The sequence below is a fragment of the Arachis hypogaea genome, chromosome 13, assembly GCF_003086295.3.
Source record: "Arachis hypogaea cultivar Tifrunner chromosome 13, arahy.Tifrunner.gnm2.J5K5, whole genome shotgun sequence".
Taxonomy (NCBI): Eukaryota; Viridiplantae; Streptophyta; class Magnoliopsida; order Fabales; family Fabaceae; genus Arachis; species Arachis hypogaea.
In genome coordinates, this window is record NC_092048.1 from 112,496,477 (window position 1) to 112,568,565 (window position 72,089).

Sequence of the window (72,089 nt, forward strand, 5' to 3'; positions counted from 1 at the left end):
GACCAAGAGTATGAATGCTTTCCAAACTGCAAAAAGAAGGTAATAATTATATTCTTTCATTGCTTAATTATTACATGAAAATTCAATTAATTAATTCACATTTGTACCTACATTACTTTCAAGGGTGGCATTGCTTTCAATTCCAGATCTTATGTACCTAAGCACTTTCTCAAATTGCTTTGTGTCAATCTGAGATTTGAATTTCACCCAATTAATTACATGCATCAGAGTCAACTATTCTAAAAACAGAGGAGTGAATAGATTAGAATAGAGAGCATGCAGCACCTGAGGGCCTTGTTTAACACCCTTCTTGAATGGATCACCAACAACGCGTCTCAAAGCACGTTTCTTTGACTTCTCCAAGAACTCATCATAGATATGTGATGAACGGATATTTTATACGCTTTTTGGGGTTAATTTCATATAGTTTTGGGTATGTTCTAGTTAGTTTTTAGTCTATTTTCATTAGTTTTTAGGAAAAATTCATATTTCTGGACTTTACTATGAGTTGTGTGTTTTTCTATAATTTCAGGTATTTTTCTGGCTGAAATTGAAGGAGCTGAGCAAAAATCTGATTCAGGCTGAAAAAGGACTGCTGATGCTGTTGGATTCTGACCTCCCTGCACTCAAAGTGGATTTTCTGGAGCTACAGAACTCGAAATGGCATGCTTTCAATTGCGTTGGAAAGTAGACATCCAGGGCTTTCCAGCAATATATAATAGTCCATACTTTACACAAGGATAGATGATGTAAACTGGCGTTCAACGCCAGTTCTCTGCCCAATTCTGGCGTCCAGCGCCAGAAAAGGATCAAAAGCTGGAGTTGAACACCCAAACTGGCACAAAAACTGGCGTTCAACTCCACAAATGGCCTCTGCACGTGAATTTCTTAAATCTCAGCCCCAGCACACACCAAGTGGGCCCTAGAAGTGGATCTCTGCATCATCCATCATAGTTTACTCATTTTTTGTAAACCTAGGCTACTAGTTTAGTATTTAAACAACTTTTAGAGACTTATTTTGCATCTCATGACAATTTAGATCTAAACTTTGTAATCTTTGATGGCATGAGTCTCTAAACTCCATTGTTGGGGGTGAGGAGCTCTGCTGTGTCTCGATGAATTAATGCAAGTATTTCTGTTTTCTATTCAAACACGCTTGTTCCTATCTAAGATGTTCATTCGCGCTTAACTGTGATGAAGGTGATGATCCGTGACACTCATCACCATTCTCAACCCATGAACGTGTGCCTGACAACCACCTCCGTTCTATATCAGATTGAATGAGTATCTCTTAGATCTCTTAATCAGAATCTTCGTGGTATAAGCTAGAATTGATGGCGGCATTCATGAGAATCCGGAAAGTCTAAACCTTGTCTGTGGTATTCCGAGTAGGATTCAAGGATTGAATGACTGTGACGAGCTTCAAACTCCTGAAGGCTGGGCGTTAGTGACAAACGCAAAGGAATCAAGGGATTCTATTCCAACCGGATCGAGAACCAACCGGTGATTAGCCGTGCTGTGACAGAGCGCGTGAGCGTAGTTTTCACTGGAAGAATGGAAGGTAGCCATTGACAACGGTGATCCACCAACACAGCTTGCCATAGGAGGACGTGCGTGCGTGAACAAGAAGACAGAGGAAAGTTGAGATTCAGAAGACAAAGCATCTCCAAAACTCCAACATATTCTCCATTACTGCACAACAAGTAACCTTTAATCCATGCTCTCTTGTTTAATTGCAATTCAACTGATAAACATAATTGACTTCCTGACTAAGATTTACAAGATAACCATAGATTGCTTCAAACCAACAATCTCCGTGGGATTCGACCCTTACTCACGTGAGGTATTACTTGGACGACCCAGTGCACTTGCTGGTCAGTGGTACGAGTTGTGAAAAGTGTGATTCACAATTTGTGCACCAAGTTTTTGGCACCGTTGCCGGGGATTGTTCATGTTTGGACAACTAACGGTTTATTTTGTTGCTTAGATTAGAAAAAATTTCTCCTTTTTTTGTTTAGAGTCTCTTATTATTGTCGTGTTAAAATTTTAGAACCCTTATTTTCTTTTTAAAATCTTTTTCAAAAAAATAATTTTTCTACTAAATTCTGTGCCAAACTTTAAGTTTGGTGTTTTCTTGTTAATTTTTCTTAAAATTTTCAAAAATTTATTTTGGTTTTCAAAAAAAATTTTAAGTTTGGTGTTCGTCCTTCATGTTCTTGTGTTCTTGTGAGTCTTCAAAGTGTTCTTGAGTTTTTCTTGTGTCTTGATCTTAAAATTTTTAAGTTTGGTGTTCCTTGGTGTTTTCCCTCCAAAATTTTTGAAAATAAGGAGCATTAGATCTAAAAATTTTAAATCTTGTGCTATCTTATTGTTTTTTCTTTCCTCTTAAAAATCAAAAATATCTTTTCTCCCTACTTTAAAAACAATTTTTCGAAATATATTTCTAAAAATTCAGATTTTTATTTCAAAATTTAAAACTTTTTTTTTCAAAATCATCATATCCTTTTCAAAACTTCCTAACCACTTTCTCTCTCCTCAGTTTTTTGAAAATCTTCACTCAATTTTTATTTATTTTAATTTATTTCATTTTCGAAATAAATATATAAATAAATAAATAAAAATATTTTTTTCTATTTTACATCATCTCCCTTTCTCCATCATGGACCTAAGCGGAAATGAACAGTCCAGGAGGACTCTGGGGTCATATTCTAACCCCTCTACTGCTTCATATGGGAGTAGTATCTGCATACCTTCCATTGGAGTCAGTAGCTTTGAGTTGAATCCTCAGCTCATTATCATGGTGCAGCAAAGTTGCCAGTATTCCGGTCTTCCACAGGAAGAACCTACAGAGTTTCTGGCACAGTTTCTAGAGATTGCTGACACAGTACATGATAAAGAAATAGATCAGGATGTCTACAGACTATTACTGTTTCCATTTGCTATAAAAGATCAAGCTAAGAGGTGGTTGAATAACCAACCTAAGGCCAGCATAAAGACATAGAAACAGTTGACAGAAAAATTCCTGAATCAGTATTTTCCCCCAAAACGGATGACACAGCTAAGGCTGGACATCCAAGGCTTTAAACAAGGAGATAATGAATCTCTTTATGATGCCTGGCAAAGATACAGAGAGATGCTACGAAAATGCCCCTCTGAAATGTTTTCAGAGTGGGTTCAGTTAGACATCTTCTATTATGGGCTTGCAGAAGGAGCTCAGATGTCTCTTGATTACTCAGCTGGTGGATCTATCCACATGAGAAAGACAATTGAAGAGGCTCAAGAGCTCATTGATACAGTTGCCAGGAATCAGCATCTGTACCTAAGCAATGACTCTTCCATGAAAGCAGAGGTTAAGACAGCAACTGCTGAACTCAGTCCTATAAAACAAGCTGCTGAATTCAATCAGCAATTGGACTTTCTAACAAAGCAGTTAGCTGAATTCAAAGAAAGGTTACAAGAGACAAGGATGGCTAATATACATATGGACGAACAGTTTAAGCAAACAAAGCAGCAGCTGTCAAGACAAATAACAGAAGAATGCCAAGCAGTTCAATTAAGAAGTGGGAAAACATTAAATACCCCACCTCAAGGCAGCAAATAGCTAAGGAATGAGCAAACCACCCAAAATTCACCTGAGGACAGTAAGAGCCCAGGAAAAAATAATTCTGGCACTAAAACGCCAGAAAATTGGTGGAAGGCTAGCGCTGAACGCCCAGACCATGCCCAAAACTGGCGTTCAACGCCAGAAACAAGGCAAAACTGGCGTTCAACGCCAGAAATGGGCAAGGATCTGGCGTTGAACGCCCAAACTGGGCAAGATCTGGCGCTGAACGCCCAAAATGGGCACAATTCTGGCGTTCAGACGCCAGGAACAGACAAGGAGTTGGCGTCTAACGTCACTCCAGTTTCTACTTCTGGCACTCAATTGCCAGTGAGGGATCAGACACACACAAATACTGATAACAACCCCTCTAAAAAGGCTTCTTCAACCACTTCTGTAGGCAATAAACCTACAGCAACTAAGGTTGAAGAATATAAAGCCAAGATACCTTATCCTCAAAAACTCCGGAAAGAGGAGCAGGATAAGCAATTTGCTCGCTTCGCAGATCACCTCAGGACTCTTGAAATAAAGATTCCATTTGCAGAAGCACTTGAGCAAATACCTTCTTATGCCAAGTTCATGAAAGAGATCTTGAGTCATAAAAAGGATTGGAGAGAAACAGAAAGAGTTCTCCTCACTGAAGAATGCAGTGCAGTCATTCTGAAGAGCTTTCCTGAAAAGCTTAAAGACCCTGGGAGTTTTCTGATACCATGCATATTAGAAGGTAATTGCACCAAGACAGCTTTATGCGATCTTGGGGCAAGTATCAACTTAATACCTGCATCCACTATCAGAAAGCTTGGCTTAACTGACGAAGTTAAACCGACCCGGATATGTCTCCAACTTGCTGATGGCTCCACTAAATACCCATCAGGCGTGATTGAAGACATGATTGTCAGGGTTGGGCCATTTGCCTTTCCCACTGACTTTGTTGTGATGGAAATGGAAGAGTACAAGAGTGCTACTCTCATTCTAGGAAGACCCTTCCTAGCAACTGGACGATCCCTCATTGACGTCCAACAGGGGGAAATAACCCTGAGAGTCAATGATGATGAGTTCAAGTTGAATGCTGTCAAGGCCATGCAGCATCCAGACACATCAACAAACTGCATGAAAGTTGATCTTATTGACTCTTTGGTAGAAGAGATCAACATGGCTGAGAGTCTCGAATCAGAGTTGGAACATATCTTTAAAGATGTTCAGCCTGATTTGGAGGACTCAAAGGACATGAAAGAGCCTCTGAAATTTCTTCTGGAAGAGGAAAAACCTCCTAAACCCGAGCTCAAGCCATTACCACCATCCTTGAAATATGCATTTCTAGGAGAAGGTGATACTTTTCCAGTGATCATAAGCTCTGCTTTAAATTCACAGGAAGAGGAGGCACTTATTCAAGTGCTAAGGACACACAAGACAGCTTTTGGGTGGTCCATAGGTGACCTTAAGGGCATAAGCCCAGCTAGATGCATGCACAAAATCTTATTGGAGGATAATGCCAAAACCAGTGGTTCAACCACAGAGGCGGCTAAATCCAGCCATAAAAGAAGTGGTGCAGAAAGAGGTCACCAAACTACTAGAGGCTGGGATTATTTATCCTATTTCTGATAGCCCCTGGGTGAGCCCTGTCCAAGTCGTCCCAAAAAAGGGAGGCATGACAGTGATTCATAATGAAAAAAATGAACTGGTTCCTACAAGAACAGTTACAGGGTGGCGCATGTGTATTGACTATAGAAGGCTCAATACAGCCACCAGAAAGGATCATTTTCCTTTACCATTCATAGACCAGATGCTAGAAAGACTAGCAGGTCATGATTATTACTGCTTTTTGGATGGCTACTCAGGCTATAACCAGATTGCAGTAGATCCCCAGGATCAAGAGAAAACAGCATTCACATGTCCATCCGGAGTGTTTGCTTATAGAAGGATGCCATTTGGGCTATGTAATGCGCCTGCAACCTTCCAGAGATGCATGCTCTCTATCTTCTCTAATATGGTGGAAAAATTTCTGGAAGTCTTCATGGATGACTTCTCAGTATATGGAGACTCATTCAGCTCCTGTCTTGATCACCTGAAACTTGTTCTGAAAAGATGCCAAGAGACCAACCTAGTTTTAAACTGGGAAAAGTGTCACTTCATGGTGACTGAAGGAATTGTCCTTGGGCATAAAATCTCAAACAAGGGAATAGAGGTGGATCAAGCAAAAATAGAGGTAATTGAAAAATTACCACCACCTGCCAATGTTAAGGCAATCAGAAGCTTTCTGGGGCATGCAGGATTCTATAGGAGGTTTATAAAGGATTTTTCAAAAATCGCAAAACCTCTAAGCAATCTGCTAGCTGCTGACACGCCATTTGTGTTTGACACAGAGTGCCTGCAGGCGTTTGAAACGCTGAAAGCTAAGCTGGTCACAGCACCAGTCATTTCTGCACCAGACTGGACGTTACCATTTGAGCTAATGTGTGATGCCAATGATCATGCCATTGGTGCAGTATTGGGACAGAGGCATGACAAGCTTCTGCATGTCATTTATTATGCCAGTCGCGTTCTAAATGATGCCCAGAAAAATTACACAACCACAGAAAAAGAATTACTTGCAGTGGTTTACGCCATTGACAAGTTCAGATCATACTTAGTAGGATCAAAAGTGATTGTGTATACTGACCATGCTGCTCTTAAATATCTACTCACAAAGCAGGATTCAAAACCCAGGCTCATCAGATGGGTATTGCTTCTGCAAGAGTTTGATATAGAAATAAGAGACAGAAAAGGGACAGAGGACCAAGTGGCTGATCATCTGTCCCGGATAGAGCCAGTGGAAGGGACGTCCCTCCCCTTTCTTGAGATCTCTGAGACGTTTCCTGATGAGCATTTATTTGCCATTCAGGAAGCACCATGGTTTGCCGATATTGCAAACTATAAAGCTGCAAGGTTCATACCCAAGGAGTACAACAGGATACAAAAGAAGAAATTAATTACTGATGCAAAGTATTACTTGTGGGATGAACCCTATCTCTATAAGAGATGTGCAGACGGAATAATCCGTAGGTGTGTGCCTAGAGAAGAGGCACAGAGGATCCTATGGCATTGCCATGGATCTCAATATGGAGGCCATTTCGGAGGTGAGCGAACAGCCACCAAGGTCCTCCAATGTGGCTTCTATTGGCCCACACTCTATAAAGATTCCCGAGAGTTTGTACGTAACTGTGACAGTTGTCAAAGAGCTGGCAATCTGCCTCATGGTTACGCCATGCCTCAACAAGGAATCTTGGAAATTGAGTTGTTTGACGTATGGGGAATTGACTTCATGGGACCTTTCCCACCATCATACTCAAACACTTATATTCTGGTGGCAGTTGACTATGTATCAAAATGGGTTGAGGCTATTGCCACACCCATCAATGATACTAAGATAGTGCTGAAGTTCCTCCAGAAATATATCTTTAGCAGGTTTGGTGTCCCTAGAGTACTAATCAGTGATGGGGGCACTCACTTCTGCAATAAACAGCTTTACTCTGCCATGGTTCGGTATGGAATTCGCCACAAGGTGGCCACTCCATATCATCCACAAACCAATGGGCAAGCTGAAATCTCTAATAGAGAATTAAAGAGAATCCTGGAACGGACAGTAAATACCCGTAGAAAGGATTGGGCACGGAGCTTGGATGATGCTCTGTGGGCTTACAGAACAGCATTCAAGACCCCTATAGGGACCTCTCCATACCAACTCGTGTACGGTAAGGCATGTCACCTGCCCGTGGAACTGGAACATAAAGCCTACTGGGCAACCAGATTCCTAAACTTTGATGCCAAATTAGCAGGAGAAAAACGATTGCTCCAGCTAAATGAGCTAGAGGAATTCAGATTCACAGCTTTCGAAAATGCCAAGCTTTATAAAGAGAAATAAAAAAAGTGGCATGACAGAAAGCTGTCATCTAGAATCTTTGAACCAGGACAGAAGGTTCTGTTGTTTAACTCTAGACTCAGGCTATTCCCCGGGAAACTGAAATCCCGATGGAGGGGACCATACGTGATTACAAGTGTATCACCATATGGTTATGTGGAGCTTCAAGATATTGATTCTGATAAGAAGTTCATTGTCAATGGACAGAGAATCAAGCACTATCTTAAAGGCAACATTGAGCAAGAATGCTCAAGGCTGAAGCTAGATTAAAAGCTCAGCAAGGTCCAGCTAAAGACAATAAAGAAGCGCTTGCTGGGAGGCAACCCAGCCATGGGGCAACAATCCTCTAAGCGTTTTGCCCTATTTTTATTTTTATTTTTATTTGTTTATATAAAGTTCACTGACACTAAAGGTGAGGAATCATTTACAGAAGACCTCGGCACACAAAACAGAGAAAAAGGAGCTCACTGGCAAGAAAACGCCAGTAATGGTAGCAATCTGGGCATTCAACGCCAGAAATGGGCACCCACTGGGCATTGAACGCTAGTAATGGCAGCAGCTGGGCGTTGAACGCCCAGGAGAGCAGCAATTGGGCGCTGAACGCCCAAAATAGGCAGTGTTTGGGCGTTCAAACGCCAGGATGGCAGGGAGGAGACAAATCTCATTTTTGTTCAAAATTTTTCATTCTAAATCTTGATTTTCATACTTCAATTCATGATTTCTTACATAAACATGTCAAGAACCCTAATTTCTAAATTCCATAATTTCTAAAAACCCTACCACTGAAAATATCAAATGTATTTTAATCCATAAGCACCAGGCATCTTTGCAAATTCAATCCAACTCTTTTCAAAATTCTTTTTTTTTACAAATCTATCTTTTTCAACTCATCAATATCTTTTTCAAAACCTCCACTTTATCTTTTTCAAAAATTAAATCTATCTTTCTCAAAAATCTTTCATATCCTCTCAATTTTAAACTATATCTTCTCTTATCATATCTTCTATCTTATCTTTTCCAAATAAATCTTTGTATCATATCTTTATCTCTGTTTTTCGAAAACCCACCCTCCCCCCCCCCCCTTATAAATTTGAGTTCGGCCTCCCTCCTCTCCCATCAACAATTGCACCTAGCTCTCCTTCTATCCCTCTCCTTTCTTTTCTTTTGCTTGAGGACAAGCAAACCTCTAAGTTTGGTGTGTTTATCCGTGATCACTAAGATCATGGCCCCCAAAGGAAAACAACCCACTCCAAGAGGCAAGAAAGAGAGCGTTCCAAAACCACTTTGGAATCAAGGAAAGTTCTTATCTAAAGAACATTCGGACCATTATAACAAAATAATGGGTCTGAGATCAGTGATCCCGGAAGTTAGATTCGATCTGAAAGAAGATGAATACCCGGAGATCCAGGAGCAAATTCGAATCAGGAGCTGGAAAGTCCTAGCTAATCCTGAAACGAAAGTGGGAAGGAATATGGTCCAGGAGTTCTATGCTAATATGTGGCAAACTGACAAGCAGAAACTATCTGGGACTGCTCTCTATGACTATCGGACCGTGGTCAGAGGAAAGATTGTTCATACCCACCCTGACAGGATCAGGGAGATCTTAAAGCTACCTCAGCTGAAGGATGATCCAGACTCCTTCAACAGGAGGATGATGAGAGCAGACAAGGGCCTGGATAAGATTCTAGAGGACATATGTATCCCTGGAGCCAGGTGGACCACCAACACAAAGGGTGTCCCAAATCAACTCAAGAGAGAGGATCTCAAACCAGTCGCCAGAGGATGGCTAGATTTCATTGGGCATTCTCTGTTGCCTACTAGCAACCGTTCTGAAATCACCGTTAAAAGAGCAGTGATGATCCATTGCATCATGATGGGAAAGGAAGTGGAGGTTCATCAGCTGATTTCAGCTGAACTCTACAAAATTGCTAACAAAAATTCTAAAGAGGCCAGGTTGGCTTATCCAAGCGTGATTTCTCTGCTCTGCAAGGATGCTGGAGTAAGGATGGGAATAACTGAGTATATCTCAGTTGAGAAGCCAATCACCAAAGCATCAATGGAAAAACAACAAGCACAAGATGATCCCATCAAGAAGAGAGCACAGGAATTCCTCCCAGAGATCCCTCAATTATGTGTCTGTGGCATTTATGTATCCGGTGGTATTACTGGAAAACAAAGTGCTTAGGGCCACGGCCAAGACTCATAAAAAAGCTGTGTTCAAGAATCATCACACTGAAATAGGAGAATCAATAACACTATCTGAATTCTAAGTTCCTATAGATGCCAATCACTCTGAGCTTCAATGGATAAAGTGAGATGCCAAAACTGTTCAGAAGCAAAAAGCTACTAGTCCCGCTCATCTAATTAGAATCTGAACTTCACTCAAAAACTCTGAGATATTATTGCTTCTCAACCTATTAGTCTTCTATTTTATTTGTCTAGTTGCTTGAGGACAAGCAACAGTTTAAGTTTGGTGTTGTGATGAGCGAATATTTTATACGCTTTTTGGGGTTAATTTCATATAGTTTTGGGTATGTTCTAGTTAGTTTTTAGTCTATTTTCATTAGTTTTTAGGAAAAATTCATATTTCTAGACTTTACTATGAGTTGTGTATTTTTCTATAATTTCAGGTATTTTTCTGGCTGAAATTGAAGGAGCTGAGCAAAAATCTGATTCAGGCTGAAAAAGGACTGCTGATGCTGTTGGATTCTGACCTCCCTGCACTCAAAGTGGATTTTCTGGAGCTACAGAACTCGAAATGGCATGCTTCCAATTGCGTTGGAAAGTAGACATCCAGGGCTTTCCAGCAATATATAATAGTCCATACTTTGCACAAGGATAGATGACGTAAACTGGCGTTCAACGCCAGTTCTCTGCCCAATTCTGGCGTCCAGCGCTAGAAAAGGATCAAAAGCTGGAGTTGAACGCCCAAACTGGCACAAAAACTGGCGTTCAACTCCACAAATGACCTCTGCACATGAATTGCTTAAATCTCAGCCCCAGCACACACCAAGTGGGCCCCAGAAGTGGATCTCTGCATCATCCATCATAGTTTACTCATTTTTTGTAAACCTAGGCTACTAATTTAGTATTTAAACAACTTTTAGAGACTTATTTTGCATCTCATGATAATTTAGATCTAAACTTTGTACTCTTTGATGGCATGAGTCTCTAAACTCCATTGTTGGGGGTGAGGAGCTCTGCTGTGTCTCGGTGAATTAATGCAAGTATTTCTGTTTTCTATTCAAACACGCTTGTTCCTATCTAAGATGTTCATTCGCGCTTAACTGTGATGAAGGTGATGATCCATGACACTCATCACCATTCTCAACCCATGAACGTGTGCCTGACAACCACCTCCGTTCTATATCAGATTGAATGAGTATCTCTTAGATCTCTTAATCAGAATCTTCGTGGTATAAGCTAGAATTGATGGCGGCATTCATGAGAATCCGAAAAGTCTAAACCTTGTCTGTGGTATTCCGAGTAGCATTCAAGGATTGAATGACTGTGACGAGCTTTAAACTCCTGAAGGCTGAGCGTTAGTGACAAACGCAAAGGAATCAAGGGATTCTATTCCAACCGGATCGAGAACCAACCGGTGATTAGCCGTGCTGTGACAGAGCGCGTGAGCGTAGTTTTCACTGGAAGGATGGAAGGTAGCCATTGACAACGGTAATCCACCAACACACAGCTTGCCATAGGAGGACGTGCGTGCGTGAACAAGAAGACAGGGGAAAGCAGAGATTCAGAAGACAAAGCATCTCCAAAACTCCAACATATTCTCCATTACTGCACAACAAGTAACCTTTAATCCATGCTCTCTTGTTTAATTGCAATTCAACTGATAAACATAATTGACTTCCTGACTAAGATTTACAAGATAACCATAGATTGCTTCAAACCAACAATCTCCGTGGGATTCGACCCTTACTCACGTGAGGTATTACTTGGACGACCTAGTGCACTTGCTGGTCAGTGGTACGAGTTGTGAAAAGTGTGATTCACAATTTGTGCACCAATATGCTCATGTACAAAGGTTCGAGACCCAGCACAGCAACATTGTCCCTACAAATCAAGAATTACATAGACACCATAAGCATAGACATATTATAATTCACCTATATATTCAAGGGCCTAAGTTTAATAACCCTTTTCTGCTACCTTTCTGCTTTATTTGTTTCATCAGGTTATTACTTATTTAGGAACTTAACTTAATTAGTTGAATTTAAGAATATATATATATTTGTAGGATGTGGTGGTGACTACATTTTCGACTTGTACTAGTGGAGTGACAGATAATAATAACAATATTAATTATAATAATAGTACTCAACAGCAACAGCAGTTTGTGTGCTCTTAGAACCTGACTTGCAACCATTCAATTATTACACAAGGTGAAATATATTTAATTTCATGCAATCCAACCATTTTAAAGAACATTTTGGACATACTAAGGCTAAGTGCTATATGATACGAAATCAAAGTTTACCAAGTAACAGTATCATAGAGTTCTGGATGCTGGCTCTCCACAAAATCCTCTTGATTGAATGTGACCACATCAATCAGAATCTTGGTGGACTCACCAATTTACATTTCACTTTCAGCAGCTTTTCTCAAATTCTTATTTTCTCTCTTAACAAGTTCTGCAAAATTGGCCACAACAAGCTATCAGAATTTTCTGTCATTTTTACTTACATATAAATAAAATGTTTGCTTGTGGTATCATAAATTGAAATGGTCAACTGGTTGTTAATCCTAGGGTTTTCGGCCATCTTAGGTGGGATCTGACTCCGACAGTTTGCACAGGTCCACTTTGCCTGCCCAATCCACTTCTGGAAGCACTTCAAACAAAAGTTGTGACCACACGGCGTCTGCACACCCAACCAAAAAAAAAATCAGCTCCGTAAAATTGAATGGTGTGAAGATTGACATGAGGAAGCAATCCAGAACAGAACAAACTAACTATCACGGGTCTCTCCGGCAACTGCATGCAGATTGAGCAGTTCAGACTCACATCAAAGATGTCCTTCTCTGCTTTGCCATTCTCTGCTGCTGCGAGTGGCTTCGATGAGCGAGTGGACCAAAATTAAAGTTGAAAGCCAAAATTAAAGTTGTGGCACAATCACAAAATTAAAAATCGCAGGAAGTGGACCAAAATCAAAATTCGATGGAACCAAAACCAAAATCAAGAAAAGAAAAACCCTAAATTCGGTAATTTGATAATAACACATTATAAGAAATGAATCAAAATAGAACTTCCATGAAACAACTAGGAAGAAATAAGCGATAAGGAGCATCGAGTCAATTATCAAAGCCGCATGAAAGACGAAATGCTAGAAACAATAATTAAGAGTGAATACAAAATCAAAAACGAAATCATTATTGAGAGAGGGTGTAATTAGAATAATTAACATATAACAATCATTGAAGTAATTAGAACCAGAGGATGTGAATTTAGTTACAGATCTAGAAGTGAGAAGTTAGAATGCAAACTGAGAAACCGATCGAGGAGAAGGCATGTTAATGGATGAGGAGAAGCTATCAAAGCAAAAGGTCGAGGAAGGAGGAGAAGCTCGCAGATCTGGAGAAAATCTTGACGGAGGAGGAGAAGCTCGAAGGAGCAAAAATGGCGTTTCTGCGAGAGCAAACCCGATGGAACTTAATGTATTTGGATGGAACTTTATATCTGAGAGGCTGAAATTTCATTTCTCTTTTTAATAGTGTGATCATAGGGCATTTTGAAACCACTGGAATCATCAACAGTCGCCATTGAAAAAGGAATGAATTACGGCAATCACATAAACTGCCCTAATTTTAATGCCGTTTTATACACTTTTTTTGTAGTGGGCCCATGGCATAACAAGCACTTCCACCGCCATCCTCCGCTTCTCACATAATCATCTTTGATCCTCATTAATCATTCATTTTTCCCTTGCTTCAGTCGCAAGTTACCACATTTACTAGCTCCTTGTCTCATTGCTAGGCATATCATAATGATTTAAGACATAAGTGATGAGATCGGAGGGTTAGAAGTATGAAATTTGGCTTTTAAAACTCAAAAACCAACTTTGGGATGAAAACAGGGCCACGCGTACGCGCACTCCACGCGCAAGCGCCATACACGCGGACGCGTGGATTGAAAAATAGCCAACGACGCGTACGCGTCACCCACGCGTACGCGCGGGCACATTTGTGCCCCAGGCATAAAACTGGCATAACTCTGGCACAACTCTCTGAAAAAAGGCTGGGCATTTGGTGCAGCGCATCGACGCGCCCGCGCACACCATGCGCACGCGTAGATTGTGCCTTCTTGAAGAACGACGCGCACGCACCAAGTGCGCCTACGCGTGGGGGGTTATTCTGCTAAAAATTTTCTAAGTTAAAAGCTGCAGAATTCACAAATTCAACCTCCAATCTTCCGAAAGACATAACTTTCTCGTTTTAAATCGTTTTTCGCCCGTTCTTCAAACGGCATGGACATCCCGGATCCAATTTCATTTCTAAATAAGTTTGGTACAAAACGGGGATCTGTAGTCCAAGTTATGTTCCGTCAAAGCATGCCCAAAAACCATGTTTTCTTACAAAACCACAAAGTGCCATTTTCAAAACAAGCCACTTTCAACTATTTTCAAAATCAACCAAAACATGCCAATTTCAACCCTTTTTGAAATCAATCAAAATGTACCAAAATCAACATCAAGCCATTCTCAACTCACACATTGACACTTTACCAAAATTCCCAAAACCACCATCCAACCATTTTAACACTTCTCAATCAATGGCTAAAGGACAAACACAATATCATGTCATACATCCTTCCTCATCCCAATTTCCAATAATACCATTTCCAATCAACTATCATTATACATAATCATCATCATACTCACCATCAACATGGTACTACCCACCAATTCAACCTGAATCATTCATCAAGCATATATCACAACATACATTTCTCATATATCACACAATCAAGGCATCAATATTCATAATCACATATATGATCACATCATATATCTCAACCATTCAACAACATCATCAATTCAATGCCTATCTTAGGGCCTCTAGCCTAAGTATTTCCTACCACATTACATATTAGATACGAGAAACTGAGACCATACCTTAGCCGATTTCCCAAGCTCAACCGGAGCACTTCCAAATCACTTTTCCTCAAGCTCTCAAGGTCTCAACACTTCCAAGAACAGATTTTATCACACAAAACTCTCTCTCCAGATTTTCAAAATCACCAGTCAAGCTCCAATATTCACATACACACAACCTAAGCCACAATCATCATACCCATACACAACATCTCAATACCCAAACATCATAGAACAATAATTTACACTAGGGTTGAGAATCTTACCACACCCAAGGTCCAAGGAGACAATATTAACCTCCTCCTTCAAGAGAGTTAGGCCCTATAACATCAAAGAACCCAAAATCTCAACATTTTACCCAAGAAACTCGAAAACAAGGGCTGGAATTTCGAATAGCAAAACGTGGCTTACCTCAAGATTGATTCTATGGATTTTGTAGAGCTCTTCGCGGTGAACGCATGGCCACAAACGGTGCGGAAATCAGAGCTCTAGATCAAAAATTATGGTGGTTTGAAGATCAAGTGAGAGATAGAAGTTTGAGAGAGTGTTCTTCCCCTCCCTTACTCTATTTCAGCGTGTGTGTGTGTAACAAATGAGGAGAGGGAGTGCTGAAAACTAGGGTTTTGGTTTAGTTTAGTTGAGCTAAGGGCCCACTTTGGGTCTGGTTGGCCTGGTTTGGCCCGTTCGGTCCAATCTTGGTCCGATTTCTATAAAATTGGTACCGAAATTCTCGTCTCAATCTCCTCTATCATATTAAGCCATAAAAATCATTTATGGGTTAATTAGCTGTTAATTAACCGGGTCTTACATTCTACCCACTAAATTGGAAATTTTGCCCACAAAATTCAAATTCAATTACCTGAGAATAAGTGCGGATAATCCGTTCGCATCTCCGACTCAAGTTCCCAAGTGTGTTCCTCGACACCGCCTCGACTCCAAGCCACTTTGACTAATGAAACCTCTTTTCCACGCAACCGTTTGATACTAGTATCATCAATTCTGACTGTAGCCACTGGAAGCATCAAATCTTCTCTTAACTGAACCGATTCAGGTTCTAACACATGGCTAGCATCGGGAGTGTACTTCCGAAGCTGTGACACGTGAAACACATCGTGCAGGTTCGAAAGATGAGGTGGTAGAGCCATCCGATACGCCACCGGTCCAATCCTCTCCAGGATCTGAAATGGACCAATGTATCGAGGATTCAACTTCTTCGCTTTAATTGCCCTACCTACTCCTGTGGTTGGAGTAACCTTAAGGAAAATATGATCTCCTTCCTCAAATTCCAAGGGCTTCCGCCTCTGATCGGCATAACTCTTCTGGCGACTCTGCGCTGTAAGCATCCTATCTCGGATTTTCTTGACTTGTTCAGTGGTCTCAGCTATCATCTCCGGCCCCAACAAGCCTTTAAATCATGGTACATCTTAGTACTTCCCGGGTGAATAGAGAATCCGCTTTTGTGTGCCTCCTTTAAGATATCTTGCCTCAAAGTGCCAACATCCGGCACAATGATCCTACCCTTGAATCTCCATAACCCATCTTTTTCTTCCGACACTCTCCACTGTTTTCCTTGCTCGATAGCCGGTAACACCTTCCATAACGCTTCATCATTTTCATGAGCCTTTAGGAGTTCGGACTTAAAGTCACTCGAGATTTCTAATCGGCTCAAACACAAGGTTCCAGATACTTCTCGAGCACCAATTTTTAGATTCTCGAATCCCTTGAGCAACTTCTCCTCTTGAAGCATCATCCAAGCCGCATATAACGACTTCCGACTTAACACATCTGCCACTACATTCGCCTTTCCCGGATGGTAATTCAACTCAAAATCGTAGTCCTTCAATAATTCCATCCACCTTCTCTGCCTCATATTAAGCTCTTTCTGATCAAAGAGATATTTCAAGCTCTTGTGATCGGAGAAGACTTGGAACTTAATCCCATAGAGATAATGCATCCACACCTTCAAGGCAAACACAACCGCAGCGAGTTCCAAATCGTGCGTAGGGTAACTAACTTCGTGAGGTCTCAACTGTCGTGAGGCATACGCCACCACATTATGATGCTGCATCAGCACGCACCCTAGACCCTTTAATGAGGCATCACAGTACACCTCAAAAGGCTCGTTCGGCTTAGGTAACACTAACACAGGTGCAGTGGTCAACTTTTTCTTCAATGTCTAAAAGCTCTCCTTGCACTCAGGAGTCCAAACAAACGGAGTGTCTTTGCGGGTTAACTTTGTCAACGGCAAGGCTACTTGCGAAAAGCCTTTGATGAACCTTCGGTAATAGCCAGCTAAACCCAGAAAACTCCTTATCTCAGTTACTGTAGTTGGTTGCCTCCAATCTATCACAGCTTCCACCTTAGTTGGATCTACGGCTATTCCCTTCTTACTCACCACGTGACCCAAAAACTTCACCTCACTCTTCCAGAACTCACACTTAGACAGTTTCGCATAGAGTTTCTTCTCCTTTAAAATCTGCAACGCGGTCCGCAAGTGTTCCGCATGCTCTTCTTCAGTCTTGGAGTAAATCAGTATGTCGTCAATGAAGACAACAACGAATTTATCCAGAAACGGACGGAACACTCTATTCATGTAATCCATAAACACTGCAGGAGCGTTCGTCAACCCAAAAGACATTACAGTGTACTCGTAATGACCATAACGAGTCCTGAAAGCGGTTTTAGGGATATCCTCACCCCTCACCCTTATCTGGTGATAACCGGATCGCAAATCGATCTTGGAGAAAACCCCAGCTCCTTGTAACTGATCCATGAGATCATCAATCCTCGGCAATGGGTACTTATTCTTTATGGTGACCTTGTTCAGCTGCCTGTAATCCACACAGATTCGCATACTTCCATCTTTCTTCTTTACCAGTAACACTGGAGCACCCCACGGGGAAACACTTGGTCGGATAAAGTTCTTACCCAATAATTCCTCTAACTGAGACTTTAGCTTGGCCATCTCTAACGGTGACATTCTATAAGGAGCACTTGAGATTGGTCCCGCCTCAGGCACCAATTCAATAGCAAACTCGACCTCTCAGTTAGGTGGAAATTCCTCAATATCATCGGGAAACACTTCCAGAAACTCACACACTACCGGAATCTGATCCAACCTTTGGTCATCACTCGAAACACCCGCGGTTAACAACAGGATACCCTGACATTCGATTCCAGAACAGTTCACCATCATCGAATTCAAGTAATAATTATTTACCACAACCGGCCCTTCTGTATCTTCTGGCATAAAGTACACCGACTTTGTAGAACAATCAAGCAGGACATGGTTCTCAGTTAATCAGTCCACTCCCAAGATAAGATCAAGACCGATCATCGGTAAGCAGATTAAATTATGGACAAAGTCACGCTGCTTGAACCTAAACGAAACTTTCGGGCATCCTAGCTTAGTTACCATGGCTTCATGGGTAGCATTATATACTTTTAGGTCATAACCTAAGGTTACGATCTTCAATCCTGACTCATGGGCTTTTTCAAATGCAATGAATGAATGCGATGCTCCCGAATCAAATAAAGCATTTAAAGTTTGACCAGCCATTTCACAGTTACCTCGAATGAGTGTCTCGGATCCCTCTGCACCCTTAGCTAAGGTGGCAAACACCCGACCACTCTGTTGTGCTTTCCCAGCACCTTGCTTCTGCTGCTCCGGACAACTTGCGGCTCTATGCCCTGCCTTTCCATAATTGTAGCACAAACCCCATCCGGCCTTGCATGGTACTCCCGGATGGTGACTTCCACACCTAGTACAAGCTTGATCATTCTGAGGCTGCTTTCCAAACCTTTTCCCTTGGGAGTAGTTGTTGTTGGGCCTCCTAAAGGAACCTCCCCTCTTGAAAGGCGGGCCTCTAGGTGCAAAACTCTTCCCTCGGTTCTGTGGAAATGATCCTTTGTGACTTCTTTTCTCAGCGGCTACCCTCTTCACACACTCTTCAGCAACCCTACACTTGTTCACCAACTCGGAGAGAGTCCTAATCTCCATTGGTCCCACTGAACTGAAAATATTGCTCCAAAGTCCTCCTTCGTACTTAACACACTTCCATTCCTCATATTCCACCTGAGTCCCTTGACACATACGAGAGAATCTAAACAGCTCCTCAAACTTGTCAGTATACTCAGATACGGACATAGTACCCTGCTTCAGCTGCAACAATTTGAGCTCCTTGGCCGTCCTAGCAGAAGTCGGAAAGTACTTCTTATAGAACTCCTCTTGGAAGACATCCCAGGTGATATAATCATCACCCTGCTGCAGGAGGCGTCGGATTCCTTGCAACCAATGCGACGCTTCCCCAGTGTAAAAATAGGTAGCGAACTCCACACGCTGCCTGATGAGCGGATAATTTATACGCTTTTTGGCATTTTTTTAGTATGTTTTTAGTAGGATATAGTTACTTTTAGGGATGTTTTTATTAGTTTTTATGTTAAATTCACATTTTTGGACTTTACTATGAGTTTGTGTCTTTTTCTATGATTTCATGTATTTTCTGGCTGAAATTGAAGGACTTGAGCAAAAATCAGATTCAGAGATTGAAGAAGGACTGCTGATGCTGTTGGATTCTGACCTCCCTGCACTCAAAGTGGATTTTCTGGAGCTACAGAAATCCAAATGGCGCGCTCTCAACGGCGTTGGAAAGTAGACATCCAGGGCTTTCCAGTAATATATAATAGTCCATACGTTGCTCGAGTTTAGATGACGCAAAAGGGCATTGAACGCCAGTTCTATGCTGCAGTCTGGAGTTAAACGCCAGAAACACGTCACGAACCAAAGTTGAATGCCAGAAACATGTTACGACTTGGTGTTCAACTTCAAAAGAAGCCTCTGCCCGTGTAAACTTCAAGCTCAGCCCAAGCACACACCAAGTGGGCCCCGGAAGTGGATTTATGCATCAATTACTTACTTCTGTAAACCCTAGTAGCTAGTCTTGTATAAATAGGACTTTTTACTATTGTATTTACATCTTTGGATCATCTTGGGACGTCTAGTTCTTAGATCATGGGGGCTGGCCATTCGGCCATGCCTGAACCTTTCACTTATGTATTTTTCAACGGTAGAGTTTTTGCACTCCATATATTAAGGTGTGGAGCTCTGCTGTTCCTCATGATTTAATGCAAAGTACTACTGTTTTATATTCAATTCAACTTATTCCGCTTCTAAGATATCCATTCGCACCCAAGAACATGATGAATGTGATGATTATGTGACGCTCATCATCATTCTCACTTATGAACGCGTGCCTGACAAACACTTCCGTTCTACATGCAAACAAGCTAGAATGAGTATCTCTTAGATATCTAATACAGAGGACCGAGTCCGAGATATTAGAATCTTCGTGGTATAAGTTAGAACTCATGGATGGCCATTCCTGAGATCCAAAAAGTCTAAACCTTGTCTGTGGTATTCCGAGTAGGATCTGAGAAGGGATGGCTGTGACGAACTTCAAACACGCGAGTACTGGGCGTAGTGACAGACACAAAAGGAGGGTGAATCCTATTCCAGTATGATCGAGAACCTCCAGATGATTAGTCGTGCCGTGACAGAGCATTTAGACCTTTTTCACAGAGAGGATGGGATGTAGCCATTGACAACGGTGATGCCTTACAGAAAGCTTGCCATGGAAAGGAGTAGGACTGGTTGGATGAAGACAGCAGGAAAGCAGAGGATCAGAGGAACGAAAGCATCTCTATACGCTTATCTGAAATTCTCACCAATGATTTACATAAGTATTTCTATCTTTATTTTCTGTTTATTTATTATTATTATTTGAAAACTCCATAACCATTTGATATCCGCCTGACTGAGATTTACAAGATGACCATAGCTTGCTTCATACCAACAATCTCCGTGGGATCGACCCTTACTCACGTAAGGTTTTATTACTTGGACGACCCAGTGCACTTGCTGGTTAGTTGTATCGAAGTTGTGACAAATTATGAATTAAGATTAGAGCACCAAGTTTTTGGCACCGTTGCCGGGGATTGTTCAAGTTTGGACAACTGACGGTTCATCGTGTTGCTCAGATTAGGTAATTTTCTTCTTATTTTATTTTCAAAAAGTTGTCAAAAATTTTTCAAAAATATTTTCTTCTTTTTCGTTTTTCCCAATTAATATTCGAAAAAAAAATATTTTCAAAAAAATAAAATATATTTTTCTTCAGAATTTTTAAGAATGAATTCTAGTGTTTCATGATGATTTGTTGAATCCTGGCTGGCTGTAAAGCCATGTCTAAATTCCTTTGGACTGAGGATTCAACTAATTACTTCAATGCATGTAATAGCATACTAAAGCTTGGCTGGCTATTAAGTCATGTCTAACCCTCAGATTGGAGCTTTAGACTAAGAGTGCAAGATTCCTGGAATTCATATTAAAATTTTTGGAATCTTTATTTTTCTTTTTCACATTAATTTTCGAAAAAATAAAAAAAAATTTATAAAATCATAAAATCAAAAAAATATTTTGTGTTTCTTGTTTGAGTCTTGAGTCAATTTTTAAGTTTGGTGTCAATTGCATTTTTTTCTAAAAATTCTTTATGCATATTCTTTCGAAAATTCATGCATTCATAGTGTTCTTCATGATCTTCAAGTTGTTCTTGGCCAGTTTTCTTGTTTGATCTTTATATTTTCGTGTTTTGTGTCTTTTCTTGTTTTTCATATGCATTCTTGCATTCATAGTGTCTATGCATGAAAAATTTCTAAGTTTGGTGTCTTGCAGGTTTTCTTTCATTAAAAATTTTCAAAAATAAGTCTTGATGTTCATCTTGATCTTCAAAGTGTTCTTGGTGTTCATCTTGACATTCATAGTGTTCTTGCATGCATTCATTGTTTTGATCTAAAAATTCTTATGTTATGAGTCTTTTTCATGTTTTTCTCTTTCATCATTAAAAATTCAAAAATAAAAAAAAAAATGTTTCCCTTTTTCACTCATAAATTTCGAAAATTTGGATTGACTTTTTCAAAAATTTTTAAAATCTAGTTGTTTCTTATGAGTCAAATCAAATTTTCAATTTGAAAATCTTATCTTTTTCAAAATCATTTTCAAAAATCAAATCTTTTTCATTTTTCTTATTTTTCGAAAATTTTAAAAATATTTTTCAAAAAATATTTTTCTTAATTTTATCTCATAATTTTCGAAAATATCATCAAAAATTAATGTTTTGATTCAAAAATTTCAAGTTTGTTACTTGCTTGTTAAGAAAGATTCAAACTTTAAGTTCTAGAATCATATCTTGTGATTTCTTGTGAATCAAGTCATTAATTGTGATTTTAAAAAATCAAATCTTTTTCAAAACTAATTTCAATCATATCTTTTCAAAAATATCTTTTTATCTTATCTTTTTCAAATATCTTTTCTAACTTCTTATCTTCTTATCTTTTAAAATTTGATTTTCAAAATTTGTTTCAACTAACTAATTAACTTTCTGTTTGTTTCTTATCTCTTTCAAAACTACCTAACTAACTATCCCTCTCTAATTTTCGAAAATACCTCCCTCTTTTTCAAAAATTCTTTTTAATCAATTGATTGTTTTAAATTTTAAATTTATTTCCCCTTTAATTTTCGAAAATCATCAACTCCTTTTCAAAAATTATTTTCGAAAACTTCTCTCTCTCATCTCCTTCTATTTATTTAATTACTTACTAACACTTCTCCTCACCTCATATCTCTGCTCCTATCCTCACCCTTGTGTTTGGATTCTCCTCCCTTCTCTTTCCTTACATTACAATCTTCTTTTCTTCTACTCACACAAGGGAACCTCTATACCGTGGTAAAAAGGATTCTTATTATTATTTTCTATTTCTTTCTTTTTCATATGAGCAGGAGCAAGGACAAGAACATTCTTGTTGAAGCAGACCCTGAACCTGAAAGGACTCTGAAGAGAAAACTAAGAAAAGCTAAAATACAACAATCCAGAGACAACCTTACAGGAATTTTCGAACAGGAAGAGGAGATGGAGGCTGAAAATAATAATAATGCAAGGAGGATGCTTGGTGACTTTACTGCACCTAATTCCAATTTACATGGAAGAAGCATCTCCATTCCTGCCATTGGAGCAAACAATTTTGAGCTGAAACCTAAATTAGTTTTTCTGATGCAGCAAAACTACAAGTTTCATGGACTTCCATCTGAAGATCCTTTTTAGTTCTTAACTGAATTCTTGTAGATCTGTGATACTGTTAAGACTAATGGAGTAGATCCTGAAGTCTATAGGCTCATGCTTTTCCCGTTTGCTGTAAGAGACAGAGCTAGAGTGTGGTTTGACTCTCAACCCAAAAATAGCCTGAACTCTTGGGATAAGCTGGTCACGGCTTTCTTAGCCAAGTTCTTTCCTCCTCAAAAGCTGAGTAAGCTTAGAGTGGATGTTCAAACCTTCAGACAGAAAGAAGGTGAATCCCTCTATGAAGCTTGGGAGAGATACAAGAAACTGACCAAAAAGTGTCCTTCTGACATGCTTTCAGAATGGACCATCCTGGATATATTCTATGATGGTCTGTCTGAATTAGCTAAGATGTAATTGGATACTTCTGCAGGTGGATCCATTCATCTAAAGAAAACGCCTACAGAAGCTCAAGAACTTATTGACATGGTTGCTAACAACCAGTTTATGTACACTTCTGAGAGGAATCCTGTGAGTAATGGGACGCCTCAGAATAAGGGAGTTCTTGAAATTGATACTCTGAATGCCATATTGGCTCAGAATAAAATGTTGACTCAGCAAGTCAATATGATTTCTCAGAGTCTGAATGGAATGCAAGCTGCATCCAACAGTACTCAAGAGGCATCTTCTGAAGAAGAAGCTTATGATCCTGAGAACCCTGCAATAGCAGAGGTGAATTACATGGGTGAACCCTATGGAAACATTTATAATCCCTCATGGAGAAATCACCCAAATCTCTCATGGAAGGATTAACAAAAGCCTCAACAAGGCTTTAATAATGGTGGAAGAAACAGGTTTAGCAATAGCAAGCCTTTTCCATCATCCACTCAGCAACAGACAGAGAACTCTGAACAAAATACCTCTAATTTAGCAAACTTAGTCTCTGATCTATCTAAGGCCACTCTGAGTTTTATGAATGAAACAAGGTCCTCCATTAGAAATTTGGAGGCACAAGTGGGCCAGCTGAGTAAAAGGATCACTGAAATCCCTTCTAGTACTCTCCCAAGCAATACAGAAGAAAATCCAAAAGGAGAGTGCAAGGCCATTGAATTGACCATCATGACCGAACCCACAAGAGGGGAGAAGGACGTGAATCCCAGTGAGGAAGACCTCCTGGGACGTCCAGTGATCAATAAGGAGTTTCCCTTTGAGAAACCAAAGGACTCTGAGGCTCATCTAGAGACCATAGAGATTCCATTAAACCTCCTTACGCCTTTCATGAGCTCTGATGAGTATTCCTCTTCAGAAGAGAATGAGGATGTTACTAAAGAGCAAGTTGCCAAGTTCCTTGGTGCAATCATGAAGCTGAATGCCAATTTAATTGGTAATGAGACTTAGGGAGATGAACCTCCCCTGTTCACCCATGAACTAAATGCATTGGATCAACTGAGATTGCCTCAGAAGAAATAGGATCCTGGAAAGTTCCTAATACCTTGTACCATAGGCACCATGACCTTTGAGAAGGCTCTATGTGACCTTAGGTCAGGAATAAACCTCATGTCACTCTCTGTAATGGAGAAACTGAGAATCTTTGAGGTGCAAACTACTAGAATCTCATTAGAGATGGCAGACAATTCAAGAAAAGAGGCTTATGGACAGGTAGAGGACGTGTTAGTAAAGGTTGAAGGCCTTTACATCCCTGCTGATTTTGATAATCCTAGATACTGGGAAGGATGAGGATGAATCCATCATCCTTGGAAGACCCTTCCTAGCCACAGCAAGAGCTGTGATTGATGTTGACAGAGGTGAACTAGTCCTTCAATTGAACGAGGACTCCCTTGTGTTTAAAACTCAAGGACATCCTTCTGTAAACATGGAAAAGAGGCACAGTAAGCTTCTCTCAAAACAGAGTCATACAGAGCCCCCACAATCAAACTCTAAGTTTGGTGTTGGGAGGCCACAACCAAACTCTAAGTTTGGTGTCGAACTCCCATATCCAAACTCTAAGTTTGTTGTTGGGAAGTCTCAACAATGCTCTGAACATCTGTGAGGCTCCATGAGAGCCCACTGTCAAGCTATTGACATTAAAGAAGCGCTTGTTGGGAGGCAACCCAATTTTTATTTATCTAATTTTATTTTTGTTTTATTGTTCTTTCATGTTTTATTAGGTTCATGATCATGTGGAGTCGCAAAATAAATCAAAAAATTAAAAATAGAATAAAAAATAGCAGAAGAAAAATCACACCCTGAAGGAAGGACTTACTGGCGTTTAAACGCCAGTAAGGAGCATCTGGATGGCGTTCAATGCCAGAACAGAGCATGGATCTGGCGTTGAACGCCCAAAACAAGCAGCATCCTGGCGTTCAGATGTCAAGAATGCACACTGAGGAAAACTAGCGCTGAACGCCAGAAACAAGCATAGAATTGGCGTTCAACGCCAGAAACATGCTGCATCTGGGCGCTGAACGCCCAGAACAAGCACCAATTCGGTGTTTAAACGCCAGAATTGCATTCAAAGGCATTTTACATGCCTAATTGGTGCAGGGATGCAATTTCTTGACACATCAGGATCTGTGGATCCCATAGGATCATCTCAGCATCTGTGGACCCCACAGGATCCCCACCTACCTCCACTCATACTCTTCCCTCTTCTCATTCATCCTCTCTTCCCAATAAACACCTTTCCCCAAAACCCTTCACCAATCACCTCAATCTCTCTTCCCTATTACCTATTCACCACTCACATCCATCCACTCTTCCCCATAAACCTACCTCATAAACCCCACCTACCTTCAAAATTCAAAATCACTTTCCCACCCAAACCCACCCTAAATGGCCGATCCTAACCCCTCTCCCTCCACTATATAAACCCTCCATTCTTCTTCATTTTCACACAACACAACCCTCTCTTCCTCTTCTTGGCCGAAACACAAACCTCTCTCCCTCTCCTCCATTTCTTCTTCTCCTTCATCTCTTCTTTCTTCTCTTGCTCGAGGGCGAGCAAAATTCTAAGTTTGGTGTGGTAAAAGCATAAGCTTTTTGTTTTTCCATTACCATTAATGGCACCTAAGACCGGAGAATCCTCTAGAAAAGGGAAAGGGAAGACAAAAGCTTCCACCTCCGAGTCATGGGAGATGGAAAGATTCATCTCCAAAGCCCATCAAGACCACTTCTATGATGTTGTGGCCAAGAAGAAGGTGATCCCCGAGGTCCCTTTCAAACTCAAGAAAAATGAGTATCCGGAGATCTGACATGAGATCCATAGAAGAGGTTGGAAAGTTCTAACAAACCCCATCTAACAAGTCGGAATTCTAATGGTTCAAGAGTTCTATGCTAATGCATGGATCACTAAGAACCATGATCAAAGTAAGAACCCGAACCCAAAGAATTATCTCACCATGGTTCGGGGGAAATACTTAGATTTTAGTCCGGAAAATGTGAGGTTGGCGTTCAACTTGCCAATGATGGAAGAGAACGCACGCCCCTACACAAGGAGAGTCAACTTTGATCAAAGGTTGGACCAAGTCCTCATGGACATATGTGTGGAAGGATCTCAATGGAAGATTGACTCAAAAGGCAAACCGGTTCAATTGAGAAGACTGGACCTTAAGCCTGTAGCTAGAGGATGGTTGGAGTTCATTCAACGCTCAATCATTCCCACTAGCAACCGGTCTGAAGTTACTGTAGACCGGGCCATCATGATCCATAGCATCATGATTGGAGAAGAGGTGGAGGTTCATGAGATTATACCTCAAGAACTCTACAAGGTGGCTGACAAGTCCTCCACTATGGCAAGAACTTTTGGGAGCAAATCAATACCTCCCTAGGAGAACTGAGTTCCAACATGGGACAACTAAGGGTGGAACATCAAGAGCACTCAATCATCCTCCATGAAATTAGAGAAGATCAAAGAGCTATGAGGGAGGAGCAACAAAGACAAGGAAGAGACATAGAAGAGCTCAAGGACATCATTGGTTCCTCAAGAAGAAAACGCCACCATCACTAAGGTGGACTCATTCCTTGTTCTCAAATCTTCTGTTTTTTGTTTTCTCTATGTTAAGTGCTTATCTATGTTAGGTATTATTACATGATCATTAGTATTTAGTAACTTTGTCTTAAAGTTATGAATGTCCTATGAATCCATCACCTCTCTTAAATGAAAAATGTTTTTAATTCAAAAGAACAAGAAGTACATGAGTTTCGAATTTATCCTTGAACTTAGTTTAATTATATTGATGTGGTGACAATACTTTTTGTTTTCTGAATGAATGCTTGAACAGTGCATATGTCTTTTGAAGTTGTTGTTTAAGAATGTTAAATATGTTGGCTCTTGAAAGAATGATGATAAGGAGACATGTTATTTGATAATCTGAAAAATCATAAAATTGATTCTTGAAGCAAGAAAAAGCAGTGAATACAGAAAGCTTGCGAAAAAAAAAAGAGAAAAATGGCGAAAAAAAATAATAGAAAGAAAAAAAAAGCAAGCAGAAAAAGCCAGAAGCTCTTAAAACTAAAAGGCAAGAGCAAAAATCCAATAACCCTTAAAACCAAAAGGCAAGGGTAAATAAAAAGGATCCCAAGGCTTTGAGCATCAGTGGATAGGAGGGCCTAAAGGGATAAAATCCTGGCCTAAGCGGCTAAACCAAGCTGTCCCTAACCATGTGCTTATGGCGTGAAGGTGTCAAGTGAAAACTTGAGACTGAGCGGTTAAAGTCAAGGTCCAAAGCAAAAAAAGAGTGTGCTTAAGAAGCCTGGACACCTCTAATTGGAGACTTTAGCAAAACTGAGTCACAATTTGAAAAGGTTCACCCAGTTATGTGTCTGTGGCATTTATGTATCCGGTGGTAATATTGGAAAACAGAGTGCTTAGGGCCACGGCCAAGACTCAAAAAGTAGTTGTGTTCATGAATCAACATACTGAACTAGGAGAGTCAATAACACTATCTGAACTCTGAGTTCCTATAGATGCCAATCATTCTGAACCTCAATGGATAAAGTGAGATGCCAAAACTATTCAAGAGGCAAAAAGCTGCAAGTCCCGCTCATCTGATTGGAGCTATGTTTCATTGATAGTTTGGAATTTATAGTATATTCTCTTCTTTTTATCCTATTTGATTTTCAATTGCTTGGAGACAAGCAACAATTTAAGTTTGGTGTTGTGATGAGCGGATAATTTATACGCTTTTTGGCATTGTTTTTAGTATGTTTTTAGTAGGATCTTGTTACTTTTAGGGATATTTTTATTAGTTTTTATGTTAAATTCACATTTCTGGACTTTACTATGAGTTTGTGTGTTTTTTTGTGATTTCAGGTATTTTCTGGTTGAAATTGAAGGACTTGAGCAAAAATCAGATTCAGAGGTTGAAGAAGGACTGCTGATGCTGTTGGATTCTGACCTCCCTGCACTCAAAGTGGATTTTCTGGAGCTACAGAACTTCAAATGGTGCGCTCTCAACGGAGTTGGAAAGTAGACATCCAAGGCTTTCCAGCAATATATAATAGTCCATACTTTGCCCGAGTTTAGACGACGCAAAAGGGCATTGAACGCCAGTTCTACGCTGCAGTCTGGAGTTAAACGCCAGAAACATGTCACGAACCAGAGTTGAACGCCAGAAACACAATAAAACTTGGCGTTCAACTCCAAAAGAAGCCTCTGCACGTGTAAACTTCAAGCTCAGCCTAAGCACACACCAAGTGGGCCCTGGAAGTGGATTTATGCATCAATTACTTACTTCTGTAAACCCTAGTTGCTAGTCTAGTATAAATAGGACTTTTTACTATTGTATTTACATCTTCGGATCATCTTGGGACGTCTAGTTCTTAGATCATGGGGGCTGGCCATTCGGCCATGCCTGAACCTTTCACTTATGTATTTTTCAATGGTAGAGTTTCTGCACTCCATAGATTAAGGTGTGGAGCTCTGCTGTTCCTCATGATTTAATGCAAAGTACTACTGTTTTATATTCAATTCAACTTATTCTGCTTCTAAGATATCCATTCGCACCCAAGAACATGATGAATGTGATGATTATGTGATGCTCATCATCATTCTCACTTATGAATGCGTGCCTGACAAACACTTCCGTTCTACATGGAAACAAGCTAGAATGAGTATCTCTTAGATATCTAATACAGATGACCGAGTCCGAGATATTAGAATCTTCATGGTATAAGTTAGAACCCATGGATGGCCATTCCTGAGATCCGGAAAGTCTAAACCTTGTCTGTGGTATTCCGAGTAGGATCTGGAAAGGGATGGCCGTGACGAACTTCAAACTCGCGAGTACTGGGCGTAGTGACAGACGCAAAAAGAGGGTGAATCCTATTCCAGTATGATCGAGAACCTCCAGATGATTAGCCGTGCCATGACAGAGCATTTGGACCTTTTTTACAGAGAGGATGGGATTTAGCCATTAACAACGGTGATGCCTTACAGAAAGCTTGCCATGGAAAGGAGTAGGACTAGTTGGATGAAGACAGCAGGAAAGCAGAGGATCAGAGGAACGAAAGCATCTCTATACGCTTATCTGAAATTCTCACCAATGATTTACATAAGTATTTCTATCTTTATTTTCTGTTTATTTATTATTATTATTATTCAAAAACTCCATAACCATTTGATATCCGCCTAACTGAGATTTACAAGATGACCATAGCTTGCTTCATACGATCCCATTACTCACGTAAGGTTTTATTACTTGGACGATCCAGTGCACTTGCTGGTTAGTTGTATCGAAGTTGTGACAAATTATGAATTAAGATTAGAGCACCAAGTTTTTGGAGCCATTACCAGGGATCACAATTTCGTGCACCACTGCCCTTCAGGTACCACCTGCGCTTGCAGTGCTCGTTCCATGGCCTGAAACCATGTTTCGGCCTCAGTCGGGCTAGTGGTTCCCTTGAACTTAGGTGGATTAACCTTCAAAAAGTTTGCCAGTGTCATCGGGCCCTGAACTCCACCTCCGTCATTACCATGGTTGTTTATCTGTTGACCAAGAGCCTCAGCCGTGGCTTGCATAGCAGCAGCCATGTTCTCCAACGCAGTCATAAAGTTCACCGGGTCATTATGGTTAATCTCCGGCGCACGAGCATTCGTATGACCTCTCCTACGACCTCTATCGCGTCCACGAGACGCCATCTAGTTCCTATACACACCAAACAATCGATATTAAGTTGATCAATCTCAATATCGGAAGTCTAGTGCTTCAAAGTCCCAAATGCATGCTCATGAACGTTTATGCCAATTATATCAAGCAGATATACTAATAGCACATAACACACATACAGAGAATGCACAGAAGCATAGTCAGTCCGTCCCTCAGGCTCTACAAGAACGAACTGCTCTGATACCATACTGTAACACCCTACCATACAGAGTCTTATGCTTAAGTCATAATTCAGAGATGGCAAGGTATTACGACCTCAAAAAAAATTAGTACATATAGTAGTGTGAATAAGAATTATAACTAGGAGCCTTTGTGGAAAAAGGGGTAAACAAAAATCGCAACTCGAAAGCGCAACACTCCGATTGATAACGTAACGAGCAAAGGATAAGCTAACGCGAGATTATATATATACAAAAGAGTGTCAAAAACGGGAATATCAAAACTCAAATCCGGATGCGAAGATAACCGGTCCGAGCATAGCAATATATACATATAATAAAATAAGAAAACCCCAAAGGAAACCTAAAGGGACACAAATACAGAAACCTATTCTCCAAAAATCTCCTATAAGAGGAGTCATCACAGTTGGTATTATGTAATGGAGATAAAAGTATCTAAGCAAAACATATAAACCAAAACAGAGTCCCGAGAACAAGAATCTTCGCTAATCCAGAAGCCTCCAGCATGCTTCAGCGAGAAACCTCACGCCCTGCATCTGAAAACCACAAAATCCGCATGGGTGAGAACCAGAGGTCCCCAGCATTGTAACGGCTTCCACATATATAATACATAATAATAGAGGAAAGCCGAAGGCAATCCTAGAACTTCCTCCAGATAAAATCAGAGCTTATAAACAAGCTAAACCATAAAGGGCATCTGACTAAAGATCCTTCAGTCTAACTAATACTTCCCTTTCCAATTCCTTCAGACCTTCCAACCACCAGTAGGAGTATAATATAGCAAACACAGTTATATCAGACAAGAGATTTACAAATAGGAACAGATAAGGCATTTAGACAATTAGCAAGTAATATGCAATCAAATAGGCAATCTCAAACAATTCATATAGTATGCATATGATGAATGCCTATCTCTAGTGGCTGATGATATCATCTGTCGGTTATAGTGCCAGCCCGACAAGTCCTAGTAGCTAACCATTGGACTGTCCCTCTGTCGTGCATCCCCAACTCAAGTTATACTCATCATAAACTTGATCATAATCATGATCCATATCCATCACCCTCACTGGTGAATATTTACGGGGGCGAGCTCATCCGGGACTTTCACAGTGCCCGGCCACACTTACGACATAGGGTCAAAAGAGCTTCAAGTCTCAACCTGGAGCACGTGGTGGCTAGCCACTGCTTTCTCCCAGGGAAACTCTCATCTCCAATAGTGGAAGTACAACATTCACAAATCATTCAACAGCATATATTCATTTATACTTAGCCATAATCATGGCTCTGCCGTAACACGGCAATAATCTAGCCATCCGGCTCACGGTTAAATCCATAACCAGCCAATTCATTAACAATTACGGCCCTTCAGCCCATGGCATAACAAGCACTTCCACCGCCATCCTCCGCATCTCACATAATCATATTTGATCCTCATTGATCATTCATTTTTTCCTTGCTTCACTCGTAAGTTACCACATTTACTAGCTCCTTGTCTCATTGCTAGGCATATCATAATGATTTAAGACATAAGTTGTGAGATCGGAGGCTTAGAAGTATAAAATTTGGCTTTTAAAACTCAAAAACCAACTTTGGGATGGAAACGGGCCACGCATACGCGCACTCCACGCGCACGCGTGGATGGCCACAAATCTTATCGGCGCGCAAGCGCCATACACGCGGACGCGTGGATTGAAAAATAGCCAACGACGCGTACGCATCACCAACGCGTACGCGCGGGCACATTTGTGCCCCAGGCACAAAACTGGCATAACTCTGGTACAACTCTTTGGAAAAAGGCTGGGCATTTGGTGCAGCGCATCGACGCGCCCGCGCACACCACGCGCACGCGTGGATTGTGCCTTCTTGAAGAACGATACGCATGCACCAAGTGCGCCTACGCGTGGGGGTTATTCTGCTAAAAATTTTCTAAGTTAAAAGCTGCAGAATTCACAGATTCAACCCCCAATCTTCCGAAGGACATAACTTTCTCGTTTTAAATCTTTTTTCGCCCATTCTTTGAATGGCATGGACATCCCGGATCCAATTTCATTTCTAAACAAGTTTGGTACAAAACGGGGATCCGTAGTTCAAGTTATGTCCCGTCAAAGCATGCCCAAAAACCATGTTTTCATACAAAACCACAAAGTGCCATTTTCAAAACAAGTCACTTTCAACTATTTTCAAAATCAACCAAAACATGCCAATTTCAATCCTTTTTAAAATCAATCAAAATGTACCAAAATCAACATCAAGCCATCCTCAACTCACACATTGACACTTTACCAAAATTCGCAAAACCACCATCCAACCATTTTAACACTTCTCAATCAATGGCTAAAGGACAAACACAATATCATGTCATACATCCTTCCTCATCCCAATTTCCAATAATACCATTTCCAATCAACCATCATTATACATAATCATCATCATACTCACCATCAACATGGTACCACCCACCAATTCAACCTGAATCATTCATCAAGCATATATCACAACATACATTTCTCATATATCACACAATCAAGGCATCAATATTCATAATCACATATATGATCACATCATATATCTCAACCATTCAACAACATCATCAATTCAATGCCTATCTTAGGGCCTCTAGCCTAAGTATTTCCTACCACATTACATATTAGATACGAGAAACCGAGACCATACCTTAGCCGATTTTCCAAGCTCAACCAGAGCACTTCCAAATCACTTTTCCTCAAGCTCTCAAGGTCTCAATACTTCCAAGAACAGATTTTATCACACAAAACTCTCTCTCCAGCTTTCCAAAATCACCAATCAAGCTCCAATATTTACATACACACAACCTAAGCCACAATCATCATACCCATACACAACATCTCAATACCCAAACATCATAGAACAACAATTTACACTAGGGTTGAGAATCTTACCACACCCAAGGTCCAAGGAGACAAGATTAACCTCCTCCTTCAAGAGAGTTGGGCCCTATAACATCAAAGAACCCAAAATCTCAATATTTCACCCAAGAAACTCGAAAACAAGGGCTGGAATTTCGAACAGTAGAACGTGTCTTACCTCAAGATTGATTATATGGGTTTTGTAGAGCTCCCCGTGGTGAACACGTGGCCGTAAACGGTGCGGCAATCGGAGCTCTCAAAAGTTATGGTGGTTTGAAGATCAAGTGAGAGATAGAAGTTTGAGATAGTGTTCTTCCCCTCCCTTACTCTATTTCAGCGTGTGTGTCTAACAAATGAGGAGAGGGAGTGCTGAAAACTAGGGTTTTGGTTTAGTTTAGTTGGGCCAAGGGCACACTTTGGGTCCGGTTGGCCTGGTTTGGCCCGTTCGGTCCAATCTTGGTCCGATTTCTATAAAATTGGTACCGAAATTCTCGTCTCAATCTCCTCTATCATATTAAGCCATAAAAATCACATTTTTGGCTTTCTAGAATAAATTATCATTTATGGTTTAATTAGTCGTTAATTAACCGGGTCTTACAAGAATTATTGAAAACTCTCATGGACATTCACTAAAGAACCAGAAGATTCTTAAAACTAGTGAATTTTGTTGTGTTGCATGTTCTCAAGGGAAGTTAATTTTAAGGCCATCACCAGTAAAGATTGGATTTGAGTCCCCTGAATTCCTAGAAAGGATTCAAGGTGATATATGTGGACCTATTCATCCACCATGTGAATCTTTTAGATATTTTATGGTCCTGATAGACGCATCTTCGAGATGGTCACATGTGTGCTTATTATCTTCTCGCAACCTGGCGTTTGCGAGATTACTGGCTCAAATTATTCGATTAAAAGCACAATTTCCAGAAAATCCAATCAAAGCAATTCGTCTTGATAATGCTGGTGAATTTACTTCCCAAGCCTTTGATGCTTATTGTATGGCTAATGGAATAAGTGTTGAACATCCAGTAGCTTATGCCCAGACACAAAATGGGTTTGCAGAACCACTTATTAAACGCCTCCAATTAATTGCTAGACCCTTGCTTATGAGAACAAATCTCCCAACCTCGGTTTGGGGCATGCTATTTTACATACCGCATCACTTATTCGTTTGAGGCCAACGAGTTACCATCAGTTCTCTCCTATGCAATTAGCATTTGGCCAGCAGCCAAATGTTTCCCATTTAAAAATATTTAGGTGTGCGATATATGTTCCCATTGCACCACCTAATCACACCAAAATGGGACCCCAAAGAAAATTGGGGATATATGTTAGATATGATTCTCCCTCTATAGTGAGGTATCTTGAGATACAAACTGGAGATGTATTTAAAGCCCGGTTTGCAGATTGTCATTTTGATGAATAAAAATTTCCAACATTAGGGGGAGAGAATAAGCTTCCTGAAAAGGAACTTAATTGGAATGCATCATCGTTGATGCATTTAGATCCTCGATTAGGGCAATGTGAACTAGAAGTTCAAAAGATTATACATTTGTAAAGAATAGCAAATGAATTGCCTGATGCATTTTTCGATACAAAGAGGATAACCAAGTCGTATATACCAGCGGAAAATGCCCCAATTCGAATTGATGTCCTAGTTGGACAAATTGCCACCAAAGCAAATACACGCCAGAAGCGTGGCAGGCCTGTCGGTTCCAAAGATAAAAATCCTTGAAAGAGAAAAGAGATAAATACTATTCCTGTTGAAAAAGACAAAGTAAAGACACCTGCAGTTGTCCAAAATTCTGATATAGTTTTAACGCCAGAAGACGTTCAGGTACCTGAAAATTATAAAAATGACGAGATCTCGATAAATTATGTCTTTACAAGAGAGAAATGGGACCGAAATAAGACAATTGTCAATGAAATATTTGCATATAATGTGGCATTAAATATCATGCATGAAAGTAAGGATCTTGATCCAAGATCAGTCGAAGAATGTCGACAAAGGAATGATTGGCCAAAATGGGAAGAAGCCATGAAGGCTGAGCTAGACTCACTTGCAAAACGTGAAGTCTTTGGACCTGTAATCCGTACACCTGAAGATGTAAAACCTGTTGGATACAGGTGGGTATTTGTGAGAAAACGAAATGAGAAAAATAAAGTTGTGCGCTACAAAGCCCGTCTTGTGGCACAAGGTTTTTCATAAAGGTCCGGTATAGATTATGAAGAAACGTATTCCCCTGTAGTGGATGCGATAACATTGCGTTATTTGGTCAGTTTATCTGCATATCATAAACTGCATATGCATTTAATGGATGTGGTAACAGCCTATTTATACGGCTCATTAGATCGGGATATCTATATGAAAGTCCTTGAAGGGCTAAAGAAATCTAAACCATCCAATGAATATTCGCAAGGGTTATACTCAGTCAAATTGCAAAGATCTTTATATGGTCTAAAGCAATCTGGACGAATGTGGTATAATCGTCTTACTGAGTATCTGGCCAAAAATGGATTCAAGAATGATGATATCTGTCCATGTGTTTTCATAAAGAAAACTGCATCTGGATTCATTATTAATTGCTGTGTACATTGATGATTTAAATATCATTGGGATTCCTTAAGAGATTCCAACAATTATAAAAACTCTAAAAGAAGAGTTTGAGATGAAAGATCTTGGAAAGACTAAATTTTGTCTCGACCTACAGATCGAGCATATAAAAAATGAGAGTTTTATATACGATCCTACTTAGTAAAATTACTTCTATTATATTACAATAATTATATTGGTGAACATTAATACTAGGAGTTTTATATTTATATTTTATATTTATATTTTATATTTATATCTTTCTTATTTATTTATTTAGTTATTTCACAACAACCAATACTTTTTCTAACTCAAAAAATTAGCCACAAACTTAAGAATAGTCGCCAATAACTGTTTGTACTTCACCCAGTTAACAAATAACAAAACATAAAAGAACAACCACTGGTTCATATTGTCGCCAAAAAACAAGTAACCATGTCATACTTTACACACACATACATGATAATTGATAAAGGATTAACAGAAACAAATTCATAAGAAGGTCCAAACGGCAGAAACATGATACAGAACGAGCATAGAGCATGTCTAATCGCTTTGAAGTTAAGCCCTTGTCTTGAACGGAATGGCTCGGATCACTATCTGGTGATACACGGCAGCAAGAGCAGCTCCTATGAAAGGTCCAACCCAGAAAACCCACTGTAAAACAAAAAGCATAAAAATTTTACTGAAGTGGTTTGGTTAAAGGGAACAGAATTTCAAGGGTTTAGATCTTACATGGTCATCCCACGCTTCGTCCCTGTTGTAGATAATGGCAGCTCCGAGACTCCTTGCTGGGTTAATGCCAGTTCCTGTGATGGGAATGGTAGCCAAGTGGACCAAGAACACAGCAAAGCCAATGGGGAGAGGGGCCAAAACCTACATTTATACCATTTAAAAAAGGTTATATTCCTAAATACAAACAATAGAAAAGTGGTACAAGAGAAGAGAGTAGAAAAGAGTACATACAGGGACATGAGAGTCCCTAGCGTTTCTCTTGGCATCAGTAGCAGAGAAAACGGTGTAGACAAGGACGAAGGTGCCAACAATCTCAGCTCCAAGGCCATCACCCTTGGTGTAACCATGGTTGACCATATTGGCTCCTCCTTTTAAAATCTCATAGCGAGCATTACCCTCAAATCCCTTCACTACACCAGCACCACATATAGCTCCAAGACACTGCATGACTATGTAGAATATTGCCCTTGTGAGGGACAACTTCCTTGCCAAAAAGAGTCCAAAGGTGACTGCTGGGTTTATGTGTCCACCTGAGATTCCAGCAGTGCAGTAGACAAGGGCGAAGATCATGCCACCAAAGGCCCAAGCAATACCCTGGATTCCAACAGAGGAGCACATGGAGGGCTCCCTCTTGACACCCATTACAGTCAAGACCGTGATGTAGAGGAACAAGAAAGTGGCCACAAACTCAGCAATGCCTGCTCTGTAGAACGACCATGACTTGAGCTCACCTGCCTCAAACAATGGTGCTGCTGGTGCCTCCTTGTAGTCTCTCTCTGTTTGTGCTGCTGTCCCTATTGCCTGCCTCTCTCTGAACTTGCTTGCTCCTACCTTCACATCTTCCTCCCTGTTTTCCATCTTTCTTTCTTTCTTTCTTTTCTCACACCTCACAACACAAGTGCTCTCTTTTTTTCTCTGCTTTTCTCCCTCCTCCTCAGTCTCAACAATCTTGATATGTTAGGATAAGAATTAGGTCTCTCACATTATATATGGTTGGAAACAAGAGGATACCAGATAATAAATGAATTTAACTAACATGTGTAAATGTTTTCCAAGGTACATAACTACATACTAAAATTATTAAGGAAAAGTATAGGTAACCAACAAGATTTTTGAACAATGTGTAAACAATGTGAATTAATAGGGTTAAAAGAGTAAATTTAATTAGTAGCATTAAATTAGAGTGTAATGTATTTTCATTTGATTGGTGGTTGTTCATGTTGTTCAAAATTTTCATTGTTCCCCTAGCACTCCCCAATTATTAATTCAAATTTTTCTTATGAAAAATATATAAAACTTCATTTTTTAATTTATTTACTATACATTTAATATATGAAAAAATCAAAATTTTTTATGAATAATAAATTAAAATGTTCTTAAATCTATAATAAATATATTCAAACTCAAGCAAACAAAAAGGTCAATTGTGGTTGTTTTTTCTTTTTAGCATCATAACTGGAATTGTACTTTAAAAAATGAGTTTCTAACTTTATTACTTTACTGTAATGTTATCATTGGGAGATATATATGTTATGTTATATATCTTATATTTTGACATTTTGTATACCATTGAGAAACACATTTTTGTTATTCAATAATAAAAAAAAAATTGTATTAATTAAACAAAATATTTGTTTGGAATTTCACTATAGCAACCTTTTGGATAAGTTAACCAGAAAGATGGGGATTAAACTGTTATATTAGAAAAGAGAATAGCATTTTTCAATTTTTATTTTTTAAGTTTATAGAGGAATCACATAAGTAGGCGAATGGAGTATTCTGGAAAGTCATGAGCGGGTTCTGGCTGGTTCCTTTCCTTTCCTTTGTCTTGTTATTATCCGCCACAGACCACACAACATGTCTTTGCTGTTTGCAATGATTCGTTTCAAAGAAAAGACATTGAACAGTTACACTCCAAAATCAGCTTACTTTTAAATCGATTTAATTGAATCATCATCTAAAGTGAATTACCTCATTACATAATTACATTCAACTACACCCGTTATTGAAGTCTCGTGTTGTGTCAAAGTACGGGCTACTCTATGTGACTCAATAGTCTACGGCTCTACGTAATGTTAGGTATGTGATAAATTGTATCAACATTTCTTCTTGCCAGATTTGAAAAAAAAAATGCAAACAAAGGTAGTCTTAACGGTAGGAAAATCACAGTCACGGGGATCAAAATTCAAGGGTTGTTGTTTTTGACCGTTGGGAATGAAAGAGACAGCATTCACTGGGCACATGGACACGGCCATGAAGGTTTGTTTTCTCCTCTTTGGTCATAATCATACACTGCAGTTTGTAGTTATTGTACCCTTTTCTGTTCCTACTTGCATTGCAACAGTTTACGTTAGCGTTATATATAACTAGCTTCTGTCGCCGTTCTTCTTTGGTCACCGCTCTTCTTGTACCCGTGATTCTTAATTATCGTAACTCTGCGAATTAGGATCTTATAATAATAATAATAATAATAATAATAATAATAATAATAATAATAATAATAATCCCTGATGAAAGATAATATTGGAATAAAAGTTTGAATATCAAACTAAAGCTGAGTTGATAATAAAGAAGACTCGTAATAACAAACGTTTTCTTTGCGTTGAAGCAGCCTGATTCAGTATTTTTAAACCTATGTGTCCAAAGAAGGATATCATTCGTATTAGCATAACATAGTCCGCAAAGCACATGCATTTTCTAAAGTTGGATGCTTTTAGGGATCGTTATCTTTTTTATCTTAAGTATTACTTAGATGATGACCATGAAGAATAATGAATCTAACAAATGATGTGCATTTGTTTTGTCTCAAATATTCCACCAATTATCGTATGATACGTATCAACACAATCACATTCGGATACAAGGAGTGAAGGAGGGTTTATATTTTGTGAAGCCAGCTCAGACTCATGGGATACCCAACTGGCAATTGGCGAGTTGCGTCAACTCACACACACTGATGCAGTTGTAGACATGCCAGGAACAACTACCCCACCCCGCACCACTAACATTCCTTTTTCCCTCTCTTCTCACTCAAAAATAAAAAAATCTTATTATCATCTTCTTCCATATATCAATGTCATTCAATATGCATACAAGTAAATATTACATTCTTAGGGTTTTCAGGGGAGAATATATTATAGTTGTGAAGTAAATATAAAAATATTAAGGATCTTGACGAATTTAAATTCAAAATTTTGATCAAATTAGAGTTTATAAAAAAAAGGAGTAAATTAGGCTTCAATTAGAAAATCGTACATGCTGGCAGAGGATTTAGATTATGATTTGTTTCATTCAAGTACAGCAAAATTTCTTTATAAAACAATTGGTGACCGTCTACATATAGTGAAATTGTTTTTATATGATTGTGAATTTGCAAGAACACTTTTCTTCCGCTCTGCATCTGCTGTTCATTGATTTAGTTCGTCGTTCTTGTCTGTTTCTTTGGTTTTCTTTCTTGTCTTCAATGTGTTGTTGGAAGTACTTTTACTTTTGGCGCTGCCGTGTAATAGGCCGTCATATTAATACTGAGTGGATCTTGGGCCTACTCATACCCAAATAATTTGCTTCATATTTCAGATGCTTTCCCATTCTCACTGTGACTCAAAAGCAAATCAGACATTCAATACCACTAAAGAAAAAAAAAAAAAAAAAAAAAAAAAGAGAGGACGACTACTCCATCACTCTTCATTAATTAATTAATTAAATTATGTAGAATTACAGTGAGAAGGACATTGCAGGCAGCAAATGGGGTAGGAAAAAAATATTACACTTCTATTAACAAAAATATACGGTTAGATAAAACTGTAGTATGCTGAAGTGCTAGTAACTTTGGGTTGGAACTCTGAAGATCATTGCTGAAATTGCATAGGCCAGTGAGCATCTAATCAGGGAAAGGCTTTCTTTAAACACGCTCAATTTGTACAGCGGAACAAGTAAATGCGATCAGTGGCTCTCTGGTAACCTGCGACACGATATGCATAACAAAATTATAAAAAGAAGCAGGTGACTTTTTTTTTTTTTGACTTCGTAACAGATAATTCTTATTCCCTGCTTTTCTTCACATTTGCATTGGGTAATGCCAGGAACCAGCCTTGCCACGTTACAGAAAGCACTAAAAGAGGAAAACATACCTCCATGGAAATTCACTTGTATCTATTCCAGCTTGGTGAAGCTCATCTACGTACTGCAATGCCTCTCGGCACTCTTCCCGATCATCAAAGAAGTCTTTCTTATCACCTTCTAACTGATATGTTTCATGACCTTTGCCGGCAACCACCTGTACCATGCATATTTAAAATACACGAAAATTAATAACTACTTTTTCTTGTATATTAACATAATAGGACAAGGATTACTTGTTTCGTATCTTAATAGGAATTAGGCAGAAAGGCAACTAAAATGGGAAATATGGTGGAATTCTACTTTTTCTAAGTACTAGATAGGTCAAACTGATATTTCAACGAGGAACAAAAGAAGGGTGCAACGTAGAAGGCACTTTGATAACTTACAACTACATCACCCTCCTCTCCCATTGCAACTGCAGCTCGCACAGCTACCCTCCTAATGTCGTGGAGAAAAAGCCTATGACCATTTGGAAGAGGTGGATAATAATCATTCTCTCCATGTTTCAGGTAGTCCTGCATTGACCATCCTACCCCAGCCAGCATATCATCCAAAATATCCACTGCATAGAAGGTGAAAGTTAGTAAGTCAAAATTACGACGAGGAAGGTTGCCACTTTCTTTGCATCTACAAACATTGATATGTCTCCAAGAAGGATATTCCATGCTCAAAATACATACATGGATCTTCACTCTTGGGATTGTCAGATGTCAGCATGGTCACTTCACTTTTATCTGTTGCTATCTTGGTCATCATAGGTCTCTTCCCCCTGTCGCCCTCACCGCAGCACCCAATAACTTCAATAGAAAGAAATTTTGCAACATAAGCAACAACTTTTAGTCAAGGAATGCATGTCATTGAACTTATGCAATTTCAAATTTCGACAGAGAATGATTTGTTTGTTTTCTTCAAATCCCAAAAAAAGCAAACAAAGAAGGAAGTTTGCACACAATTAAGAGAAATGCAAACCTACCAGTTATAATCCTGCGAGGTCCAAGCTCTCTTACACTATCAAGCAATCTAGAAAGGGCATCGGGAGTTTTTGCATAGTCCACTATCACCCCAAATGCTTGTTCTTCATCAATTAACTCACACCTACCAGGAACTGCATCAACCTCTTCAACCCCTCTAACAATATCCTCTAAGGGTGCCCCAACAGCAATTCCAACTGCCACTGCAGCAAGAATGTTGTAAATATTATGCTTTCCGAGCAAACCTGAAGAAATTTCTAGTATGCCAGTGGGCGTATTAACCAACACCTGCGTCTCAAACAAGGAGAGTTCAAACTTCAAGGGATGAACATCCGCACTCTTATTATCCAATGCAAACGTTACAACGGGAACTTCTGGAGTTCCCTCGGAAATGAAGAAATGTGCATTTGGATCATCAATGTTAACAATCTTCCTATGCCGTTCAGGATCCACCATTCTTGAGAACAATTTAACCTTCGCATCTCTATCTGCATCCTCACTCAAATTTGTAAAGACCGCAATATCAAAATCAACCTCATCACACTTCCCTTGAGCCAATACATCAGAAGAAGTCTCCATGACTACAGCTTCAGTTCCATTGTGAAGCATCTTCGCCATCAAATTCTGAACTAAAACAGCATCTGGGGTTTTATTATGTGACTCCAACTGATTATCCCCGTGCACATAACAAGCAACCGAGTTGAACATCCCTGTCCGTAGCCCCATCGCCTCATACATACTCTTTATCAAATATGTGGTGGTTGTCTTCCCATACGTCCCAGTGATGCCAATAACGGCCATGTTCTTGGAAGGATGCCTATAAAACGAGGCGGCCAACGCAGCAAGAACTGCATTAGTGTCTTCCACAATGACCAAAGCCTTGCAACCCAAGGTTTCCTCAATGTCAATCTCTTTACTGGCCACAACAGCAACAGCTCCTCGCTTATCAGCTTCAGTCAAGAACAAATGCCCATCGGTTTTCCTCCCAACACAGCACACAAACAAGTCACCGGAAGTTACTATCCTCGAATCGTGCTGAATCCCAGTTATCTCAACCTCCAAGTTACCATACACAGAAACAGGCACCACCTTGCTCTCATCCAAAAGTTCAGCTAAACTCATCCTAAACTTAGGTTCCACAATCCTAGCCTTACTCTTCCCATACATATCGAAATCTAAATCAAAAGGAGACTGAGATTCAGATACCGAACCTCGAATTTTTTGCCCATGGAATTCACCTTCATTTAATAACGGTTCGTCGGAATCATCCGCGGAAACCACCCGGAGACCCTGAAGCTCACTGATTTCCTCCAAATCAACGACCTCCTCGGGCTGAAGCTCTTCGATTCCCTCAATTGCGGGATCTTTCCTTGGATTGGGCGGAAGAAGCCCCTCCTTGACGAACTCCTTGCGCTTCAAAGCAATTGCCTTGTCAATTTCGCCGAACAGGTCGTCCCCGGAGTTGTCAGAATCGATAAGGGAGGTGTTATCGGGGGCATCCTCGACGTCAGCTATGGCGGCGAGGTATGTGGACTGGTTCTTCTCGAAGTCCTCTTCCTGGAGCTGGCGGGCACGGTTGGCCTGCGCTTGGATTTGGTGGAAGGTGGAGAAGCCGTGGGAGGAGTCGTCGAGGACCTCAGGGGGGTCATCGTCGGCGGAGTTAGGGTAGAACTTGCCGTCGGGGCCAATAGCTCCGGGAGGTCGAGAGCGAAGAAGCGTTGGGAATGGAGTGGGATTGAAAGAAGGAAGGAAGAGTGTGGAACGAAAATGAAAGTGTGGGGAGTTAATTACAGTTATGGAGTTCTTTGTTGTTTTAGGAGATAGAAAGTGTGGAACAGAAAGGAATTGCAATGCCATGGAGATGGAGGGAAACGGGCGAAGTGGAAGTGGTAAGGCCTAAGGGGTTTTAGCCTTTGGACTTACGACAACCCAGACAAGATGGATAGAGACTAGGGAGTGACAGGGTTTTATGACTTTCTTAATTAAAAAATCAATGTCACGTTTTGATTAAACTAATTGCAACCTTTTTTCTTTTTTGGTCAGAACTCATTGCAAGCTTCTATGCTGTTGCTTTCCATCCATGGAGTGGGCCTTAATCTGGATCATTTCATTATTGTTGTCCACTAGCACTGTAGTCATCCTTTCTTGATCTCGGCCCTATCCATTTCCCAAAAATTGAAAATCCCATTTGTGGGATAAGTTTTTGTTGACTAAAACATTATTGGTTCAATCTGGACTTTGTCCAAAAAAAAAAAAAGATTATTGGGTAAACCAACTTGGGTTGGTTGAGTAGTTAGTTCACTCGTTTAAGTAAGTGTCGAGAATTTGAATCCCACATTGTGCATGCAGAATTTTATTGGCCAACCACAGACCTTTAAATAAAAATTAGATCCGTGACAGAATAATTTTGGACCTGTCGGACTAAAGAATACCATGAACACAAAAAAAAATTATTGGGTAATACCGTAATACTACCGTGCATAATTGTTACTTATTTATTTATTATTAATTGAAGACAAATTATAATATATATTACAGACCTTAATTTGTTACCAATATTTATATTGATCTCGACAAATTTAAATGAGAAGTCATATTTTACAAAAATACTAAGATCATGAGTATATATATACTTTAGTTAAATATATTAAATTACTTAAAAAAATTTAATTATCATATTTGTATAACTTTTATATGGATACTTACCTAATTAAATATATAAGTATAATATTGTTAGTACAAAATTCAGACCAATTGAAAATTTGACCATGACAAAATGTCGACTATGAGAAGAGTCGAGTCGAGAAGGACTTAAGTCGAAATTTGATAATTGTACGTGGTTTTATCTAATAGCACTATATAAAACATGGGGTTTGGAGATCAAGGTAAAAGTAAAGACGTGGGGTGTCCACTTTGGAGAACAAAGTCATTCATAGTCAAGGTAATTAGGCAAGATCGCGGGTTGTGAGAGTTTGAGAAAAATGGGAAGTTAGATCGTGGAAAGAGAGAAGCATTCTGTAATCCATCTTTGTATTCTATAAAATAAGAGAAATTTGGAAGAGTTAAGGGACTTCAATCTGAACACTTTATCATCACACAAAATTATGTAAAATCCAAGTTATGTTGACGCTAAGGAGAATTATGGAGTGCAAGTATATGTAAGTGTTTGGAGTCAACTTTTAATTTATTTATATTTCTTTTGTTTTCTTTTCTTTGAGTATTTTTCTTTTTTTTCTTCAAGCATTCCGTTTTCCTTTCAATTGCTATTTCACTTTTCTATTTGTTTAAAATTTTCATTTATTATATATATATATACATATTATTGTAATTCTTTACATTATTTGTCACAATTTCACCAAGTCCTTTTCATGTATTTCTTGCAAATAATCGTTCGATAAATACACTAAGTAAATTCTAGGTTGGGTCCACTCTTTTAAGAGAAGTCGTATTTGCTCCCTGAATTGAAATCTTGATACAAGCTTGATTCGACACCCTGTCGAGGTTACCAAAAATCAAGTGAAACAAATTGGCACGCCTAGTGAGACCCTGGATTAAGTTAACGTGTCAAACTTTACATGCGATTACGCAGTAAAAAATTAATAATGTCTAATAGAGCCTCTACTTTGACTAATACATCAAATAATGATACTGAGGAACATACGAGAGGCTCAGAGACAGAGGCTGCTCCGTCAGTGGGCATTTCAAATCGAAGGATGAATCTAGTGATCACATAAAGAATCCCTTCGACTGTGGCCACTACATGGCCTCCATATAGATTACCTCCAAATTATTTTTCACCGTTAAAAAATTTCAACATGGACTATATAGGAGGTACAACCGCTACAAGGAATAACCCCTTGTATAACCCTAGACCTTCACCAGGTTACCCTCCAATGGGTATACCAACTAATCCTATTATGACAAATCATAATGCTTATCAATATTTGATGAATAATCTACCATATTTAGATTTTGTTCCCATGTCCTCTCAACCTACCTTAATGATGTCAAATGTGTTTTCGATACAAGGCACAATGACAACCGCCACAAGGTCACCAACCAGAATAGGAGAGTCTATATTTTCAGAGATGTCAAAATAGGTTCCTGTCGGAACAACATCTCTAAATACAGTCAAATTCCTGGCCATGTTTACGCAACAAATAGAAGATAACAATCATGATCTAGTAAATATGCTCACTCAGCAGATGGATATAGTTTTAAATCCAATAGTGAAAAATAATAATGCGAGAATAGAGCAAATAGCTCGACGTGTCGATGACATTGCAGGGGCAATTAATCGATGGTTTGTACCACTCATAGGTGTAATAATGCATGGATTGCATGCAAATAATTTACCAGTAATTATAGAGGAGATGATCCAAATAGAATTTTAAACGAGGTTAGAGCAAACAATGCTGCTCAAGCGTATGGTCAAAACATAACCCAAGCTGTCGAGCAAATCTTGAATGGGGGAGGATTTAATATAGGGGTGAAAAATCAACCCTATTTTATCTCTCCCTTTCCATATTTTATTTTGTAAGCTGAACTCTCTTGGGGAGTCAAAACCCCCCAAATTCCTCACTAAATTTGTAGGTAAGAGTGTGAAATTTACTGTCGAGCTTGTAGCTCATTATACAGTTGAAATTGGTGAACTAGTTAGTAATGAATACTTGAAAATGAAATATTTTTCCTCTTCTCTGACAAAGAATGCTTTTACATGGTTTTCAATTTTGTAACCTTACTCAATCCACAGCTGGGTTCAGTTAGAAAGAAATTTTCATGATCAATTCTTTAGAGGTAAAATGAAAATAACTTTATCTGACTTGTTCACAGTGAAAAGGAAAAAATCCGAGTCGATCGATGACTATTTGATACAATTCAAGAATATGTGAAACATATATTTTACTCTTATTCCTAAACCTGAAATAGTCAAAATGACTATCAATGGTCTCGACTTCAGTATTAAAAAAATAGTAAACCAAAATTTTCTAGACTTGGCTGAGTTAGCCGATAAGGTTCAACAAATTGAAAAGTTGAACAAAGAAAAAGAAGAACATGAGTCAAGCAAAAGAAAAAATTTCTTCAACAAAAAAGTGAATTATGTTTATTTTATGAGTGAAGAAGAGTTGAATAATGAATTTGCTTTTGCTGTAGAATTAAATGATGAACCTTCTTATGTGTTTTGATCTCTTAATCCAGCAAAAGACAAAACTCCTTTGTCCGAAGGAAGAAGTTATTATTATTTCGACTTGACAAAAGTAGAACAGATATTCCACATGCTTTTAAAAGACAAACAACTCATACTTCCTGAAGGGAAAAGAATGCCATATGTTTCTAAAATTAGAAATAAAAGTTTTTGTAAATTTTATCAAGCTCTTAGCCACTATACTAATAATTGTGTATGATTTAGGGACTTGATACATAAGGCAATCAAAGATGGTCGACTAAAGTTCGCAGAGAAACCTGAGATGAAAGTGGATTCTAATCTTTTCTAGGTCATGTCGTACTTTGTTGAAATTAGAAAAATGGTTTTCTCAATCAACATGGCTTCTGTTAAGGCTATAGGAAAGGATGATCAATTAGAACTTGATATGTTCGGAGAAGAAATGCCTATTTACCCAAAGGCAGGAGAGGACCTGTTGGTTTTTTTGCTAAAGAAAAGAGAAGAAGGCAACGTTGCTATATGCCCTCGATGCAGTGCTTTATTCGACACTTCAGCTACTAAGGCCTTCAACTCCTACAAATATAGTAGAGAACACATCAAGAAGAGCTGAGGCAAGCTCAACTAAAGCAACGAGTAAGAGTCAGGACTCTGCAAGCATTGCTGTTAAGCAGCAAATGCACACGGTGGAAGTCAAACTAGTTCTCAACACAATTTTCAAAATAGAGCTCCCTTCATTCTAGGAGCTGTGACTCAAGCACAAGGGGTTTATGTCGACAGAAGGTCTGTATCCATAATTTAATAAGGAGAGAAAATTACCTAGCAAGCAAAAATAAAAGAAGGATAAAGCATCTTCGATCAAGGGCCAAAAATCAAAGGATGTGTCGAAAGATACATCGACAACCAATCCAATTACCAAGGATAAAGAAGAGGAAGAGGCATCGACAAAAACTTTCAATTCTGGATTCAAAGATTATTTGGATGTCATGTTTGGCGAAACTGGTTTTGGTTATGTGGCTACGGTGTCGGTACTCCCTTTCGACTTCTAGGGTAACCCTAAAAGCCCTTGGAATTGTCTCGAAGGAGATTGCGATGATGTCATCCCAGGAGACGAGTGTAGGTTTGTCAAAAATAGGTTGATTAAAGAAATTGTTATTTGAGAGGTGTGATGAGATAATTAAGGGTCACCTTCAACCGTTGCATATCAAAGCCACGGTGGAAGGATTGGTAATCAATCACATCCTAGTGGATAGAGAAGCAGTGATTAATTTGCTTCCGGAAAGTATGCTACCGTTGTTTCAAAAGACATTCGAAGATTTTATCAAGACAAACCTTGTTGTTATTGGATTCAATGGTAAATCAACAACTGTCCTGGGTATGATCCTGCCAGGGTGAAGGTGGGAAGTGTCGAAAGACCAACGGTATTCATAGTGGTACCTACCAAGGCTACTTTCAATATACTGTTGGAAAGAGATTGGATCCATGGAGTAGGACAATTCCCTCAACCCTGCATAAAAACTGGTGCTTTGGGATAAGGATGGCAAGATTGAGGAGATCGAAGCTGACGACAACCCCCACTATGTTGAACAGATGAATGTCAGTTTCAAGGAATATCATGCTAATAGCTATGTTGAGGCCCATAGTATGAAGTTGGTCCCTAAGTCCAAGGAAGGCTTGGCCACACAACCCATTTAATGGATATATCGAGCCACTAGGCTCAACTCTCAGCCTATATGGCTGAGAAAAAGGAGTGTACAAGTGAGCGTGTATTAGATTGTATATATGATCTCGATCCCTTAGGATTTGAGAAGTTCGATTTATTTTCAGTAGATTTGCACAATAAAAAAAGTTAAAGTACAAGACTCTCTCGAGAAATTCGATATTGGTGGAAAAGGTCGAGTTACTTATGTAAGTAAATGCTTAGACCCTGTTTTCAAAGAGGAGTTAATAGAGGTATTGAAAGAATATCAGGATTGTGCTGCCTAGCAATATGAAGAGATGCTTGGGTTGGATAGATCGTTGGTCGAGCACAAGCTCCCTATCATCCTTAATGCTTGACCCATTAAACAAGCCCCTAGACGCTTTGCACCTGAGATCATGGTCAAAATCAAGGAAGATGTCGAGCGTTTACTGAAAGTGGGATTTATTGAACTGCCAGGTATGTCGAATGGATTTCTAATATTGTACCTGCAATTAAGAAAAATGAAAAACTAAGAGTGTGTATAGATTTTAGGGATTTGAATAAAGCTACTCCAAAAGATGCGTATCACATGTCAATTGTAGAAATATTGATCAACTCTGCAGCAGGAAGCGAAGTTCTAAGCTTCATGGATAGATACTCGGGATACAATCAGATATTCATGTCCTAAGAAGATGTATCGAAGACTGTGTTTTGATGCCCAGGAGCCATCGACACCTATGAATAGCTAGTCATGCCATTTGAGTTAAAGAATGTAGGGGCCACTTACCAAAGAGAAATGAACTCTATTTTTCATGATTTCATTGTAAGTTTATGAAAATTTACATTGATGATGTGGTTGTAAAATTGGAGTTGAAAAAGTCTCATTTAAGTAATATAGAAACTGCTTTTAAATGAATGAGACATTATCGACTTAAGATGAATCCATTAAAATGTGCTTTTGGTGTGTCTGCATGAAACTTCGTGGGATTCATTGTGCAGAATAAGAATTCAAACAAAGATAGGCTATTTTTGATTTAGCACCTCCTAAGAATAAGAAAGAGCTTCAATCTTTTTTAGGTAAATTAAATTTTCTTCGATGTTTCATTTCGAACCTTTTAGGTAAAACAAAAATATTTACTCTTTTGTTGAAATTAAAATAGGGAGAAGAATTCAAATGAGAGGATGAACATCAAAAGGCATTCGACCAGATAAAGTGGTATTTGACTTCACCACCAATCCTAGCACCTATCAAGCAATGTCGACCATCAAAACTTTATATAGCTAGATTAGAAACAACCTTAGGGAGCATGCTAGCCCAAGAATATGAAGATGGTAATGAGAGAATAGTTTACTATCTAAGTTGAATATTGACTGACGTAGAAATTAGATATGGTGTAGTCGAGAAGCTTTTCTTAGCCCTCTAATTCTCTTGTACTAAACTTAAAAGTTATTTATGATAAAAGCTCAACTACTAGCATAATTTAACTCTATTTCAATAAAGCATATATTTTGAGAGTCAAATCAGGAAACTAATGAGTCAATTCAAATGGCTTCTGGTTATAAAGTGTCTCCCAATTTGATGAAAGAATTTTGTGAAATCGAAACTAACTTAACTCCTTTGGAATTAAGAGGGGTTTGTTGTGCGAATCCACTTGATCCAAATGATTGGAGATTTAGTATCATCGACTTCCTACTATGCACAGGCTAATGGCCAAGTCGAGACTGTTAATAAAATTTTGATAAGTTTGATTAAAAATCATATAGGGAGACAGTCTCGAAACTAGCATAATACCTGAAGCAGGTGTTATGGGCATATAGGTGTTCACCAAAAGAGGCTATAGAATCGACACCCTATGAACTTGTATGTGGCCATAAGGCTATCCTACCACTTGAGATAGATTTTCAATGCATAAGAGTGGCAAAAAAATGATTTATCTGTTGAACAGTACTAGTCGAGTATGATAGATGAATTAAATGAGTTAGATCAAGCTCGACTAATGGCTTTAGATAGAATAATTCGACAGAAAGAATCTATAGATAAGTCATACAATAAGAAAGTAAAAAATAAAAAATTTGCAGTTGGTGACTTAGTTTTAAAATTAATTCTTCTCACTAAGCAAGTTAAAGGAAAGTGGTCACCTCCATGGGAAGGATCTTTTAGAGTTGACAAGGTGTTTGATGGCAATGTGTATGAGTTAAAAGATATAGAAAATAATCGACAAATAGAGCACAAAAATGAAAAATATCTTAAACCATATCGTTATCATTAAAAACAAAAAGGTCAATGTTCAACTAAAGATACAAATTAAAATAAAGTCCTAAACATAAGTTTCAAATCTTCTTTCCGTCGACCTAGGGCATGTGATGCTTGAGAAACTTCATCTCTGACTTGAGTGACATGAGCGACCGTTTCGACAAAAGTAGGGCAACTAGATGTCCTAGATGTATACGCCTTGCTAATTTTTTGAAGTCGAAGTGTGAGAGTTGCATTAATTATTGCAAATTTTTCTTTGCAAGCTTTAGCTCTCCCAATTCTTTTTCAAGAGCTTTGAGTCTTAATGCCATGGTCCTTTCTTTGGTTTAGCTTTCCGACAAGACTTCTTCGATTTAGACTTTGACTGTTTCACATTTCTTCACTTGAGCATCATGATTAGTCAAAGTCCCAATCGACTTATTCAAGTCTTCTTCAGTATCTTGAGATTTAGAGATATGAATATAGATATCTTCAATAAAAGTACCAAGAGTTGCATGAATGTTAATTGTAACACCCTACGATATAAAGCTTTATGACTCGGTCATAAATCAAAGATGGTGAGGCACTACGACCTCTAAAAACAAAAATACGTATGTATATATATATATATATGAAAGATAGTTTAACTAGGAGCCTTGAAAGAAAGGTTAGACAAAATAGAAACAGAAAATCGCATCACACTCGTACGATTAAGAATAAAACGCATAGATAACAGTGAAACAGAAGAGACATAATATATATGGATAAAGAGTTCCAAAGGAAATACATATCAAGCTCCAGCCTCGACCTGCGAGGCAGAAGGAGGCTTATATATATATATAACCCAAAACATACCAAAAGACAAATACAAATCCTGATTCTCCGAAGTCAACCTCTAGGAGAGACAATACAAGTTTTATACAAAAGTGGAGAATGTACACACACACACACACACACACACACACACACACTAAATACATAATATGAAATCCCCAAAATGTAGATCTTTGCTTCCAAGAATTATCCAACACGCTCAACGAGGTTATGTGTACGCATGCCACTAAAGGAATAGTTAAAAACTCAAAAATACAATTTCTGCAAAACAAGGTGGTCATGCGTACGCATCCCACCCACGTATGTGAGCATGCTGGTCAGAAGAGGTTTCCCATGTCGCATGGCAGTGCCGCATATGCGAGATTTGAAGAATGACAGTGCCGCGTACGCATGCATCTATCTGCGTACGTGAGAATTCAACATTTATAGTGCCGTGTACGCGTGTCCATGTCCGCATACACGAGAGTACTGAGCAGAGCCCAATACTCGTGTCTCGTAACACCTCCGTGTACGCACGCATATCAATTTTCTAAAAAGCTGTTTTGCTGCAGAATTCAATTTTTCATACCAAACTTCAAATGCGCATAACTCCTTTGTTAATAATCCATTTTTATCTGTTTTTCGAATGTTATAAACTTCACGGTTCCAATTTTAATTTAAAATAAGTTTCACCAAATTTACAGGTCCGAAAACCAAGTTATGGCCGATTAAAATTGGTTAAAAATAGGTTTTTAACAAAATTCCTCAAGTTTCCAAAATACTCCTTCCTAACCAATTAAACCACACCCAATTCAATACCAATTACCTCTACACATTATCACATACTCCTCAATCACTTCACAATTCCAACACCTAAATCCTTCAATATATTCAAAACTATCCACTCATAATTCTACTAATTCCAACAATTATTATCAATCATTATCACATCAACAATTATCATTCACATAGCATCATATTAAAGCTCCATCATACAACTCATTTTACCCTCAATCAACATACACTCTCAATTCTCAATAACAATCAATAATTCATACAATTCAACCTATCTTACAAATAACTAGCCTAAGTTTCACACAATATTATATACTATCTACAAGAAACCGAAACTATACCTTGGCCGATTTCTTCCAAGCTCAAAATACTACCAAAACCTTTTCTTCGCAAGCTTCCAAGTCTCCAAGTCAAACCAACAAGTTTCAGCCACCAAAGCTTTATTCCAAGCACTCTAATTCATCGATTTGACTTCAATTCACATGTATTCAATATAATTTCTTGCAATTTCATCATAATCAATACTAGGGTTTACTAATTCAATAATTAACAATGGTTTAGTGGTTTCTTATCTTATCTACTGATGATTTGGGCAAAACCCAATAACTACCCTAAGTTAGATTACACCTAAACCATCAAAAATACAAAATTCTTCAATACCCATGAACCAAAATCACGAAAATGAATGGAATGAAGAACTAGGTAAAAAATTGTGTTTCTTAACACTTTGTTCAGATGGATTTAAAGAGAATTTCGAGACAAATGTGTGACCATAAACGGCTCGTCAATCGGAGTTATGGATTGAGAGTTATGATCAATTGAAATTTGGAAGGGAATAGTGTTTTAGGTTTTTGCTCTCTTCTTCTTATCTTCTGCGTGGAATAAAATGGGAAGGGGAAGAAGGCTGAATTCCTAAAGGGGTGAGTATTATATGATTGGGCTTGGGTCCAACATGGGTCCGGTTCAATCGTTTTAGTTCGTTGGCCCAACTTTGGCAAAAAATATTTAAAATTAGTGTTTTAATTTGTATTCTAAATATTTTTACTTTTTTCAATTATAAAATTTAATTTTCTACTTTTCTTGGCTCGTTATTAATTTATTAGTTAACTATTTATTAATTAACCAGGTTTTACATCAGAAGGAAATTTCTAGTTCAGAAAAGTCAGGACATTCATAAGTTGGGTTTTTAGCTCTGCATCATGAGTGATGTCCTACAAGGGGCGATTAAGACAAACGAGGATTGTGTTAACTCTTTCAACGACCAAGGGATTAGGACCTAGTGGTGTTTGAAGCTCAAGAGAAGTAACTTCTTCCTCATGGATCGAAGTATTTGGTATTGACTCTTGAACTAGGGGCATAATGTTGGGCTCTGGACCTAAAGAAGATAGCGCCTTAGTTCCTTCTGAGGAATACACTTGTCGAGCTTCAGACAAAATATTGTTGAGGTAGAAATCTAGGTCAAAGTCTAAATCCCCTACTTCAAGAGAAGGAACAATAAACGAAGGGCCTAAATCTTGTTCAACAAGATGATATCCTTTCGGTATAACAGTCGAAATTGCTGCAGCATTTGTCGACGCAAGACCTAACTCTTGATGCGTTTTAGCATCACTTAGAAGAGGCATGTAACTCACCTGCAGAAGTAAAGGGGTAAATCATAGCATATAAAGTTATCATGATAGAGATGAAACTTGAATTGATTTACCAGTGAAAAATCAGTCGAAGCTTGAGAAGTAGTAGTTGATGGCACATGTTGAATAAGAGTCAAAATAAGGATGGGTGGAATAACCATCTGAGGATTAACAGGAGGTACAGATTGAGTTAGTTCGATCTCGATATTTGGTTGGTCGACTTCTTGATATGACTGGCTATCAACTTTAAATTTGGCTTTTAATCATTTTTTGGATTGTTTGGACTAAAAAGTAATAAATAATTACTAAGTATACATAATATATAAAGATGTTGAATGAATGACTTATGTATACCTTAGAAGAAGTAGCAAGCTGTGTCTTTTGGACTTTCTTGAAACCAGCACCCATGGAAATATTGACAGGACCTCATTTCCTGGAGGATAAAATGGAATCACTTGACTTCCCTCTGCCTCGACAGTTACCTCGTTTTGACTTTATTTTCTTTGGTGCAACATCTTCATATGAGTCCTAGCTTTCTTTGACTGGTTGTAGGTGAGAGGCAACTCCAATGATATTGGTTAGTCGAGTAGCTGTACATAAAATATAAGATTAGTGAGAAATATAACTACTTAAGACTAAAGAAAACACATGATACCTGGAGGATATCCACCGATCCTTGTTTGACCATGAATTGTATCACTAGTTCCCCGATAGTAGACAACACCAGTAGTACTGATACCCAATGTTCTTAGGTCTTTCTTTTGGAGTCTATAATTTACTCCTAAGACTCCTTTAGGAGGATCGGGTAGTCAATCAGCAAGGCCAAAAGGGGCATTATGAAAAGAAAAAAATTTAAAAGGACGCATAAAATATTTTCTCTGTGCCAAAGAATTTTGAGTAAAAGTCTGCAAATAACACTCGAAACATTCGTACAGGTGCATTTCCTTTTTCTTTTCCCATACCTCTAAGGCCTTATTGAAAACATACCTTACTATCTTGAAATATCATTTAACCTTGTAATATTTTTTGAACTTAACAATTTCTTCAACATACTCGCCTTTAGTTTTCTTCGACGCTGTTGCAATCAGTGCAGTAGGAAGAACCAAATTAGAAAGAACTTGGTCAGTCGATGAGCAATGAGAGGTATAATAGGTTGACCACCACTTATGAAAAGAGGATGTTGGAAGAAAACAACGGGTAAAGTAGAGCCTATGATATTGTCCACTCACTTTCTGGTGATTCAAGTCCAAGATTTGATCAAACTCCTCTAATTTTGACACTTCATAATGGATTATCTGTGCTTCAGAATCTAAAGATAGTGGAGAAGGGAGTGCTTGTGCTAGTCCAAATTGGCATGACACATATTGAGGAGAGTAAGTAACTAATTTCTTTTTCAAGGCCATTGTCGATTCATGTGGAAGTCCTACTGGGAGAATTTGAGGAGTTAATATTCTAGACCACAAGTCATTGACAATGAATTGGTTTTCTGATTTGGAGCTGGTAAAGGAATGAAGATACTCGATTGAACTCTGGCGGTAGGTGAAGGGATTAGGATAATAAGAGGTGTTGTCATCAACTTTAATGTCGAGAAGAAGAGTAATAAAATGACAAAAGGCAGACATATTTTTTAGTTTCGACCAAGACAAAAGAGAGTTAAATACCATCAATTGGAGTTTTTGGGATGTCAGAAGAAGAAGCTGTGAATTGAGGTTCAAGAACGGATTTCAACCATGGTTTACAACCCAAAGTAGACTAAAAGGGTTGATCAGAGTCTCACCTCAACGGATTTCACTAACTACTAAGGATGAAGTCTCATACAACAGACCTAAATTAGGGAAGGAAGGTCGATGTATTTGTTGTGATGAAGCATGATGGCCAAAGGAATGTAATTTTTTTTTTCTAAATCTAGATGAATTTTGGGCAGAAAACAAAAGCATTAAGCCATAAAAGCAAAAATGCCGCATGCTCACTATCAGTAACTAGCTCATCACCAGACCCCATATTATTTTGAATGAAACCCGACATAGAGGTTAAGTCAAAATTGATGCCAAATTCATTTTCAGGATACTCAGTGACCCATGACCCACATTCTCCTTCAAGAGGCATGCTATTCAAGGTAGATACCTCCATCAGAGTGAGACCTATCATCCCATAAGAAAAACGAAAATTATTAGTAGTAGGACACCAGAAATACAAGCTAGCTCCTAAGAGAGATGGAGTATATGATAGGTCAAAGGTGGCTAGCTTAAGAGATGAAGAAATCCCTACAGATTTTCATACGGTTTTGTAAGTGGTAGCTAATCTCGACATCCATGCCGAAAGTAGAGAACTAGACTCTTTTGGAGGGACAGTTCTGAATACTCGACTAGCAAAGTAAGAAGCCTTAGAAATGCTTAGGTGGGGATGGAAAGAAGGGAGAAATGGATGTAATTTGTTCTTAGGTGAAAAGAAGCCTTAGAAATGAATATAAGACACCAGTAACCTTGAATAAAAGGAATACATGGCTTCTCCATAGCTCTGTGGTCTCAATGTCTGGATTAGGGGCTCTTAGGCTTCCATCATCATTATAAAATTAGGACACATTCGCTACCAATGGAGGAAGATAAATGATTTAAACATCATCATCGTCCTCATGTCATTGAGAAGATTCTTCGATTGCGGTAGCTACACCAGATGCAGCAGCCATGGTTGCCGGAACAATAGAGGAAGTGACCATGGCGGCAGTGGCTGCAGAGGTGGAAAACATAGTAGTAATAGAGGGTGAAGCAGATTAGTGATGGGTTTATTGAGAATCCATGGAAATGGTTGAGAGAAATCTCAGAGAGGAAAAACACTTTTCCAAAAATATGAGAAATAATGAAAATAAATAAGGATCAATAAAGTAATAATACCCTTAAGAGGATTTGAAATTAAAGAAACGATGAAAGGCTCATTAAAGTCCATATGGAACGTCGCGTATTCTCAAAAAAATGCACGCATCATTTTAGAAACTGTGTAACTATCTTTTCAAATTCTGAATTTGAAAAGTAGCACATGATCAGCACATGGCATGTAAAACTTATCATTTTTTTAAAAATGATAAGTTTTAAGGGGCAATTTGTTAATACAAAATTTTAATTGATTGAAAATTCGACCATGATAGAGCACAATATCGACTATGAGAAGAGCCGAGTCGAGAAGGACCTAGGTTGAAATTTGATAATCGCACATGATTTTATCTGGTAGCACTATACAGAACGTAGAGTTTGGAGACCAAGGTAAAAGCAAAGACATGGTGTAACACCTTACCACATAGAGCTTTACGCTTAAGCCGTAGAATACAGATGGTGAGGTATTACGGCCTCTAAGAGTTTATATATATATAGTTGAAGCAATTCATAACTAGGAGCCTTGAAGAAAAACTTAAGCAAAAATCGCAAAAAGAAAAGCGCATCACACATGTAAACGGATAGCCAGATAAAAATAAAGGATAAAGCTTATATACATAAAGAGTAGGATATCAAAAGATACAAAATATCAAGCTCTAGACTCGACCTGCGAAGCCAAGGCCGGCCGGAGTATAATACATATATATACAACCCAAAATATCCCCAAACAGAAAACCGACAACTTGTTTCTCCAAGTCACCTCTAAGAGGGTCAAACATAAAATATATATAGAGAAAAATCTATATACATATATACATAGCATAAGTACAAAACACAACATCCCAAAATAGAACTTCGCTTGCTTAGGAGATCTGCAGACGCTCAGCGAGATGCCTCTCGACTTGCATCTGAAAAACAACAATATATGTATGAAATGAGAACCGGGGGTTCTCAACATTGTAAAGGTGCCAACATAGGTAATATATAAGGTCTCGAGAAATTCAGAGGTAATCATAGAACTTCGACACTCAGATTTAAACTTAAAGAAGTATATTAAACCAGAAATTCGAGAATCTATTTGTGGATTCTGGTTCTAATCTAACTCTTCACCTTTTGTCAACCCAAACCTTCTAAACACCGATGGAACTATCCTCAGCGTCACTTCCGCCAGCATGAGGAATCTCTCAATTGCAAATACATAAAAGACAAAGAAAGAAAGCACATATAGGATGTAATTACGGCAAGTAGAATAAGTAGCAGATAAGCAAACCAAAATAATGCACACTCAACCAAAACATATAAATTTACATGATATATGCCTGTCCTATGGCTGATGAGTTCATCTGTCGGTTATACAGGCAAACCCGACATGTCTAGTAGTTAACCTGAGCATTGTCTTTCTGTTGTGCAAAAATATCTTAGCACATTGGCTGACCATTAGAGGGAGAATGTCCTGTCACCATTAGAGGAAATAAGTGCCCTGTCATCATACAACCAGAGAGAAATTATAGACATACTCATCATCAATCATCCTGAATCATGTCTCATTCATCATATTCATTCTCAATCATATCTCATTCATCATTTATAACATTTCATCAAGTCCATTATTCACTTCTCAAATCCTCTTTGGTACCAAAACTAGCTCCATCAACACCTTTACCCTTATTCCATAGCCCTAAAACCGAGCTATTAGACTTTAAACAGAGTTTTCAGAGGTTTGAAAAATTAGAGGAATGATTGATAGTACCAAAATTGTGAATTTCCATCAAAACAGTAGTTTCGAAGGTTTACGAGCTTGCTGGGAAGGTCAAACAATAAAAACATAACTTTTGTGTAAAACAGAGCATCGTGCATACGCATCATGCATGCGTGCGCATGCACCACCAACTTTCTTAATGTGTGCGTACGCATCACCAGACGAACTTCCCATGCTTGTACGTACGCATCATAGTGTTCGTACGTATAACTTACAAAATCCACAGGGTGTGCATATGGACGCCCCTCGGGCGTACGCATGAGCTTATCCACATGCTCTGGACCATGCGTGCGCACGATAGCATTTTCTGCAACTTAGCCAAATTCAACTTTTTGAACCTAACTTCCAACCTCCATAACTTTCTCTACCAAAACTCCGATTTCCACAATCTTTAAATCGTTTTAAAACTCTTAAAATTATCTTCGATTTGAAACAAAGTCCACTCAAATTCAAAATGTGAGGCTCAAGTTATGATTCGTCGAAGTTGGTTAAAAATCTGTTTTTACCAAAAGAGTCCAAAACCTCCATTTTCAAAATCCTCAATTTCAAACCAATTGCTTTACAGTTAAAACAGCCCCATAACTCCAAAAATCATATTCACATATTTTCGAAACACCTCTCATCATCTCAACATACAATTTCATTAATACACTGGAAAATTTTTAATCCAACACAATCACACCAAGCTTCATTTACCGTACTTACCCAGACTCACTGGTCTCGGCCTCCAGCCCAAAATTTCTCATACTCGTCGTCATACTCATTATGAATCACAACCTTACTAACCATCATCAAAGCTCATATCACATTATTATCATGAACAAAATTTCAATGAAATTCACATATATACACACATTAATTCCGTTATACACATCATACACCACCATTATATATACATCTTATATATCCATATTACTCATCACATACATAGATACATATAACCCATTAAGTTTAACAATTCAACACATTCAAGGTTATCCTGTAGCATCTAGCCTAAATTTTCACACAAAATTATTAATTAACTATGAGAAACAAAAATCATACCTTAGCTAATTCCTCCCTAAGTCACAAATGCAAAAAATTCTTTTCTCCACAAGCCTCAAGGTCTTCACGTCTACTCAACTAGCTTACATCCACCACAACTTTGTTCCAAATCACCACTTTGACTCTAATTTCATATGATTTCAATCTAATACCACACAATTTCATATATAGCCACAATACCTAGCCTTATAAAAGTCAAATGGATATAAATTTCTCATTTTTTCACGGATGATTTGTACGAAACTCAACAATTTTTCATCACTAGAGTATACCTAAATCATCAAGAATACTAAATCCCTCAACATATAATATCCAAAATCACGAAATTGAAGAGGGTGAAAATTGGGCACAAAATCTCAAATTTCTTACCACTTTGTTCAAATGGTTTCAAAGAGAATTCTGAGATGAACGCGTGGCCACTGACGGTTCGTCAATCGGAGTTCCGGATTAAAAGTTACGTGAAATTGAATTTGAGAAGTGAAATTTGGGTATTTAGGTTTTTGGTTCCTTGAGCTCCTTTCTCTCTTCAACATGTATTTGCTGAATGAATGGGAAAAGTGGAGATTTTATTTAAGTGTGATGTGGTTTTGTTGGTTGGGCTTAGGCCCAATATAGACCCGATTTAACCGGTTTAATTTGTTAGTTCGGTTTTAAATTAAAATATTTAAAATTAATATTAAAATTTGTATTTTAATTATTTTTACTTTCTTAAACTATAAAATTTAATTTTTCTAATTTTTTTTTAATAATAATTAATATATTAATTAATTATTTATTAATTTCTAAGGGTTTACAAGTGGGGTGTCCACCTTGGAGAAGAAGGTCCTTCACAGTTAAAGCAAGGTTGTAGGTTGTGAGAACCTGAGAAAGGGAAGATAGATCATAGAAAAAGAGAGAAGTATTTTGCAGTCCACCTCCACCCTTATAATCTATAAATAGGAAAAGTTTAGAAGGGTTAAGGGACTTCAACCTGAGCACTTCATCATCACACAAAACTTTGCAAAATCCAAGTCACACTGACACCAAGAAAAATTATAAAATATAGAGTAAAGTATCGTTTTTGTCTCCAACGTTTGGGGTAAATCCTATTTGTGTCCCTAACGTTTAAATCGTCCTATTTGTATCTCTAACGTTTGTAAAAGTAATTCAATGTTATCCTGCCGTCAATTACACATCATAAGCGCTTTAGTTTGAGTTTTAAAAATCTCTTCTTGAAGTTAAAATACAAATGTTTGGGATAGAATCGATGATTTACTCCGAAAAATAACCCATCAAATGTTGAAATTAATTCCTACAACATTTACATAATTCACTTTTCTATGGAGATAATTGAATCTAAACACAAATAGTGGGTATAATATTAAAATCGACCACGTCCAAGTGAGACCTAATTGAGAATGAATACATCCAAGTGAGAATAATTGAAAAATATAATCTGATTTGTTAGTATAATTGATAGTAGGATAACATTGAATCACTTTTATAAATGCTAAGGATACAAATAGGATGATTTAAACATTAAGGACTGATAAACTACTATTTTATGACTTATCTTGTGCTCATTGAGTAGTTTTTATCAACTCTTTACCCACTTATTCATACTATTTGTATGGTTTTACATTTGCCTTCCTAATTATGTGCTTTGATTGAAAATATGCTTCTTTGGCCTTAAGTTTTCTATGTTTAATCCTCTCTTATTACCATTAGATGTCTTGATATGTGTGTTAAGTAATTTCAGAGATTACAGGGCAGGAATGACTCAGAGGATAGAAAGGAAGCATGCAAAAGTGGAAGGAATACAAGAAGTTTAAGAAATTGCTAAGCTGTCCAACATGACCTCTTCGCACTCAAACGACTATAACTTTAGCTATAGAGATCCAAACGACGCAGTTTCAATTGCGTTGGAAAGCTAACATTCGAGGCTTTGATTTGATATATAATATGCCATAGTTACCTTGGTTCTAGGTGACGCGAACGCATGCTCTACGCGGATGCATCGCAGTGACGAAAATCAGCGTGGCAGATTTCTTCTCCAGCGATTTCTGAGCTGTTTTCGACCCAGTTTGTGACCCAGAAAATACAGATTAGAGGCTATAAAGTGGAGGAATCCATTCATTCAAAAACATAAGCTCATAATTCATAATTTTAGGTTTTAGATGTAGTTCTTAGAGAGAGAGGTTCTCTCCTCTCTCTTAGGATTAGGATTTAGGATTTCTTTGCTTTCAGGATTGTTTCTTTCTATCAAGTTCAATATTCTTTTTAATTAATTATTTTCTCAATTTAATTTATGAACTTTTCTATGTTACAGATAATTCTCTTAATTAATGTTATTTGAGGTATTTCAGTTTATGATTGCTCTCTTTTATTTATGTTACTGTTACTTCTAATCTGAAGATATTTTTATTCAAGTAAATTTACTTTTTCCCTTTCGGTCTTGGCTAAGAAATCAGTAACTCAGGAGTTATCAAACTCAGCGTGATTGATAATTGTTATTCTTGCTAATTGAATTGAAGTTCAATAATTCCAGTCCTTTCTTAGGAATTGACTAGAACCTGAAGATCAGAATAATTAATCCACTTGATCTTCCCTTGCTTTAGTAAAGGCTAACTAAGTGGGATTAAGACTCAATTCTCATCACCATTGATAAGGATAACTAGGATAGGACTTCTAATTTCTCATACCTTGCCAAAAGTTTATTTTACAGTTATTTATTTATTTTAATTGTCATTTAAAATTACTTGTCCCTTACTTCCAAAACCCCAATTTACAAACTCATAACCAATAATAAGAACATACCTCCCTGCAATTTCTTGAGAAGACGACCCGAGATTTAAATACTTCGGTTATCAATTTATTAAGGAGTTTGTTACTTGTGACAACCAAAACGTTTGTAAGAAAGGATTTTTGTTGGTTTAGAAGCTATACTTGCAACGAGGATTTATCTGCGAATTTCTAGACCACGTAAAAGTTCCTCTGATCTCTTCAAAATGGCAACCTCCCCACACTTAAACATTAGCATGTCCTCATGCTAAGCTCAAGAGAAGCTATAAAGTGGTGAAGAGGAATGGTAGAATGTATGAAATGCAACCTATGAATGCAACTAAATGCAAAATGTTTCTACCTACTTGGTTAAAAGTAAATAAGCTTTTCAAGACAAACATAAATCAGATTTCACTAATTCAAATTATACAATAAAAGACAAGTAAACTTGTAAGAAGATAGCTCATGAAAGTAAGGAACATAGAATTAAGCAATGAACCCTTACTGGTAGTGTATATCACTCTAACTCTCAAATGTCTAGGGTTAATCACTCTACTCTTCTCTAGTCATGCTTTCTAAACTTTGTTCTTCATCTAACCAATCAACAAAAATTTAATGTACCAATACAAACATCATGAGGTCTTTTCAAGGTTGTAATGGGGTTAAGGTAAGGGTGAGGGTATATATATATGGCTAAGTGAGTTATAAATTGAATCTTTAATTAACCTAAACTTTCACCTAACATACATATACTCTATGTAATTCTAATTCATGCCTAGCTACCCAAAATTCCCACTTTTGCATCACATACTCATGTATCAACTTTTCTTTTTAATTTATCACATGTGCATTGATTTTTCATTAACTTGACAAATTTTGTCCCCTTATTTAATTACTTATTTATTGAATTTTTCTTTTAAAATAAACATAACTTATCAATGCACATGGATTTTTAATTTTTCTAGTCTCACATGAGTAGGTACCCAAATTCCCAATATTTTATCAAATTAAAAACATAACACATTCCCTATTAACCTATGTTCCCATAATTTCCCCACACTTAATTGATACACAATCTCTATCTTAAGCTAACCAAATATTCAATTGGGATATTTAATTATTTTTCTGCTTAAGGCTAGTGATGTGGTTATAGAACAGAATAAATGGGGATAAAAAGGCTCAAGGTGGCTAACAAGGGTGATGTAAAAGGTAGGCTTATTTGGGATAAGTGAGCTAATAACAAGTAATGGCCTCAATCATATGCAAGCATGTAAATACACTAAATATTGGACATATAGAATGGAACAAAGCAAAGATTGCATTTATAGAGAAGAAAACACACAAGAATAAAAATTTATGGTTAAATAATGTAACCATGTAAATAAGCTCAAAATCTCACAGGTTGTGTGTTCTTTGGCTCAAAAACTATGTTCCAAATACAACTTTTGATAAGTTTAACAAAAAATTTTGATTTTAAATTAGTGAAATTTTTTTTAAAAATAGGGTCTTAAAAAAAACTTATTATTTCTCAACTAAGCAGTAGCTAAATGCATAAAATCAAACAAACATGCAAATACAATAATGAACAAACAAAGAAAATAAAACAATGGTGTTGAAAAGAAGAAACTAGCTAACCCATGGAGATCGGTATCGACCTCCCCACACTTAAAGATTGCACCGTCCTCGGTGCATACTAAGATGTGCAGGTGGACGGGTTGTTCCAACTGATGCTTTTCTTCAGGGATTGTGCAGATGGACATGTTTGTCTCCCCTTTTAGAAGTTTCTCCCTTTTTCTGTCTTCGGTGGCCAGCCTGAAAGAAGAGAAAAAGAAGAACAGTAACCCAGAAAGAAAGATAAGAAAATAAAGGAAGTATGGGTGGGTTAATGCCAAATGATAAGGGTCTCATTTACATGGAAGCTTCAACATGCAGTGAGAAAACAGTAGAAGCATACGGCATATCAATAGTGCAAGGATTGCAACAATGGGGAAGAGGGTGTGGGTAATGCAAAAATAGTGTAAGTGCATATCAATGCAAAAGGAGTATCAGTATTATAAAAATTAACATTGACTTATGAATAATAATACCCAATTAGCATAAAACAAGTCATGAAGCACCAGAATAATTCAAGAAAAGATGCAACAGTTGAATAAGAAAAATTTTAACACCAATAGAAAAAAATAAAAAATAAAAAATAAAAAATTTAGAAAAGAAAATAAAAGTATGCACAAATTTAAGATGCAATGAATGAAAATATGCAAATAAATTAAATAAAATATAATGAGAGTGCAAAAGGATGAGAAGTTAAAAAGATGAAGAAGAAGAAAGTAAGAAAGGATAAGAAAAATTGGGATTGGGGAAAAAAGATAAGATATTTTTGGCTAATTTAGATAAGCTGTGCGCGGCGCAGGCGACGCGGACGCGTGAGTGACGCAGTCGCGTGGTGCGCGATAAGATCAAGGACACAAATAGGATTTATCCAAAACGTTAGGAACAAAAACGATACTTTACTCTAAAATATAAGTACTTCTGAATGTCTGAAGTCAATTTTTAATTTATTTCGTTTTTTTTTTCTTCAAATATTTTTTTCTTCTCTTCAAACGTTCTATTTTTCTTTCAATTTTTATTTCACTTTTCTATTTATTTAAAGTTTTCATTTATTATATATATATATGTTTTCTTTTATTATAATTCTTTACATTATTTTTCACCATTTTACTAAGTCTTTTTTATATATTTCTTGCAAGTAATCATTCGACACATATATTAAGTAAATTTCAAATTGAGTCCACTCTTTTAAGAAGAGTCCTATTTGTTCTTTAAATTAAAATCTTGATACAATTTAATTCGGCACTATGTCAAAATTACAAAAAATCAAGGAAAACAAATACATATACACTACAAGGTTAGTACATACTTTTACAAGAAAGCAAGAAAAAGAAAGCTAGAAGCAAACAAGCCTGATTATTGAAAGGGTACTGCTGGTCAGGTTGATTCCAAACACAAAAAGTCCTGGCAGTCCACAGGGGCCTTTCTTGTCAACAGCCAAAATAATCTGCAGAGGTATAATCAAGTCCTAATCAAAGTATAATCTCACTCATTTCGTTCATTTATAACTACTCAATTATTCGCAGCCAAAGTTTATCCAAAAGGTAGCCTTGGCCTTCTGATTTGTTATTCTTTATGTTGCGTAATGTTGCGGACCATTATAATTTAGACAATTTTTAAACACGTACACGATGTCTGTTGTTTTCTGTCATTCGTACACATAGATGGCATGATTTTATAATCTGTTGCGTGTATCATACTTTTATTTGTATACTGTATTTATACTCTACTACCTGTAATCAAACTTCTACCGATCGAAGATATTCTAAATTATTGTACCCAGCTTTGGCGTAATTTGGTTCCTTGAACTGGACTTAATTAATTATATACTTAGGTATTGGTAAAACAGGTGACGCGATTCCCGCATTATCATATCATTTTGACGGCTGAATTTGTATCATTTCCACAGAAGATGCATTGTAATATACTAATATTGTATGGTAGTTCAGTAGTTGTAGCAGCTTTGAGCCGTGTACATTAATTGTCTAATATTCTCCTTCCTTTGATTCCTGGTCCTTTTACGTTAATTATCATTAATTCACTATGGCGTATCTATTATTGGACATTTTTATTGTTTAATATGTATGATTAATATGAAATTATTAACATAGTAAAGTCTATTTTTTTGGATTTTTAGTTTATGAAAAGTCACATTAATATTATTTAGTATAATTTTTTAAATATATTTTTTATTTTTCAAAAAATTGTTTAAGAATTTTTGAAGTTCTCTTTTTCAAAAACTATTTTATCATTCTTTTTTATTAAAACAATTTTAAAACGAATATTTTTATAATAAAAATCTAAATATAAAATAATTTATTTATAAATTACTTTTTATATAAATTTTTATGAAAAAAATTTAATTAAATTATTTACTCAAACTGACAGTAAATATTTTGTTTCTTCAGAAAATGGTTTCAGATTCAAATTATAGAAATCGTATTTTTTTTTTTGGGTATAAGTACATATATTAAGAATGATGTTTAAAAAAAAATTAGACACCAAACATATCTCGATCTCATTTATGTATACTAATTGACAGATATAGTCGCCCCTAAATGTGTGTGGATCGCGTAGAGTGCAATGCAATTGGCAAAATTGTACCACGAATGCATTATCCTATGCATATGCATTTCATATTAATAAACGACGTAAGCTCTTGACCAACCACACATTATATATGTACATAAAAAAATAGTATCATACTCAATTACTTTTCCTCGTATTTAATTTCTAAAGAGAATTTGTGAGGTTGATTAAACGTGGAAAGAAAATTGCACTTGTGTAAGGAAGATAACCACATTATAAAATAAATAAATAGAAATTAAAATCTCGTAACAAGCTTTGGAGTCATAACAGAATAGCGACGTTATCGAACAAAAAATTCCAACTTCCAAGTAATATATTAGTAGTAATAAATAATGCGTTACTCCTTTTTTTTTTTTTTTTTTAAAATTTAATAAACTTCCATGAATTTAATCTTAGATCCTTTAAAGTGAATAGATGACAAAGTGATAAAACTGAGAGATTAATCGTCATTAAATTTATAACTTCAAATTCAATTATCTTAATTTAAAAGTAATTAATCCTACATTTTATTACCTTACTACGTCTATCATTTTAAAATAATATTCTTTTGAACAGACATTTTAAAAGAACTTAATTTAACTTCTATGCACCAAAACACGAAATTCCAATCATAGATGGCTGCGGGGCCAATCTTGATAATTGTGGCAGCCATGGACCAATGATATGATGATCCAAAGTCCAAACAACGAAAATGTCTTATCGAAACTAAAGAGTTCACTCAAAAACATGGAAGAGGGAAGATTCCTTAAAAACGACAACGTTTCCATACATTTTGAGAAACCACATAGCTGGACTCAACAAACGAACAATGGGCCAACGCAAAAAAGAGTGTGCGAAGATTGAGATGAGAGAAAGGTGAATTTTGAAGGGATGAGATTATGAGAAGAAAGAAGAGTGGGTTTGGATTTAGAAAGAGAGAGGTGGGAATGAAAAAGTTAGCTTGAGTTGAAAGTTTTCTTCTTCCCTAACAAACTGTTTATTTTACAATTTACCAGTCATTGTCACGTTATTAAATGTCCTTATCTTAATATCATTGACTATTTATATATGTATTATTATTATGTAACATTGTACACACATTACACAATTGCACATGTCTTGCTCCTCTGTCCAACAATTCCCTTTCCCTTTTTATCCGTGTCTGTGTTTCACATATTTCCGCATTCAATCTCTTCTTCATTCTGGTGAGGAATTGCATTTTGATACTCTTGTTCTTCTCCAATATCCAGGTACTATCTTTAACTCTCTCTCTCTCTCCCCCTCTCTCTCTATATGTGTGTGTGTGAGATATATTATTATATTATTATAATTAAAGTGTATAGTGACTCAATTATTGGACACGGGTGTATAGTATAGAAAAACTTTCAAGTATACTGGTATATTAATATTTTAGTGATTTTTAACCATCAACAGTTGAAATTTACACTGGTATACTTGAAAGCTTTCCGTTAGTATAATATGAAGAGAAATTGGCCATGTAGCAAGAGCTATGTATGGCTAAATGCAGCTAGCTAGTTTGCTCACTTTGTACTTATATCAGCATAGATTTGTAAATTCATTGTGAAAAAATGAAAAACCTATTATCACACTATCAGATGATGCGATCTAGAGAATTCACCTTTACTTAATTTCGGAAAACATGGTGAATTAGTTGTAAGATATAAGTAAAAAAGTTCTGATCGCTTTTGTCAAATGTGGTCTCTGAAACTGATTTCAGTTTTGCGCAGGATTTTCCCATTTCCTATAGTTAGGGTGAAGATCACAGATAGATAACAGCTGGAAATAAGTTTTTCTCTTTGGCATGGAGAGAAGACCATCTCCTCTGGTTGACCAAACATGCACGTCGCGAATGTTCGGAATTTTTAATTTTCTTGGAGGTCATTTCAGCAGAAGATTGGTTTTCAGTGGGAGGCATTTGAGTAGAGATAGCACTGGTAAGAGTTATAATTTGCACATAATTTCATTTTTTTAATTTCCTGAAGATGAGGAACTACATGTCTACAATTTTGCTACTCTAAAATCTGGCATTTCTGCTTTTTGTTATCTCAGATGCAGGAAACACAAGCAACAGAAGTAGCTCAAGTGAGCTTAGTGCGGTTGATGAAAAGTACCCTCACATTGGTGTAAGTTCTGATCATACATAAATTTTGAGGATCCAGCAACTAATTTCATGAAAAATGTTAATTTAGCTTTAGAGTTGCATGTTAATTTATAATTATATTACCACTGATGAAAGAGTTCTTCTGACTACAGGTAAATTCCAGAAGAAGAGATTATGGTTGTAAAAGTGTCAGTTGTGTGGAGAATGCTCAGGTGGCGGCAGATCAAGGAAATAAAGTGACAAAGATGACTATTGATCCAAAATTTGTCAATAAAAACTATCTAAGCAAAGAAGGTGCAGAATGTCAACCTGATCAACTCTTGGATGCTTTACAGATATTATACTCAAACAAAGAGCTTTTCCTAAAACTTCTACAAGATCCAAACTCTCTGCTGGTGAAACAGATAAGTGGCTTACAGAGTTCTCAAATGAATAAATATCAAAACAGTAATGGAAGAAAATCTGGAAAGCCAGTTAAATCTTCCTTTGATAGACATGATTCCGGTTCAAATATTGAGCCGGAACTTCCTGAGAAAATAGTGGTTCTGAAACCTACCACAAATAAGGAGAAAAATTCTGCTGCCACTAGATTTGATAGTCCATGGCTGCATTCTCATCGAAGCTTGATTCATAATCCACAAAATGTAAAGTTTTCACATTTTCCACTTGGTCATATAAAGAGGAAGTTGAGATACGTCATGAGAGCAAGGCGAAAAGAACAGAAAACTGATGGAAAGCCTGAAAATGATCCCTGTGATTGCAAGGCCTTGCAAGATGGCAAAATATTAAAAGAATTGAAAAGTGTGGGAAATTCACTTGAGACTTCCCCTTCAATTTTTGAGAAAAGGTTCAAAGATTCTGAATTGTCCATAGGAGAGGAGGTTGCCTCAGTTAGCGAAAGTTGCAATAGGATGACAAATAATGCTTCAGTCAGCCCTTCTGAGCAAAATACACTGGACATGCCTGTTAAAGATAGGAAAAGTCTATCTGTAAGGAGAAAGGAGCATCTTCCTAACTTTGAGTCCATATCAAGCTTGCAAAGGTACTACAATCATGGTTATATCACTGAAGGGATGAGATACTTGGACAACTATCAAATGGACCATAGAACCAAGTTGGGGCTTCAAAAAGAAAGGCAAAATGGTTGTTCCATTAGATTTTTGGGACATAAAAATGCACCAAGAGATACCATTAAGACATTTAGTGATAAGTTGAAGCCTTTTGGTACTGATATTAGAACCCAAGAGAGTCTTCCTGGAGGCGATCTACATGCACAGTCTGATAATCCTAGAGGTATGCTAAAACTTTTTATTTGAACCTTATTGGCAAATTAGACATTGATGAATACTTGTCTAATCTATATATATATATGCTTTGAGAAGCTTATAAAATCTTGTTTTGATCCATTTAAGAGAGAAATTAAGATGTGTTCTTCTGAATCAGATGATGGATATAATGACAGTCCAACTTTCAACTTGGATAAAAGTAATTCAACCGGAGAAATTGAGCATTTTCAAGTAAGTTTCTTCTTACGTCTTTGACAATCTCATTGAAACGACATAGAGATGCTAAGTTCTATCTTCTTACATCTATCAATTATTCACATCTTTTGTTTTTCATCCTTAATATGAATAATGAAGTTCGATGTTTATTAGGATTCACATCCAGAGATCCAAATTCTGTCCTTTCCACCCAAAGTTGTTTCATCAAGCCCATTTTCCACTGAAAGAATAGAAGAAAGGACTGAATTTGTTGTTGAGCATTCCACATTACAACCAGGTATTTTTATTTATTTATTTATTTATTTGTCGAGAGATATATTCAACTCTACTTTCTTGTTCTCTCTGTTATCAAAGCCAGTTCATGATTTAGGAATTATTGCAGATGAATATCTGGTACAAGCAGTGTACGAACAAATCGAAGATATCCATTTTGCAGAACTTGTAAGATCCTCCTTAAATGGAACAAACAATCTAGCCTCCTCCAAGGACATGTTGGACTGCTCAAGGGAAATTGTTAAGGTTTTCAGCTTGAAATGGGATGAACTCGTGATGAAGTGCGAATCAGCCGATATGCACGATCCATCCACATTTGATGAACTGAAAGGATCGATCGGTCAACTTTCTTGCAATGCAATCTTGCTTGACTGTGTCATGCAAGCATTCATGGAAGTATATCAGAATTGTGGTTTCCCATTTAACATTGCAAGGAAAAATCCACACTTCCAAGCATATGTTGCAAAGAAAATTCTTGCTCAAGAGATTGCTGAAGTGATTAAATTGCATTTTGTGCCTCATCCATCACAAATAACATTAGACCAGCTGGTTGGAAAGGACTTAGAAAGAAGTGAATCTTGGCTAAATATCCAAGTTGATATAGAACATATTGTGAAAGAAGTGGAGGAAGATGTGCTTGAAGATTTGGTATTGGAAATGGTATCTGAGATGGACATCAGAGACTTGAAAACTTTGCATGAACATCAAACAAAGCATAGAGGAAAATAATGTTTTAGTTTTTTTGGAATAAATCATACATGTGGTGAGTTGCGCATCCTGAGATAGTGAGATATAACTAAACTTGTATAGTATAAAGGACGTTATACCCAATCTTTGCATCATTAGATTTATTCTCGAATTTTATGATTGTACTCTTGTCTAGAAAAATATCTTGAGTCTCAGATGCAATTTAATATATTATATATGAAATTTTTTAGGATAAAATAGAATGTAGATAATCTATTTCAATATCTTATTTTGTATTACTTTTATGTATTTATTTGCGTTTCCAAAATAACACTAGACTTGAAGTTCCGAAAAAGAAAACGAAGTTATAGAAAGTTTATGAAATTCTCAGCTAAAAAAGAAAGACTTCAACCAAACCCAATTGATAATTTAATCATTACGTTTCAAATAAATTAAGTGCTTATATTTAGTTTGTAGTACTTGGTTCATCTTCTAAACATGAGAATGGACCAATGATAATGATAACTGATAGTCTGATACTTGAGATTGATGAAAAGCATACAATTTTCAGCAAAGTAAACGAAAAAAGCACACCTTCACCTTAAAAATAACCACTTAAATGAAGACATTGCTTCTGTCTTCCGCTGAAGTCCCTCCTCTGATTCTAGCAAGTGTCGAAATCAAATGCTTTAGTTAAAGGAGGATTTGCTTCTAAATTTGGGTTTGGTTTTAATTGTATTGAACCTTGTTGAATTAAACCGTTGGTTCAAATTATATGGTCAAAATTTAAAAATATCAATATAATTTTAGATTAATATTTATGCCAATAAATTTACTTGATCTTTTTTTTTTCCTTCAATAATAGAAATAGAGAAACGAAAGAATCAGTTATAGTTTATATATCTAAATAGAAATAAATTATACTAAAATAAATCATATTAAAAAATATGAATTAATTAAATAGTTAATTTAAATTTAAAAAGTTAGACAATTATTTATGTTTATAATTAAATTAAATACTTACTAAGTGTTAATAATTACAATTTCATTAGTTATTGAAATATTGTTGTTATAATAAAAATTAGAAATCTAATTTAAAGTTAAGGATGCTATTTCAATTTTAATTTACGTGTTAAGTATAGTTTTATTTTATTTAAGATAAATTATTATTTCATTTAAAGTACACTATTTTAATTATAATTAACTGTACAATAGTAATCTGAACTAAAT

General features: G+C 37.5%; 4 protein-coding genes and 1 non-coding gene across 6 annotated transcripts in view; 1 reads left to right on the forward strand and 4 right to left on the reverse strand.

Moving 5' to 3' along the window:
- Nucleotides 1-225, reverse strand: part of LOC140177677 (alpha-L-arabinofuranosidase 2-like) — a 1,048-nt gene extending 823 nt beyond the window's left edge. The window contains exon 1 of the mRNA XM_072210826.1: nucleotides 108-225. Within this exon, the coding sequence (XP_072066927.1) occupies nucleotides 108-225 (118 nt within the window). The remainder of the gene's footprint in view (nucleotides 1-107) is intronic.
- Nucleotides 226-22,959: 22,734 nt separating this feature from the next.
- Nucleotides 22,960-23,067, reverse strand: LOC112738459 (small nucleolar RNA R71). The gene has a single exon (XR_003169419.1). It is a non-coding gene; the product is annotated as a small nucleolar RNA R71 (small nucleolar RNA).
- A 12,801-nt stretch (nucleotides 23,068-35,868) lies between these two features.
- On the reverse strand, nucleotides 35,869-37,318 carry LOC112732729 (aquaporin PIP1-3). Its single transcript, XM_025781489.3, has 3 exons — nucleotides 36,497-37,318; nucleotides 36,266-36,406; nucleotides 35,869-36,187 (listed from the first exon to the last, which is right to left on the reverse strand). The coding sequence occupies exons 1-3, from the start codon at nucleotides 37,121-37,123 to the stop codon at nucleotides 36,092-36,094; spliced, it is 864 nt and encodes a 287-aa protein (XP_025637274.1). The 5' UTR covers nucleotides 37,124-37,318; the 3' UTR covers nucleotides 35,869-36,091.
- A 2,617-nt stretch (nucleotides 37,319-39,935) lies between these two features.
- Nucleotides 39,936-43,333, reverse strand: LOC112732730 (UDP-N-acetylmuramoyl-L-alanyl-D-glutamate--2,6-diaminopimelate ligase MurE homolog, chloroplastic). The gene is made up of 5 exons (XM_025781490.3): nucleotides 41,361-43,333; nucleotides 41,068-41,184; nucleotides 40,774-40,949; nucleotides 40,396-40,541; nucleotides 39,936-40,226 (listed from the first exon to the last, which is right to left on the reverse strand). The coding sequence occupies exons 1-5, from the start codon at nucleotides 43,213-43,215 to the stop codon at nucleotides 40,208-40,210; spliced, it is 2,313 nt and encodes a 770-aa protein (XP_025637275.1). The 5' UTR covers nucleotides 43,216-43,333; the 3' UTR covers nucleotides 39,936-40,207.
- A 23,109-nt stretch (nucleotides 43,334-66,442) lies between these two features.
- Nucleotides 66,443-71,117, forward strand: LOC112735246 (uncharacterized). Of its 2 annotated transcripts, none has more exons than XM_025784807.3 (7): nucleotides 66,443-67,525; nucleotides 68,024-68,230; nucleotides 68,346-68,419; nucleotides 68,550-69,690; nucleotides 69,841-69,914; nucleotides 70,053-70,176; nucleotides 70,282-71,117. In XM_025784807.3, the coding sequence occupies exons 2-7, from the start codon at nucleotides 68,098-68,100 to the stop codon at nucleotides 70,899-70,901; spliced, it is 2,166 nt and encodes a 721-aa protein (XP_025640592.1). In that variant the 5' UTR covers nucleotides 66,443-67,525; nucleotides 68,024-68,097; the 3' UTR covers nucleotides 70,902-71,117. The 2 variants fall into 2 exon arrangements, with proteins under 2 accessions (XP_025640592.1, XP_029147508.1); XM_029291675.2 differs by having other exon boundaries at nucleotides 66,962-67,525; nucleotides 68,014-68,230.
- The last annotated feature ends 972 nt before the right edge of the window (nucleotides 71,118-72,089 follow it).

Excerpts from the sequence above, each read along its gene's own strand:
- LOC112735246 (XM_025784807.3), top strand. The coding sequence starts at position 68,098 with ATGGAGAGAAGACCATCTCCTCTGGTTGACCAAACATGCACGTCGCGA. Across the intron at positions 69,691-69,840 it reads ACAGTCTGATAATCCTAGAG|ATGATGGATATAATGACAGT; the intron begins GTATGCTAAAAC and ends CTTCTGAATCAG. Across the intron at positions 69,915-70,052 it reads GAGAAATTGAGCATTTTCAA|GATTCACATCCAGAGATCCA; the intron begins GTAAGTTTCTTC and ends GATGTTTATTAG.
- LOC112732730 (XM_025781490.3), bottom strand. The coding sequence starts at position 43,215 with ATGGCATTGCAATTCCTTTCTGTTCCACACTTTCTATCTCCTAAAACA. Across the intron at positions 41,185-41,360 it reads ACCTCGCAGGATTATAACTG|TTATTGGGTGCTGCGGTGAG; the intron begins GTAGGTTTGCAT and ends TTTCTATTGAAG. Across the intron at positions 40,542-40,773 it reads GAGAGGAGGGTGATGTAGTT|GTGGTTGCCGGCAAAGGTCA; the intron begins GTAAGTTATCAA and ends TGCATGGTACAG.
- LOC112732729 (XM_025781489.3), bottom strand. The coding sequence starts at position 37,123 with ATGGAAAACAGGGAGGAAGATGTGAAGGTAGGAGCAAGCAAGTTCAGA. Across the intron at positions 36,407-36,496 it reads CTAGGGACTCTCATGTCCCT|GTTTTGGCCCCTCTCCCCAT; the intron begins GTATGTACTCTT and ends GTATAAATGTAG. Across the intron at positions 36,188-36,265 it reads ACGAAGCGTGGGATGACCAT|TGGGTTTTCTGGGTTGGACC; the intron begins GTAAGATCTAAA and ends TTTGTTTTACAG.